The sequence below is a fragment of the Drosophila elegans genome, unplaced genomic scaffold (genome assembly GCF_018152505.1).
Source record: "Drosophila elegans isolate 14027-0461.03 unplaced genomic scaffold, ASM1815250v1 contig_183, whole genome shotgun sequence".
In the NCBI taxonomy this organism is placed as follows: Eukaryota; Metazoa; Arthropoda; class Insecta; order Diptera; family Drosophilidae; genus Drosophila; species Drosophila elegans.
In genome coordinates this window covers 3,529,239-3,582,384 of record NW_024545550.1, presented here as the reverse complement: position 1 = coordinate 3,582,384, position 53,146 = coordinate 3,529,239, and the positions used below count along the sequence as shown (strand labels likewise).

General features: G+C 40.7%; 2 protein-coding genes across 3 annotated transcripts; one reads left to right on the top strand and one right to left on the bottom strand.

Annotated features, from left to right (window-relative positions):
- Positions 1-9,444: 9,444 nt before the first annotated feature.
- LOC108145031 (polycomb group protein Psc) lies at positions 9,445-24,208 on the bottom strand. Its single transcript, XM_017270214.2, is given in 6 exon segments — positions 9,445-11,145; positions 11,147-13,709; positions 13,835-14,038; positions 18,094-18,184; positions 20,719-21,566; positions 23,338-24,208. Coding segments are annotated over 5 exon segments (4,812 nt in total). The 5' UTR covers positions 21,512-21,566; positions 23,338-24,208; the 3' UTR covers positions 9,445-9,984.
- Positions 24,209-40,179: 15,971 nt separating this feature from the next.
- Positions 40,180-52,786, top strand: LOC108145034 (protein suppressor 2 of zeste). Of its 2 annotated transcripts, none has more exons than XM_041707401.1 (6): positions 40,180-40,446; positions 42,931-43,154; positions 43,689-43,944; positions 44,031-44,271; positions 44,966-48,623; positions 50,617-52,786. In XM_041707401.1, the coding sequence occupies exons 2-5, from the start codon at positions 42,983-42,985 to the stop codon at positions 48,614-48,616; spliced, it is 4,320 nt and encodes a 1,439-aa protein (XP_041563335.1). In that variant the 5' UTR covers positions 40,180-40,446; positions 42,931-42,982; the 3' UTR covers positions 48,617-48,623; positions 50,617-52,786. The 2 variants fall into 2 exon arrangements, with proteins under 2 accessions (XP_041563335.1, XP_041563334.1); XM_041707400.1 differs by lacking the exon at positions 40,180-40,446 and adding an exon at positions 40,758-40,850.
- The last annotated feature ends 360 nt before the right edge of the window (positions 52,787-53,146 follow it).

Genomic DNA, 53,146 nt, shown 5'->3' with positions numbered 1-53,146 from the left:
ACTGCTTATTTTATGTCATTAATTTGTATTAAGCCTAAAAAACTGATTTAAGTTTGAATAAATAATTTAGTCCTCAGAACTTCTCTTCGATTTATTCGAAAAATAAATAATTTATTTCATCGGTCACAAATTAATATAAAATAATATGAAAGCGTAATATCTGTGTCCCTAAAAACTTTCTTTGCAGATTATATAGATTAATCCCATTTAATAATAGTACCTGACTATGGGCTTTAACCCCTTGTTATTCAACTCGTTTTTATTGCAATATCCAGCACCCCCAACCTACGCGCTCACTGTCAGATTCAGGCTTCGCAACGACAGAATCATAATTTTAAAGCCATAGATGGGTATGAGTATGGGATACTCGAAGACCCAGAACCACCCTCAGTGCGTACCCCTCGGCCAATATAAATTCTTGTAATTTAATTTCGCTATTGCAAAAGGCGGCACACACATACTCGTAATCCGGACATCCAGCGGCACCACGTGAAGCCTCGCATCCATTTGGCCGGAGAGAGATATTAAAAGGCAACTCTGATTCAGATGCTATCGGAGACCACATCCCATTGAAGCGCAGCTTCCTTTGCCTCGGCTGTTTTGTGCCGCCAACCCTCGGAATAACTGTGAAAATGCTCGAAATTCCAGGGCCCAAGCCAAAGCGACAACAATAACAACGGGGACGGGACTATCAGTTTCTACAGACGAACGGAATGACAAAATTTCGCCTCTGGGCTGTCACTGTATCTGAGCCGCTCTATGTGTATCCGTATCCCCGTATCTGTACCGGCGTATCTGTATCTTTTCGCTGGGCCAGGCGGTTAGCTGGCAACGAATGAAGCCGCTCTGGAGATGGGGGTCTACCAACATATAGGTTTTCATATGCCCACGAGTACATAGGGAAAAACTCCTATGTACAACAAAGGCGATACAATTAGTTGAAAAGCCCAAGTGCGATTCGATGTTGGTACATGTATCTGTGTGTTGTGTGAAAGGGAGGGTTGCTCTGCCGACGTCGTAGTCTTCTGGGTTTTTCAAACGGGATTCGGGGTTCGAGGTACGGGATGCGGTGTGCGGGGTGCGGGAACCTCATCCTGCTTTGTACGAACGACCACGCAAAACGAAAAACTGAAAAATGTACATAAAATGGAAATGAGAGGCTTTTGTTAAGCGTTCGGCGATGGGCGTTTCGGTATATAAATCGACACCGAAACCGAAAACCTTTCTCGAATTTAAAACCCCAGCACTCGACGCCTACGTCGATGCCAGCAGCGACGCCAGCGCATGCAGCGAATGAAGCTGTACACACGGACAAATTTCGATGTTATTCGAGTGTTAGACCTTATAGTTTCTTAAATAGTAAAATATGATCGGAATATCATCGAATTGTGTAAAATATTTCATTGATCTTAAATTGCGAACAGTTTATCCTCTAAATTTTAAGGTCATAAATTAAGCATATTTTTTGTAGTGTCGCTTTTCAAGAAATCATAAAAAAAAGAATTTATAAACACAAGATAGTATTTATTGTGTAATATTTAATACCAATAAGATAGGCAGTACAAGATATAAGTCATTAACCATTAAATGTTGATCTCAAAGTAAGGGCTCTTATTTCTGACTGTGTAGCCGCCAAGCGAAGATTTCGAGTGCGCTTCTTCTAATTAGTTTTCGGAGTCTAAAAATAAGTATTTGTGGAACTACGGGGAAGCGGGTGCGAATGAGGGTTAGAGTGATATAGTACATATTTCTCATCTGCTGCGTGATAATTCAATTAGGAATGTGTGAATCAGCAGCAACAACAAACAGCGATGCAGCAGCAGCGTTGCAGCGGAAGCGCAGGCGAACGAGGGAGGGCAAGAAGAGAAAGAGAAAGAGAAAGGGAGTGGGAGAGAGGAAAAGTGTCTTTTCTCAATAGAAAGGCCGGAGCAAAGAGGAGAGAGTAAAAGAGTGGGGAGAAGGAAAGAAAAACCATCCATGTCCATGTCCATTTCATGTTGCATGCAACCCTGTTCGCTTTTTTTTCAACGTGGATGTGGCAGGAACAGAAACTCACTCGCCTGTAGTTGTTGGTGTTGCCTTTGCTGCTGCCTTTTGCCACGGCAACAATTTATGTGCATGTATTTGTGCTGGTACATAAAAATAGCGGTCGAGGCAACAACGACGCTGGCAGAGCACAAGCAGCGGTAGAGCGGCAGAGGCAGAGGCGCAGGCACAGGCAAAAGCAGAGGCGGAGAGGCAGACGCAAACACACTAAGGAGGGGTATGGAAAGAGGGGCCGGGGACTGCAGAGTGGAACGCAGAGTCGGCTGGGAGAAGGGGCAAACGGAGGAGGTCGAGGGCACTATGTGCGCAGCTTGTGCGCCTCGAAAATACATATTTCAGCATGAAGCATGGGCATGGGACATTGAGTGGTGGCAGAGGCGCAGAGCCGAGGGGTTTACTTAAATAAAGGTTGGAGTATAACATTTTGAAGGACCACAAAAGTACAAATACTTTTGTAAGTAGAAAAAATTTAATTAAATACTTTTTTTTATTAATTTTAAAGTTATCAAAAGTAAAAAAAAAATGAAAATTGACCTTACCCTAATCCATATAAGTCCAGGGGTGTATTTCATGTAAAATTTGTAATGTTAGGTTTAAAATTTATTCATTTTATATGATTATTTATTTTTCTTAATATTTAGAATTTTAACCCCTTAGCTGTTATTTCTCCACCATCCCCCTTTTAACCTGAAAACCCCTGTTGGAACGCCGCCCCTGGCCGAGTATCTTGTATCTTGCAGTTTGCTGTGCATACACAGCCACATGCGACTTTGTATGTACAAAATGCCATGTACAGCATTCGGTACGTATGTAGCTGCATGTACGCTCGACTGTACATATGTATGTCCTCAACTGTGCGATAGTGTCGAGGACGTTAACGTCCGACCAACAACAACGGCAACAACAACTGGCAAGAGTTCGGCAACGGTCGCATTACCAATTTAAATTCCCATCCAATGTCCGCACGTAAAACGTAACGAAAGCGGCGGCTGAACTGAAAGAGTATTTAATGAGCGTTGCCAGCCCAACGCAATACATATATTCGTGGCCTTTGTTGTTGCCTTTGGTATATGTATGAATGTATGTGTGCGCGCTATTTACTAATGTATGTGTTCGCTTTCAAATTAGGTTCATTTGCTGGCTTTGGCAGTACCACTGCCACTTCTTTCTACACTTTCTGCCGCTTCAGTGGTTAAAAGCACCCTTCTTACAATTTAGCTCCTTGGATTCCCTGTTTTGTTGTTCTTGCCCGTCAAGTGGGCGGGCGAGCGTGAATGTGTGTGTGTGTGTATGAGCGCATCCGTGTGAGCGTGCTTATCGCCTATGTAAACCGCACGACTCACTGGCTGCGCGTCGCTTTCGTTACTGCCTTCGTCACTGCGGTTTCTGGCATTTTTTTGTACATACCTTAATACATAGCCAGGCATCGCCTGAGTGGTTCACATAGTCACCGGTGGCCCCCTTCACCTTCACCTTCACCCCCCTCACCGCCTCGCAAAAACAGCCCTTCAAAACGCTGCGGCATGCTGATAATTCAATAAGCAGGACCCATCAAAAAAAAAAAAGTTCAGGCCCAAGTTGATGAGCCGCTCCTGCGTAAAGCACAGTCCTACAAATACACAGGCCCTTTTGTTGCCCTTTTTTTATTTTTAAAAAGAAAAAAAATTTGAAAATAACATTTTTTTTTGTTCGTACAAAAAGTTTGAAAGAGGGTTACCATATGATGACCTATGTATTTTTTTTTTATTAATTAAAAAAAATGTTGAACAGTAAGTACTAAAACGTGTTCTATTGAATCCGGCTCTAATTAAAATAAACATACCGAAGACACAAAAAAAATAGTCAGGCATAAAAATAAAGTGACAAAAAAAAAATTTTATCTGGGTTTTTTTGCTAGTGAACACAAACCTAGCTAAGTCTTGAAATCTTATCTGTTTGGGATAGAGATTCTAAATATTCTAAGTTTCAAAAAAAGTTGTTTTGTTTAAAAATAGTTGTTTAAATTTTTATAAAAATAATGGTAAAAAATATTGTTTTATTTTTTATCTAAAGAAGTTAAATATGTAAGAAGTTTCAAAATACGTTTTTGAAATTTAAAAATCATAAAACCAACATAACAAACTTTTAAATTTACCTGTTTGTAAAAAAACCTAGAGCTGTAATTGAAATATATTTTACAGTAGGAGCTCTGAAAAACATGCGTAAGGAACCATCTTATAGATTCACTTTTATGCAAGTTAAAGAATATTCGAGCTGACAAAGTTTGGATTTTAGAAGTTGTAAGGTACATGCAACCACATGAACAAGCCTAAGTACATTGTGTGGTTGTTTGCCTTATTCCTTTGCGCTTGTGTGGACTCCCGACCAAACACTCGACATCATTATGGCCAAGGGAACGGGAAAAAACTCACTCATTCAGTCTGCTGAGCAGCTTGCAAATAGCAATGTCATGCAGCTGTCTCAGCATCAGCTTCTGCAACACCCCACATCCCACTGGCCCCCTCACCCCTCACCCACCAGCCCCTCAGCCCACTGAAAGCGCCACCCAAGCGACGGTGGCGACTTCATTTGCAATGCAAACAGAAAAACAGAAAACCTCTCGGAGAGAGACGAGCTCCGCTTCAGTTGTGTAATCAACTAATTACAACAGCCACCAAAGCTGGCGCCATTAGGCAGCACCACCACCACCACTACCATGACCCATAACCACCCATAACCCCACTCATTTGTCTTGCCGAAGTGACTTTTAAACATTTGCGAACATTTTGCCAACGAATATAAAAGCTGAATCGCCGCCAGTTTGAGACAATTGAGTAGCCCTGCCACTCAAATCAATCAATTCTCCGCAGTCTTCAGATCCACTCAATGGTATGCCCCATCCCTCCCAAGAATAATACTTATTGCTCTCTCAGTTCCTCGAAATGGAACACTGCGAGAAAGTGGACCTGAAAATATGTAATTTCGAAATGAAAAGTTTTTCCAAACCATTTCGATTTTATATAAATATAAATTATTTATAGATTACATACTTTTAATCACAATCGCATTCCTTAATTACTTAAAGATCCTTTGCTTATCTAATTTGTGTATTGTAATATTTGAGATCACTTGATTTATCCTTTTTAAATACTTGCAGTAACTGGTGTTAGATACTACCTTCTTAAGACGATCTTTTGTTTAAATATAACTCATTAGTTAGAAATAATCAAATATGAAATAACATAATATTATATATAATGTAAGCTTATTCATATGAGTCCTTACAAAGATATGATTTGAATTATAGAAAGAGAAAAAATACCCCGATTTATGTGAATAAAAGGATTTCAAGTAAAGGGGAATAACTTTTTTAACTGGACGCGTAACACCTTTAATTCAATTCTACAGCTTAGGTAACCTTTGTTCCCACAGTGCACTCTCGCAGTTATTATTCCTGTTTCCGGTTCAGGATTTTCGTTGATTTCGCCTTGTCTCGAGTCCGTCGAAGAACTCCGGCGGTCTCTTGACGCAACGTTCCTTATGCCCTCCACCGTTGGTAAATTGATACTTTTTTTTTTTTTTTTTTTTTTTTTTGGTTTTTTGGGATTCGCATTTTTTGTCAGGCAAGCAAAAAATAAGCCAACAGGGAGCGGGACAGGGACAGGGACAACTTGAGACGTGCGACGCGGACTACAAGACCATCCATATTCATAATGGCACACTAATTGGATCTTAATTCTGGCATTTTATTTGATTACACGACCGAATTATGTCTGATGAATTGAGTTAGCATGCGACGGCAAACAGATCGAGAAAAGTGTTACCGACATTGACACTTACTAAATAAATTTGCAAAATTATGCAATTGAAATTGAAAAGGGGAAGTTTGGGATTATCATCAAGTAATTGATATCTTTTTCACTTGGTGTGCAGTTGTTTACCAGGAAGCGGGCAACCGTCGGGTAAATAAGTATCAATCTAAACTAACAATTGTCTCATTTTTCTAATTTTCCCGTTTTCATATTCATTCGGCGCAGTTGCTTTGATCAGATGCATATTCCGTTGGCCAACTGTTTGTGATTAATGAATTCAGATTGAATTACACAGAACAACCTGTACTGAACAGTTTGCCCCCATTCTCCTTAAAGCATACATGGAAACGAGCCGAGTGGAAAAGTTGCCGAGAACTGCCTTTAATTGATTTGGAAACAAAAGTTTCGACTTGGAAAAAGTTCTGGGCAGCGAACTCCAAAAACTCGTTACGTTCATCGTCCAATGGCAATTTGCTTTGGGTGCTCTTAAACAGCAAATTATGTGCTTACCATTTGTTACACAATGCCGATAAATTAGCCCAACGACAACGACAAGTTCAAGTGGCCACCAGATGAAATTAAATTAGCAATCACACGGTTGTCCGAGGATTGTGAGCTCCACAAGTGACTGATGGATGATCGATGTGCCACTTAACAAGTTGGTTTAGTTCCTAAAGTCAATTTTCATAGTGGAGCAAACGCATAATATTCTGCAAGATTATTTATTAAAGTCTGTTACTTGTGATCTAAAAAAAATTAGTATATTAATAATATAATATTATAAGACTTTAAGAGTAAATTATAATTTAATTTAGTCGACAAAAACAGTTACCAGAGTTTTTTAATAATTTATACATGTTAGAGTTTTCCTTATAAACTTTTAATTAACTATTAAATATATATTTTCTTATATCCCCATTCCATTACAAAACCAAGTGCGGCTTATGAGAACAAAGCTAATATTAATCGTTTCCGTGTGCCAAAAATCTCAGCACTGTCGTTCTATACTTTCATTAGAAATATAATCAATATTCCACCACCACTTAAAGTCCCCTTATGCCATTAATCTATCCAAGTGTGAATTTAATTATGCCCCTGGGCGAGGAAAAACATTCAGGAACCACAAAGTTAGACCGGGTTTGTCAATGATTTGCGCCAGTTTTGCGATGTCAACGACAAATTGCCGGTGAGACACTTTAGATGCAGCCAACTGAACTGGATTAATTCATTCAAATACAGCGGTAAAAGATTTAAGTTAACATCAACAAGTTGAAGGGAGCGGAATTTTCAAGTGTTAGAGCTTCAATGTGTCCGCAAGATTTATTGGCTTTTCATAGACAGCTTTAATTGATCGGATTTTTGTACCCTTGCTTACGGTATTATAATTTCAGTCAGAAGTTGGCAAAAAAATGATAACTTCGCTGTTCTACTATGTTTTTTACATTATTTTAAAACTACAGCTCTACTTATTTAAAATCGGCCAACGATTTAATAATTTAGCGGAAAATTATCATAGCTTCACTATTATTCAACATATAGGCACAAAAATCGGAATATTCTTGTTTAAAATAATATTTAATTTTTAGATAGCCGCAAGGGAATATAACTTTAATTCTTGTTTTTATTGTAATTGATTGGGACACTATAGATTGGCGAAAGCCCTTTATATAAGAAAATGATTATAAGATTCTGTAGAAATAACAGTGAATTCATTAAACTAATTTTTTTTTTATTATCTGCGGCATATAACCAAAGCTTTTAAAAAATTTGTATTTTCTTTAAGTTTGTCTGAGCTGACCAGATAAAAATAAAGGTTCTGAATTTGCCGAGTCAAAATTAGAAATAGAGTCACCGGAAAATGGAGAATCCATTTTAGGAAGTCCACGACAATCCCATCGATCCCGCCTAGGAATAATAAGTATTAACTATGTTTATGAAAATCTTCTATGTTATCTTTTAAAAAATAGTTTGAATCACCAAAGGATTTTCAATGCGCAAGTAGTTCTAAGTTCCTAAATAGTATTTTTGGTTCTTAATAATTAAATTAAGGAATATCCCTGAAATATAAAAAACCAAATAAATCACTTTGAAAGTATCCGAACGACTGCAAACAGTTCCAAACTTAAGCAAAGATCAAGAAATGAAGGTAAGATTTAATAACCTATATAAAAATTGAATAATTCATAGCATAATGATGTGTAAAACTTGTTGTTGTCCTGCTTTTGAATTATCATACATTGGGGAACCATCTAAAAACATTGGAAGATATTTCGATCCCTTCGACCTTAGGTCTGTTTTATATGTTCAAGCACTCGTGTGTGAAGCGCAAGTTGCGCAGCATTTGAAATGTAATATTCATTGTTATTATACCGAATGGCATATGGGTAGTATCCCACGTGTGAGGACTCTCTACCTGAGGGAAAATGCTGCGTTTGTAATTGCCACTGAGTTGGCCACTTTCGCGTCTTTGGCGAGTACTCTCGTACTTAGTCAAATGATTTATAAATGCCCATTTAATGCGCTAAAAGCCATACGTATTAAGCTGGTCTTCACATGTTCCCTGCTCGTTTGGGGAGTTTGGTTGCGGAAAAGTGGAAATGGAGGTGGAAATTGGGGGTACATGCGTGTGGTTTCTCCTTTTTTGTGAGGCGAGAAAAGGTAAAGTTTGCGCCAAGGCTTTAATTATTGTAATTGGAGTTTTCGGCTTAAACCGCACAATCGTATAAATTATGGAGGCCAGATGATGATCCCCAAAAGATAACTTTCCTTTTGGAATCATATGTTAATTGTTTTTGGAGCAAAGTGGAGCCCGCCTGCGGAACGGAAGTTACCGCATACCGAATACCATATACCGCGTGTGCAACATAAATCTCCTGAGGCGAAGAGCAATTTTCACCTAATCTCAACCCCTCTTGGAACATCTTTCTTTCATCCCTTTACCCGAGATGCCTCTTATCTTATCACATTCATTATACGAATTAGATTCAAGACGTCGGATTGCGATTCTTTTGGGACACATTCGTGAAAATTGCCTATTTTTGAAATCGGAAACTTTGCAAAAACCGGCAGAAAAGAAGCAAAAAAAGAAGAGAAGAAGAAGAAGATTAAGGTTAAAGGGCGAAGCAACAACAAAGGCCACAGATTTTCCAATCGTTATTATTGAATTTTTTTCAAACGGCGTCGAGAAAATCCAGGCACATCCCGTCCGTATTCTCGGGTTCGTGGTGTCCGCATCCGTGCCGGCGAGAAACCCAATATAATCTTTATTCCCTTTGTCTCCGATGGTCGAATGTTCAAATGTTAAAAATGTTCGGACATTTTTCATTTTAAAGACATTTTGACATTTTTTTTTGCCGTCACCGTCACCGTCGCCGTCGCCGCTACCGCTGCCCGCCAGACAGACAGTCAGAGGGAATTGGCAGATTAGAAACGCTCGAAACGCAGCGGTCGGTCTACAGGGAAGGTCGACCTCTGACCTTGGACAGTTGATTAGCATTGGGATTGGACCAGTCCATTGTCCGCGCCTGTATCTCTGTATCTGTATCTGTATCGGTGTGCGAGCTAAAGTCATTGGGAATTAGGAAAGTGGCAGTAAAAGACGTCAACGTTTTTGGCATAAATTAGATTTCTATTTTTCCGCTTGATTTTACATAGAAAAGATTATACAAAATGGTATCTTATAGCTGGTATTTACACTTAGGATTAGCTTAGCTTACGGCCATGAATAAATATAGTTCGTATATCTGCATATATCGATTCTGAATCGCTGTCTTATTCTCCGTTTTTTCTTTTTACTTTTTTGTTTTTGTTTATGTTTTCATTAATACAATTCAACATCACTGTTAGATCTGGGAGTAATCTATGGAGTAATATATATTTACAGAGCATTGCTTCCACTACCAAGGGCAGTTTACACTCGGCTGGATGTGTAACATTTTTTTTTTTGGGTGATGAGAATCCACCCCCAGGTGCAGGGGTTGGATTTCGTGCCACCGTAATTAGGGCGAGGAACTGGTTCTGGCCATGGGGCTCTTCTATATAGAACACCAACGACCGAACGGGTAACGTTAATGAATAACTAAAACAAGGTCTTTAAAAATTAATTAGAGCTACGTGGGGGGTTGGCTGCAATTCCGGCGCGACTCCTTTACTTGCTCTTTGTGGCCGGTGGCAGGGAGGCAGCGGCTGTTGCTGTTGCTCCATTGTTGCCAGTGGCCGCCGTCTGTTGCCGTGCACTCGCTCCACTGCCGCCGTTTCCCTTGGTTTGGGGCGCCGTGGCTGCTGCCGCCAGCTTGCCGGACGGCAGGGGAGAAGTCTTGGGGCTGGCTGCCGGCGGAGTGGCTCCCGGACTGGGCAACGTCACCGTGGGCAGCATCGGCTTGGGTTCCCCCTCGGCCGGACCTCCGCCGCTGGCGGCGGCACTCTTCAGCTTCTGCAGATAATCGTTGAACACCTCGTTACCGGCGCGCTGCATCCGTGACAATTGCTCCATGAGATACGCCTGCTGGTAGCCGTACATGGCCGGCGACATGTGTCCCATCTGGGCAAAGTTGTACAGCAGATTCGACTGGTTGGCCGCGGCCGCCGCCTGGGCAGCCTGTGCCGCTTGCGCCCGCATCAGGTTCTCCTTGATGAAGGTGCTCAGGTCCAGTTGGCCGGAGGCCACTGCTGCCGCACTGGCACTGGAAGCGATGCTCAGTGGCGCATTCTGTCCGAGCATGCCGGGGTGGGGCATCATCTTGCCCACCGCTGGAAGGGACGGAGGCGGTGGCGTGGGATTCTTGGACCCCTTTTTAACCTGCTGTTGGTTCTTCTGGGGTGGACTGGGTTTCTGTGCCGGCGCCTGCTGCTGATGTCCTCCGTTGGCTAGCTTCTGTTGGCCAGGCTGTTGGGCATTGGCGCCTGCATTCGGTGACTTCTTGCTGGGCGGCACCTTTTTGCCGGTCACCGGGTTCGGAGGTGGATTGAAGCCAAAAGGAGGCGCCAGAGTGGGCAACTTGGGCGCCAGCTCAGGCATGGCATTCTGGCGAGGAAGGATGGGCCGGAACTTCTTGGCCGCTGGATCGCCATTCTGGCTGGCCACTCCCGAGTTCGCTCCTCCTGCTGCTCCACCCTTGGGCGACTTGTTTTCGCTGGCAGTTGGCGAATGACTGCCCATTTGAGCGGCATTTCGCTTTTCCGGGCTGGGCGTCTTCTTATCCGCCTGCGTGGGCGTAAGCACTGGCTTCAGAGGCGTTCCTTTGGCGGCATTGGAAGGCGGTGATGTTTTTGGTGGCGTGATCACCCTAGGAGCACTTTGGGCCGGGGGCGGGGGGCGGGGGCGTGGCCACATGTGGCAACTGTGGCGGCGTCATGCGAGACATTAAGTGCTGGGGCGAAGGAATAGCCTTAGACGGTGGCGGAGGAGGTAGCTTCAGGGGCAGCGTTACTGGTCCGGCAACTGGTGGCGATTGTCGCTTCTGAGCCTCCTTGGCAGCCTGAACCTGATCCTGCGGCTGATCGGGCAGCTTTACAATCTCAATGTAGTTGTTCACTGGACTCTTGTGCTTGGGATGTTGGCCATTGATCGGTGACGAGGGGTCTCCATTGTCCCGCGAGATGGTGATCGAAAGCGATGAGGGGATGTTGATGTTGCACGAGTTAAGCAGCGACTTGACCTTAACCTGCTGTTTCTCGGGCGCATCTTCATTGGGCAGATAGAGATTGCCATTGCCATTTCCATTGCCACCCGACTGAGCAGCTGAAGCTGATCCTCCTTGAGCAGGATTCGTATTCTGATCGGATTTGGTGGGTGGCGAGGGGAACAATCCGCATAGTGATCCTCCAGTGCCGCCACCCAGCATGTTTTGCAAGTAGCTTCCAGTACCTCCCGTTCCAGTTCCCGTTCCCGTTGCAGTTCCGGCATTTGTCGTGGGCTTTGGGGTGTATTTATAGGTGGGCATCGTGGGAATATTGTAGCTGGGCACATACTGCGGCGAACTTGGTGAGTAAATGGGCGAATTGGGTGTGTACATGGGCGTACGGCAGCCAGGAGGCGCCTCCTTGCCCTTGGACTTGCTTGAATTGAACAGTGCCAGATTGAGATAGTTATTGGAACTGTTGCCCTTATTGGGTGGCGCTGACATCGGTGAATTGCCGCCCTGCTTTGCAAGGCTTCTGTTACTTTGAGGTGGGGCTGCTCCATTAGCGGGGTTTGCAGGCAAAGCCGGTGGACCCATTTTCGACTCATTCTTGGGACCGTAAACATGCGACTTTTGGGAGTTTGAGTTACTGGCATTCTCTGCAGATCCTCCTCCAATCGACTTGATTTCGGTACCAGCATCTTTGAGCAATCGATTGACATCACTTGGAATATTGGCAAACGGATTTGGACGGGATGCCTTAGGTAGAATGGGCTGATAGCGTTTGGCGATAGGAGTCCGGTTGCCGGGAGCCGACATCTGCACTCCGGCATGTTGATGCATTGGCGAGGAAGGTGGGGCAGCAAACTGGGCGGTGGGCTGGAGTTTCCGGGGGGCCAACATCGGTGGCTTCGACGGCGGCGGCATCAGTGGTTTTTCCACCTTAGGTGACGCTGCTGCTGGAGCATTTCCATTGGTGGCAGGCAGGCGTATCTTAAAGTCCTCCCTTGGGAGTGGAGGCGATAGCTTCGGCTTCTTGGACACTGCCTTCACTGGTTCCTTGCTCTTTCGCTTCGATGAGGCAATGGATTTGGGCGGCATACAGCTGGGCGGTTTCATCAGTATGCTGTCATCCAAGTTACCCTTCGATTTGGGCGACGAAGATTGCTGCACTGCAGACAAAGGCGGGGTGATGGCTCTGCTATTGGTAATTCTCTCCGGGGATTCCACCTTCACCTTGATGGGCTTCAGAGCAAAGGATTTGAGGAACTCTGACTTGGGATCCTCCAAGAGAGCTCCACTGGATACCCTTGGACTCAGGGTGCTCACTCCACTTGGGCTCATGATGCGCTCCGTGCGGATGGTCAATGGAGGAACGGTCAGCGGGCTGGGACTCTTACGCTTGCGATCTCCACTCGCAGATGAACTGGAGCTGCTCGACGACTTTGGGCTGCCGTCCTTGTCCTTTTTCTTAGACCTCGATTCCTTCTCGGGTTTCAGGGGCTTCACAATCTCCCTGCGTTCGGGATCGGACATATTGATAATGGTCACGCTGTTCTGCTTGGACAGATCGATCTTCAGCTTGATATTGGGCTCCGAGGGTGATGAAACAGGCGTAGAGGGAGAGTTCTTCGAAGAAGATTTCGAATTGGTCTGAGGTGAGTGACTCTTCTCTCGCTTTTCCAGCATATTTCGATTGATCACCAGTTTCAGTGGCTCCGTGGTGGGTGATGGCACCATGTCTGTGATCACCTTTTTCTCGATTTCTTTGGTGGTTTCCTGCTGCTCCAGTTTAATGGGCGCTTGGACTGCTGGCACAGGCGCCAGTTCCACCCTTGGAGGAGCTTCCACCGCCGGCTGTTGCTCTTGATTTTCATTCTCATGCTTCTCATGCTTCTCGTGCTTCTCGTGCTTCTCCTGCTTCTCCTGCTTCTCCACTTTTAGTGGCAGCACTCGACGAGGAGTGGGTTTGACCAGCGGTTGGGTTGACTCATAAACACGATAGTAAAACCGCATGGGTGCATCCCGCTTCCACGTATAGATGTACGCAATATCCATCAAAGTATAATAGTCCAGCAAAACGATGGTCTTAACCTTGTACATAATATCGATGCTAAAACGCTGGGCATCAATTTCGAACTTGTCGTAGACAAACTTCTTTAGGTGGCTCACTCGGCACATTGCCGGACATTGAAGATACCGCGGACGCAGAGTGTCCATCAATTCCGACTCGGACTCGACCTTTAGTTCACTGGGGTGGAGAAGAAAAGATGGAACAAAGAGAAACTAAGATTAGTAATTGCAGGAGATGGGTTTATTGCTTTTAGTACATCAGTTTTTTCAAACTTAAACTAGGTAAACCTTTAGGATACATACCCTAATTCCGCGTATTCCAACGACAGCGACATATCATCAGAAGGACTAAAGATCAGATGTTCCGTATCGTCGCCCCGCTGTTCGGGCGTGGCCAATGCGGCCTCCTGTGGACGATCCTTGTAGAAGGCCCTTTTGCGCATCAGCTCCCGTTCGTAAAGGCCCGGCACGAGCTTATAGACAATCGCCTGGAGCGTGGTGTCCGATCTGCAAGAGAAGAGGAGCGTCGGATTAAGAAATGTCGTCAAAGGGTTGGGGAAACGGGCTGGCTGCATTATGCCCAGTCAAATGGAACGCAGACAAAGGCAGCCGGGAAATGGAAAAAGTCACCGTCGACGACGACACACACACACACACACACACAGAAGCCAAAGAGTCGGAGTCGGGACAGGACTCGCGACTTCCTTGGCGCGGAAATGAGACACACAAAGCGAATGAGGGAAAGAGAGAGGGACAGCAGCCTGTACAAATTAGGCGGCAGATGCAATTTTCTATTACTTCAATGGCACGCAACAAATACAAAAACTGAAATAAATAAAAAAAAAAATAAGGGAAGGGAAGGTAAGGGAAGGGACTATTCCTTGGCATGCGCTGGTGGTGACGATGGTGATAGTGCTGCTGTGGTGGTGGTTTCCCCCAGATATACTCACATACCAACAGGGACAGGAACCGAGCAACTGTGGCCCTAAGACGCCTTTAAAAACATCTACGGCCCCGGGCAGCCAGGCGCTCACTTCAATCATTTCAACCAAAATAACGAAAGACGAAGACCGAAAAAGGTCTTGAATAGAACACAGAGATGAGAAAAGAGGCAGGCGGTTGAAGACGAGGAATTGGGAAAGGGCAAAGCATCGGGTCTCGGGATCTGGGAATGGTATGGAATGATGGCTCTCTCATTTACATAACCCCGGGCTATAAATTTATCGATCATTGCCGAGTGGAAATGGGCTCTAATCTCTAATCGATCTATTTAGGGATATCCTTTCAGAACCATATTAATTAAACTATAAAATAAAAGAACAACGATAAACAGAAGTGGCCGATTAAAGTAATTGCCAGATGCCAAAACATTAACTAGATAACGTATCATCATTTGGAGTCTGAGCATTAATCAAACCTTTTTTATGGTTTGCTACGTTATGGACATTATAAAATTACTAGACAAGATTATTACGGCATTGTTTAATTACCTATAACACATTTTATTATAATGAAAATGTAGTATTTTAATCAATTCCATAATCTATTGTGCTTACAAAAAAATGTTTTTTGTATCTATCCAAGACACAAGTACAAATAAAAATCGGATAACGAATTCTAAGAACAAATCATCTTTAACCGATTATCTTCGCTATTTTTGTTAATATAATTTGATCATACTAAATGTTTATCCTCAGACATCTTCACTTTTATTTTTATTGATTTAATTCTTAAAACAAATCATTTTTAACCGGTTGTCTACGCTATTTTATTAATATAATTTGAGCATACTAAATGTTTATCCTCAGACATCTTAACTTTTATTCGCACTCTCTCTCGTTCACTTCACGGTTTACTACCACTTTCGTCTGCCAGTTGCAAGGATGAAAAAAAAAGAAAGAAATATAAAAAAAAAAATAATAAATCCAACAGAAGCCAGACTGTTTGGCTGTCGCTCTTTCTCGCTCACGCGCCTGTCACTCAGTCCAGTTGTTGTAGCTGTTATTATTATGGTAGTTTCTTTATTTTTTTGCCGTTCGTATTTGTTGTTGTCAGCTGCTGCCAGTCGTCGTCGTCGTTTTGGCCGACGGCAAATTCGAGCCAGCGCAAGACCCGCCCGTTAATTATCTCTGCCGCACTTGGATTTGTTTTCGGTTTTCTTGGAAATGCGTGTCGCTGCAGTTTCTTTTTTCATTTTCTTTTCTTTTATTTTCTTCTCTTTGGCTTTTTGCAGTTTATATCAAGATGATTTTGGGGGCTGTAAAGCAATAAGAACATGGCCGGCCCCTGACACACATACAAAAGAGCTGTTCGTTCAAACTTTCAGCCGTAGCTTTAGTTTATTTTATTATATTTTGTTTTACTTTACTTTTTTTTCGCAGCGCTTTTATTTTGTGTTTACCTTTGTAAAGACAAACTGAGCGGAGTTTTCTTTTGTGTTCGCACTGCTGTTCCTCTACCTTTGCCCACTCCTTTTTCCCGTTTCCTTTCCTGTTCCTGCTCCCTCGTGCTTGTGTTGGGTTAAACAATAAACTTTTGCAATAAATTTAATTGGAGACTCGAGACTACACTACTACAATACTACTAAAAATTCATGGAAAACATGGCCAGCGGCATACAAAGGGCACTTGTTTGTAGAACGCACCAAATCCCCGCTATATCTTTCACTCTATATCTACACAGGGAGAAACTAAGACAGTAATTTAAAACTTTACTCTTGAAGTTCCTCTTTAATTATTTTAGAAGTTATCAGGGTTCGGCAAAGGTATTCGATCTGATCAACCTTCAAATTTTGTTAACGGTTACTCTTCTTAAGCGTATTGATTACTTTTTTAAAATTCCTGGATTGTTATTCTGTTTTAAACTATTTAAATCAAGTTGAAAAGAAACTAACTTTGTTTACCTAATTAAAATGTTGCAAGAAAAAATTCAAGTCACGTTTTTTTTTTTCAAATTACAAACTAAATTAAGTTATTGAAGCTACACTTATTATTAAAAAAAAAAGGGACTTTTTTTTATTTCGGTGTAGCCGGCTCCATCCAATCTATAGGGCACCACTTCACACCATTTGGCCAGCAGCAGCAGCAGCAGCAGCAGCAGCCCGAAAAGGTTCATTCATTCACCTGCTCTTCATTTACTCAGTCCTCTGCCCACGATATCGCCGCTCTTTGAATTTGTATTCATTATCTCTTTGTGTGTGCCAGCGATTACAACGTGCCACTTGATGTGCGGAAGGGGGGCACGGGTGCCAGCGGGTGGTTTTCTATACAGACTCCCATTAAAGTTGTGCGCGGGGGCCCAAGGCTTAAATAGATATATATTCGCTGGTTCAGCTCTCGGAACATGAAACGTGTTTTTCATTACGTCCAGCGAAATGGAATGGAATGAATTGAAACGTGCCAGACGAGACAGTTAGACATTCCCGAAAATGCTTGGTCTCCGTCAAATAAAGTTAACCACAAGCGAAAACTTTGCTCCAAGGTGCAAGGAGTGCAGGCTTTCTTGCCCACCACCACACCACACCACACCACACCACACCACACCACCACCACCAGCACCACCACTACACTTAGGCCAAAGGTTTTTGATCAACTTTTTCCCTCCACTTTGGATTGAAGGAAAACCACCGATGCCGCTACCGCTACCGCACACCCACCGAAAACGCCAAAAGTTGTGTGGTCCAAAGTAGAAGAAACATTTAAGAAGAAACTACTCCGGTTCAGGAGTTCCTTTCCCCTGGGGAAAATCAATCTCGCAGCGAACTAAAACAAAATTGCTATAAGCTACAGTGAGTCGCCACAGTCCGTGACGTTTTGTGGGCGGGAAAAAGCGGGCAAAACGAAAGGAACTAATCTTGTACTGATTTTCTGATTATATTAGTCAGCAGACATCATCTAATAAAAGGTTTTGCAGACACCTTCTCAATAAAGAAAACGTCATTCAGAATTGGCCCTTTGACACTGAACAAAAGTTGGATTAAGTGGGATTAAGTGGAATTTAAGACGATTTTAATTCCCTTTTTATTTGTTAAGGAAATGGAGCTACAATAAAAGCCAACCAATAAGTTTTCCTTTGGAAAATTATTGCATCGACTGGGAGAGGTTTTAAGTATCTAGAAATACTTTTATAAACATAAATGGTAATGAAATACTTTTTAAACTGATTATGAAAGAGCCGGAAAAACAGGAAAATTGATTAATGAAAGCTGTGTAAACCCTCTTAGTCACTGACTGCTTAGTAAATCATAAAATATTGAACAGACTCATTTCGCTAAGAACTTGAATAATTTACTTAGCTCGCTTTTATCTGACATCTCTGCTATCGCCATTAAAGATCCATCTGGCCTGTCAGAAAGGTTTGGCAATGCTTTCCCTTAAAGCCACCACTTACTTTCAGCCAGACAGCGACGAATCGCAATCTCAAGCACCTGGATCCCCCCTGCAGTCCCCGACCTCGCATTATGTATCTATCATCTAATCGCTTGTTGTCAAAGACAGACGATTGCGAGGAGCATCCACAGTTACCAGCTACTATATAACTCTAGAGGGCTCTGGCATACTCACTTGATGTTCGGTTTGGCGTTGTTGATGACCATCTCGCAGCGCGGGCAGAATCGCTCCTTTCGCAGGTGATTAATGAGGCAACTGTGGCAGACTGAAAAGTAAGTACAAAAAACGAGTATAAATTAGAGGGCTTTTGGTATGCGAAATAGGCAAATAACGATGCACACGGCATTCGACATAAATAAACTCAACAGATTTCGATGATTCGATTTGATGTAAGACCATCTCTGCCACCCAACCACCCCGACCCACCCCACAGAACGGAACGGAAACGCAATAAAACCACCCACGTACCCAAAAAGCAAAAAATAAACGAAGGACGAAGCAAGGGGAAAACATTAAACCCAAAACAGAACAGAACCGAACAGAACAGGGAAACACAACCTTCAAGGCAATGTGAGTGCCGTGCTGCAAAAAAGTTGTTTTGACTTTAATGTCAATGCCAGTGTCTCTGTCTGCGCTGCTTTACCCCCGCCTTTTTCACTTTTCCTCAGTTTTCCCCTGGATATCCTGCCCGCTACAACTGTCACCCAACTGCAGACCAGGGAAATTGCGAGGATAGACTGGGGCTCGCACAGTCAGTCAGTCCAAGCTGGCCCGCCGCCTGTTACGCTTGTCCGTCAGTTTTGGTCCAATGCCGAAATAATAATAATAAAAAAAAAATACGGAGCGAAATAAAAGGAAAAATTCGCACTGAGGCTGGCGAGTAAGGAGGGGCAGGCGGAAAATGGGGGGTTAGTTGGGCGGTTTGGGCGTGTGGGGTGATGGCGTGTGCAAGCCAGCAAAAAAATTGTTGTTACTGCCCGCCAAATGGCCTCGAATGGGGAGAGCAGCAGCCAGCATTCTGCAAGAGTTGCAGCGGCATCAACACACTGAGAGAAATACTTGAGGGAAACGAAATGGCTTGATTCCCTATGGTACTTTTAACAAAGTATCGCATTTAATTTTCACTCTTTAAACTTTTTTTTATAAGCATTATATGTTTACAATTGAATGTGTAAAATATATTTGGAAGTACATAGATTTGTATAAAGGGACGATATTTTCCTTGATTTCTCAATTTACTGTATTTCATAAACCTGGTAAAGTCATATAAGCTTTTCAAATTTATAAAAAAAAAAACTACATTTCACAATATTGTAACCAATCTCTTTAAGTTTAGATTAGTTTAAAATAAATATTTTTTAATAAAATCAAAGAAACCTTAATAATTAAGGGCTGATCACAATTCCGAAATTTCTCACAGTGCTCGATACGAAGGCAGCTGTTGCTGCCACAGTCCGGTTTCGCGTTGGTTTGCTTTGCTGGGGCTCGCGTTGCTCGGCCTTTGCTTTTGGTTTTGCCTGGGTCCCAGGTCCGGTCACCAGTAAACAGTCTACAGTCCAGCGTCCCCAGTCCGGTTCGGTTTGGTTCGGTTCGTTTGACAGTTAGATGGGACTCCCGGGTGCTCTACATACGCAAGCATGTATATATATCTGTGCCTGGGCCCAGCCGTCCGTTTTGTCCCTGCCGGCCAACAGATTTAAATGAGCCTGACCAAATGTATCCAGTGTCCATTATCAACACATTGGTTTGCCAGATTTACGAATGGCAAAAAAAAAAAGAAGGAGCAAATGGGGCGCTTGAATGGAAATTAACCTTACGCCGCAAAAAGGGGAAACTTTTAATGTCTGAACGCTGGTGATGTATGGCTGCATTCGCTAGTTTTATGGCATTTAGTCCCCGCCTGAATGCTAATGTCGTGTTAATATCTGTGTCGTTGATAACACATCCGGGATTTCTGGTGGGAGTAGTGTGAGTCCCGAGATCATCTCTCGCCCGTCTCAACAGTTTCTCAATCAATCGAGCTAAGTACTTCGTGGCCGGGGCCATTAATGTGCCCACAAACTTATCGCCCGGCAACATCTGCGTGTCGTCTGTGGCCCAACCCTCCGCCACCTTCTCCTGCTCCTCGCGAAATCCTCCGCCCCCTGAAGCGAACATAACTCATCGCGTCTAGGCAATTTTGCAGAACAGCTAGACAGGCGGAGGTTGGGATTGGGAGTGGTATTGGTATTGGGGAGGGGATGGTGCTCTCAGTCGGCAGTTGGCATTCTAATTAAGGCAAAGCGATTAGACGCTGCAACTTGGCTTAATCCCTGCCCATTGAAGATACAGATAAAGACTCCAAGTATCTCAAACTCAAATCACTTTCCAGAAACAAGTTAAGGAGCTTTAAATAGAAATTCGGATTACATGAACCAACTTATTGTTATTGTTATTAAATTTATTATAAAAAAAACAAAGTTTTCTAAAATAAATTTTGTAAATCAGCTTCTAGATAAGTAAGAAATTTAGAAATGGATTATATAAAAGACCAGAATTCAAAAGCTTTATCAGTTATACCTTTTAAAGTTTTCCTTTTAAAACTGTTCATGTGAAAGGAATTTATCGCTAAGGATAACAATTTCTTTCTAGTAACAGGGTAGTTTGAATTAGAAGAATTGATAGGTTGGAGTAAAGGAGATAGGGTGGTATACATGTACTTTGTATTTTTCAGCTACTTAAAGGTTATTGACTTGCGCAAGCTTCCACCCGAACCAGAATACAATTTGATGAAGTTCAGCTGCTCAAGGATATACTTACAGGAGTGCAGGCACTCGACGATGGTGGTGGCGTTGATCAGATATCCCTGGCACAGGTGACAGATGATGTGCGGATTAACGGCCGTTAAAAGGACGGGGCGTGGCCTTGAAGTTGTGGCCAAATCGGAAGTCGTTGTCGCCGTTGCCGACGTTCCCTGGTCCTCCTCCGTTTTCTCCTCATCGGCGGAGGCGCCACCATTACTGCTGGCATCCTCAGAAGGGGCCCTTCTTGTCGTGGACCAAGAAGATGAGCAGGACGACGAAGACGATGAGGAGGAGGACGATGATGAGGAAGATGCCTCATTGGCATCGACGGCATTCGTGGCCGGAGGCGTTGATTCTTTCTTGATGCTGTTTTCTAATATTGTTTTTGCTGCTTTACCGGGGGCAAGTGTTGTTGCAGTTGTAGTTGCTGCTGCTGTAGCTGCTAATGTGTTTTCACTTTTTACTTTAATGCTGCAGGCAGCAAAAAGTTGCTGCTTCAGTTGATGTTGCTTTTGCATTTTATCAACATTAGTTGTTGCTGTTTTCTGAGACAAAGCCAGCTTTTTGCTTGAAGTGTTGCCATTGCTATTTGCATTGCTGACAACGCTTTTGGTCGCCTTAGTTGTTGTCGCTGTTGTCGCTATTGTCGCTGTTGTTGCTGTTGCCTTCGCCAACGTTGACAACTGCAACTTTTGTTGTGTGTGAGCCATTGTTGTTGTTGTTCCTGCCGCTGTTGGCGTTATTGTTGTTACTGATGTTGTTGTTGATGCTGCTGCTGGCGGTATTGCTTTCGACTCTGGCGTCATCATAGTAATAATACTCTAGCTGCTAAAATTCGCTTTTGTTTTTCGCACAAGCGTCAATCTGCAAAATAGATAAAGGAGAAGTTGAAATTAAATGCGAAATATAGCGAATGGAAAATGGAAAATAAAAAGCAAGTAAAGAGAGTGTGCTGAAGATTATAAATAAATCAGCGACTGAGCTGAAAAGCAATAAGCTGTAGCTACATAGCTTCTTGGTGGGGAAAAGCTTAAAGCTTCGCTCTCCGCAGAGTTTACAAAAGAATGAAAGCCAAGGGAAATACATTTTCTGGGAAAACTTGAAGAGTTAATGAACTCGGTGGGATCTTTTTTTCTTTGGAGCAATCTTTTCTTTTGCATGATTATTCGTAGCATACCGTCTAGTACAAAGTTTGATAAAGTTAAAAAAAAGATCGTGGCAAGATGAAGATCGGTTTGCAAAGCAGTCATTTAGTTACATATACTAATTTCAAAAAAATTAAGAAAATAAGAACAGGCATTGCAAATCAAATGTAAAACACACATCTTTAGATATTTTAGAAGACCTACAAATTTTCATAATATCATGCATCATTTGAGGGAATATTAGTTATTTCAACACACTACAATCACATTTTGGAAAAAAATGTTGTGAAAACAAAAAGGTAGGCAACAACGTAATAAATAATAACGTAATAATTAATTACGAAAATATGTTTATAATTTCAGTGTATAAAGTGATATGAGCTCAAACAAAGTATAAAACATGAGCAACCGACTTCAGTACTGGAATTAAAGATTTTTGAGGTTTGAGCAGTAAACAGAAAGGAGTCGTTGGGCATAAAGCAATCTGCTAGCTATTATTTGCAATCAGTCGATGGATGCGGGGCCTTTCGATAATGGATGTTGTAGTTGCCATGGGAATGCCTACGTCGAAAATATTGAAATGCACAGCACTCGGGGGAGCAAAAAGGGGAAAAAAGAGTTGCAGGGGAGTTTTGTTTTATTACGGAGTCGAGTGGAGTTTTAACCAGATGCCAAGTACATTCAAAGAGTGGGCGGATGGAAAATGTGTATTTCAAACAATTTCAAGTTGTTTTTGCATCAACGCGTCAGTAAAAAGTCAAGGTACGTACGGAAAACTTTTCCGAAAAAGTTTTTCAACTCCAGGGGCACACAGAATATGGTATGGAGAACATAGCAATGGAATATGAATGAATAAATATGCAAGAGGGCGAAAAAGAGCCGCGGCATCCAGCAAGCTCTTTAAATCCTTTTTACATCACTTTTAAGTGTTGTGCGAAGAGGAGAGGAACCCTTCAGTATGCCTCTTCCCTTGTTTTTTTGATCCCATTCCCATGGTTTAAGTCTCGGGGATTCTCGCGCGCAAAAAAAATGTGAGTGAGTACCAACATGAAAAGGATAATAAAAAAAAAGCAGCGGAATTTCTCATTGTGCGAGTGTGTGCGTGTGTGTCTGGAAAGGGATGCGAAGGGAAGTAAGGAGAAGGGCAACGCGACAATGAACAACACAACAACAAGCAAGCAAGCGAAAATTCGGAGAATGCAGAGCTGAGACTGCGGCTTTATCTCCTCTTTCAAACACACACACACTAATAACTTTCATTCAGAGCATGAAGTACATAAACATAAAACGAAAACGTTGCAAAACCAAATAGCTGTAAATTCTCATGCTCCCCTTTTTTCAATTGTCGTGTGTCCAATCGAAATTCTCACTTGTTGGGGCAAAAAAGGGGGGTGATAAAAGAGAGAGGAGAAACAAAGGCAGGAAAAGAGAGGGGAGAGAGCGCAACAGCTGCCGGCCATATCCAGTGTTGGCAAACGCCAGCCATTTACCTCTGAATTCAATCTTTAATCCACTAATAATCCAGCCAGTTAATTGGCATCGCGGTGGTCGCCTCGTATACATATATAATCCAATGGCGGGTGAATAATCCAAGTAAATAATCCAAACAGTATAGGTAGTTAAGTTTTTGAGTCAGCGTTTTTGCTTCTCATTCTTCACTTCACTTTATTTATTTCTTCACTTTGCTCCGAAAGCAACCACACAAACACGCGCTGGCACTTTCGGCTGCTCTGCTTTCGTGGGCACCTTTATTGTGTATTATGCTTTGCTCTATGTTTTCTGCGCGCACACACACAGTCACTCGCGTCGTACATAAGGCAGCAGACTTAGTAGTTGCTGCAACATTTGTCACACAAAGGAAATTTGCTTCGATCTTTCTTATTTATGATTATTTTTATTTTCTAACTTGAGCTTTGAGCTCTGGACTTATTTTAATCACAAGTCTTTTTTTGTTATTTCTGGTGGTCGCTTTAGTCAGCGATTAAGTTACAATAGCGAACAACCGACCGACGTCCGTCCGCTTTGAGTAGTTTTTTCGACTGACGACCACGCTGCTTTTCGTTATTTACTCTGCCTGCGTCGCCCGCTATTTACTCTCTCTTGGGCACACACATTCGTAAATATTCTTGCAGGCAGGTAGCCAACTGCTCTTGGCGAGTGCCTTTGTTTTCTTTTTCGTCGCTCGCACTACCGATTGGCCGTCTCGCTCGCTCCGGCTTTTTACTGGTCCAGCTCGACAGCTATCTCGTTCGCACGCGCACTCTGGCTCTTTTGTTGCTCTCGTTGCGGGGCGTCGCTCTCGCCGTTCTCTCTCACTCGCTTGTTATTTTTCCGCACAGCCTTAGCGAACCGTTCTCGTTGAATTTCAATTTTCAACTGAAGCACGCTCTTTTGCCGACTCTGGTTTTCGGTCGCCACTTCGGCCTCTGCCAGCGTTAGCGTCGCCGTCGACTTCGGCGTTTTTTGCTTTGCCAGCCGTTTCTTTGTTCATGTCTGTATGTACAAATAGGTATAGAGAGGGGGAAAAGGGCTGTACATAAATGGCAGAGGTTTTATGACTCTTTTGGTCTCTTATCCATATACAAACACTCTGAAATATATAAGACCATGTGCAAACAAGGTAGAATGAGTGCCCATGTAATCGCAAGTTGCAATTTCCGTCCGCAGAAATCGCATATTTGCACGTAGGCGTACGGCTATATCATCACCCCTCTCGCTCGCACAATATATAGTCTCCAAATTGGAAATGTTGTTTGTATTCCCTTTTCCTTTTTGCCCCCACAACTACAACAACAACAACAACGACAAAGAGCGCGAAAGAGCTCTCCAATCAGTGGCAGCCAACAACAATAAAAACAGCAACTTCGTTTCCGTCTTGGCGAATTAACCGTTAGGTTGCTCTTACGTAAAGTAACAATGCAGATCTAACGAATAAATTACGAGCAAGAAAACGAAACCGTGACGGCACTTTCCACGCAAAATAATACAGTAATTAATATTGTCTGTGGGAGTCGAATTATGTACTGTTGATCGTTCTTCAACTGAAAATTAAATTCTTCTACTTATGTATCTTCAAATTCTAAGGAAGTTTTTATAAGCAACCATTCAATCTCCTTTTTCTTTCGAAAGTAAGAGCTCAAATGATATTAATAAATTTAATTGCTAAACGCAAAGACCATTAATTAGACAATTAAATTTCTTGGTGAACTATAATCGTCTTAATACCTGTTCAAAGGATATATTTTTAAAAATCTTGTTAATCTTTCTGCAGAGAAAACTAATTCTTTTTTTCACCACGCTTAGTTGGAGCACGAATACAATTATTCGGTTTCCAGATTCAAAGGACAAAATTTTTAACAGGCTACGGAGTGGTTTACTCCTTGTACATTCCGATCTCAAAACTAAGAATCAAATAAGAAATAATATGCTTTCCTATTCATAATTTTTAAATATAAAGGTGTAAATATGTTATGTTTTAACTTGAAAGTTAAACAATTTTTGCTTGCTTTTTGACATTATAAAACATTTTGTTTACAATTTTTTTTCTAGTTTTAGGTCAGAAGGATCGTTTTCAGTTCTTGGTGCTAAGCTTTAAGCTTACCGTTCAATTGAGAAAACGGACCTTAAAGAAATCTTTATAATCTTTAGGATTCGCTTACTTTTTTGACTTAACAAACAGAGAAATACTTATATCTTCCATGGTTAAAACACGTTTTCGAATTTCACCATTTGAATCTAATTAAAAATGTACGGATTCATAAAATACATTGTTTATCAAATATGAAAACCACTGATGAATATAACAACGATATAAACAAAATTTTAGATTGCTGACAGTTTAAGAGAATCGGCGGACTTTGTTAAATTCTTGTTATATATAATTTGTTGTGAATTGACTCGTTTTATATGCTTACAGGCACGTTCTTTAGATAATAAATTCAATACAATATAAGGAACTTGGACATAATATATAATAATAAAAAAAAAGTAGAGTCGGAAATCATTTAGCAAACAATATAATTTGAAGACTAATACTTGTAAGTTTTGGTTTCCATTTCGGGAACTCATGAAACTCATTGGTTTATTGGGAATTTTTTGCATATCTATTAAGTGACTTGTTCAAAAAGTTATTTTTAATATGTGACCATATTGCAAGAGTTTATCTCATCAAGTGAAAATTTAGCAATTTGAATCATACACCGCTGTCAACCATAAAAATTGTTTCCAAGAAAACACGTTTGGATTTGTAAAGATATTTACCGTTACTAATCTTATTCCGTAAAAATGCAATTTATTTAAACAAATTTTTTCCTTAGATATTTGCGAGTCAAGGCTAAAGCTTTACATGTGCGGCTTTTTATTCGATAGTTAAAGGAACTCAATAAACATATAATAAATTTTTAATAATAAATAAAAGTATTTGCTAAAGAATATTTGCACAGACACTTTAAGTTTTTCAAGGGACCATTAATGATAATTAAAACTAGCTATGCCATACTAGTATCGATAATGTATCTTTAAAATACTCTCTTTCTTCCAATAGTGATCGTTAAATCCAATTAGGCGATCCTTCTTCACCTCCCTCTTAACATTCGCCCTTTCAGGGTGGAGGACTCCCCGCTGATTTTTATTACGTGTATTGAATATCCCGCGATTTTACCCAATTTCTCCGCTTCAGCTTCGTTAGAAGTATCAATTCCATTCGCCATCAACTGTCCGTCTTTCTGGGCAATTAGAACCACTGATACTGACGCTAATCCCCGAGCAGAGTCATCAAGCGTGTGCCCGACATCAGGCGAATGTGGATATCTATCCTGGTTCCGGATCCCTGAAGCAGATTGGCTTTCGGGCGGACGCCATCTTAAGTCGGCCGTCATCAGCGGCTGATTGAGCTCATCCTGTCCACTGGATACTGGACACTGGTCTTTGCCACTTGGTCGGGCCGAGCCGTAAATTATTGATTGGCTTTAATGCCCGGCGATAGATTGCCCCAACTGGTTTTAACAGCTTAATTGAGACTCCATGAAGCAATAAATGCGATAAAGCGACGGACTTGCACTGGGATTCGGTCTTGGAGTCGGAATCGTGGTAACCGGGGAAAGAGAAACTACAGTCCAACTTACGAAAGCCAAACTTTAAGCAAAGTGATAAGTGATAAGTTTTGAACAACTGTAACATTCTTATATGAATTACAGGTAAAATTCGAGTTCAAAAAGTCTCAGGGTTCTGAAAAATTTTGAATTCGAGATTTAATCAACTGATCTTCCATATTATCCTTAAAAAACATATAAATATTTCACTTTCAAAGTTCTGTAGGCCATATTGATTGAATACTGCGCTTAGGCTTAGAAACTAAAAAGTCATAAAATTTATATAAACTTTTGATTAAAATGGAAGGCATGTACAAAACGCCGTTTAAAATTAACAAATCTCAAAGATTATACAAAAAACACATATAAATTCGAGTACAAATTCATATTTCAAACTAAGGAGACAATAACAAATTGCATTATCCCATTTCTAAAAGCTTGCGATATTTATATGTTCTTTATTTGACAACTCGTGGTTTAAGGTTTTAGGAGAATACAGATCAGGAATTGCGCAGATTATACAGCAGACAAAATCGTTGTTATTTAGCTAAAGAAATAGATTTCTAACATGAACATGTTACTATTGTTTGGCGTCAAGATTTTGCAATTAAAAAGGTTTATGTATACTTATATAATTGTCTCATTTAAAGTTTTTTATATAAATGTTTGTGAAAAGTGGGTATCCTGAAGCGAGGTTCTTAACATCCTAAGTGACGGCTAGGAGTTTCTGTTATAGAAGTATGACTGTAGTCTTGAGCTGCTGAGTGAAAATACGATGGAATCAAGCCAAAGTCGTGTCCACAGCGGCAACAACAACTAAAACGGGGAGACTGCAAGAACAACAACAACAACAACAGTCATAAGATTGGGGCAACAACAGCAACTCCGGTAGCAGCATCCCAGTGAATGGGGGGCATTTAAGTTTAATTTGTGTGCCGCCGTCGTCGCCACTCGTTCGTTTCCCTCTCTCTCTTTCTCTTCTGCTCTCTCCTTCTACCCCTCCTTTCGTGGATCGAAATCCCCACAAGCATTGAGATTCGTTGTTGTTGTCGTGCATGCAGGGCGCATGCCGAAAACCAAAAGCAACATCTCGCCGTGGTGTGTATGTAAGCCTTTTACATACACGTACCTACGGATGTATGTATATCTCTGTCAGTTGAGTTTTCCCAATACGCACTGCTGTGACGTCACGAGCATCAACAGCAGCTTCGTTATAATCATCATGTTCATCATCGCATCGCAATTGCTACAAAAGCAAAAGCAACGCAACAGCAGATGTTTATGTGCCAGCGTGGAGTGTGTGTGTGCTAAACAGTATGTGTGTGAAAAGGTGCATCTGTGTGCGCTGGCATACAGCAAATAGTGCGATCAGGGTTGTCAGCTCTCTTGGTGTTGATATATAAATGCGGGTTCCGTTAAATTATATTTTGTATTTTAAAATGTCATAAAAATAAATATAATAGACCCTAATTCTTATGTTATAAAGAATTAATTAAAAAAAATTTAAGCAATAGCAATGGTCAAACAGTGTTAAATAAATTAATTTTTTGCAGTGTTAAATAAATTTATTTTGTTCTACCAAAAAAAAGAATTTTTGTATTAAGAAAATAAACAACAGAATAAAACTATGTACTTTTAAGCCCTATATATATTTTATTTTTTAGCACCACTTGAAAACTCTGGCATTTGTTATTGCCTTGTCTTGCTTTTATCTACGCGCACACAGGCCAACAGTCGAGTCAGAAATTCTGCTGCTTTTGTCGCTGCGAGCATAATAATGAGTTTTCTCGAGTCCGCTTCGCCACCGCTTTCCACACTCACCAAGTTTTTCCAGTCGGAAAACGGGGGATGGGATGAAATGGGCAGAAGGGAAGAAGGAATAGGGACAGCATAATGCGAAATAATGTTGGAATTATAAAGTGAGGTTGCCAGAGATGCCAGTTATACAAAAACGGCCAAACGGAACGGGCCATATGCAGTAAATACACATACACACCACATACATACACACAATAGCAAACTGGTTGCCAGCGAGGGCACGAAGATGTGTGGAATGGAGAAGGGCAAAATAACTGACGCCGGCAGAGCGAAGCCATATGCGAACGAGAGAGCGGCAAAGAGAGCGGAAGAGGGAGAAGCCAAGGCAAAAAGCGAAAAGCAAGCACGATACGACTCCGAAATATGTGTATGTAAGTATATATGAGGGTCGCTGGCGCCTGCGAAGTGTGGAGGAGGGAGAGAGCTTGAACGAGGAGAGGTAGAGCAGCCACGAAAGCGGGCAGCAAGGTGGAAACAAAACATAAAGCGGAGGGGCCGATACATAAGACCGAAATGTTCGAGACTGGGAGGCCAAAAAGGTTGGGTAACGCCAACAGCGACGCCGGCAGAGACGCCAGCAGCGACGTTCTCATGCTGAGCGCTGCGTGAAAACAAAAGGTAGCCGCTGGTGTTTTTGTTGTTTCTCCGGCCCCGACTCTCAATTAATCAAAAATATTTAGGCTTATATTTAATTATTTGATTAACTGCCACTGAGTTCCATTCATTCCAGCTGTCCTGTTATCTTTTTTTTCAGTGTTAGAGGAGCCGAAACATACAGTTGGTACTTTTTTATGTCGAGTTTCATGAAATCCTGGTGTACATTTCTTTACTTTTAAAAATATAATTTTACAGTTGTTGTCGCAGATTAAATGTCATTTCAGTATATTTTTAAAAAATAGTTTTCATAACTTCATCATTAGTCGTGTTTCTTCTCAAAATATTGACTTTATTTTTTTAAATATTAAATAAAATTTTTTATAAAATAGTGTGTTCTATGCTTTTCATGTCAAATATAGGCTAATCTAACAGATAACATATCTGTAGGATAAATATCTTCAATATCAGCCCACCTATCAATTATTCAATAAGCTAAATTTCAAGATAAATTAATACTTTTTGGAAGGAATACAAAAACCAGAAAGAAGAAACCAGAAAGTCGACTTAAAATTTAAAAATTTAAATAGGTACTGATTATTTTAAATCAACGTTTAACCATTTATACGATTTTTGTCTATGTATAGATTTCATAAATTTAAAGTTTCACAAGTTTGGACTTTCAGAATCCTTCTCTAATATGGTTATTGTATAAATCGTTTTTTTTTAAAGCTCCTTCCTTGCCGTTTACCTACATTTTTTGATCGGATTCCAGTTTGATAAATTCTATATCTTTTAAATACATGTTTTGGAAAATGTTGGTACCGTTTTTGAATTTTCTTAACTAATCGTACTTTAAAAGGCTCGACTGTGTTCACGTTGTCCGTCCATATGCTCCTACCCGTACACACTTGTCCCTCACCATTTATAAGTCGCAAAAGTTGAACAGAAAAAGTTACCTAAAAACTTGAACAAGCCGCCGAGCCAAAGTTCACTCCAAGTCGTGCAACTTTTTTATGTTCACGCCGATTTTATGCGATGTCTTTGCCAGAAAAGGAAACGGCTTCGAGGGATACGAAAGGGGGGGTGATGGGGTTACGGCGCAACATGTAAAGGAAATCCGGCAGCGGATCAATGAGAACGGTTCAGAAGTTTGAAGATGGCAGGCAGGCCGTAAAGCAAAGAAGAAGCAGCCCATTTCACAGTTGAAAGCGGATTTTGACGCACTTAAAGATGCAAAATCAATTTGCCGGATTTGTTGGCGGCATGTTAACCTTCTCCAAGTTCCGACAAAAATAAGAACACCATGATGAACTTCCCGGCAATAAGGCTTATTGAATTACTCGTAATACTTCCTTGCGATTGATTCACATGCTTATGTGGGAATCTAGCATCAAAGCGAGTGTGTATCGGAACAAACAAATCAAAATTGTAGCTTATTTCAGGCGGATTTCGAAATATTGAAGGCTATCTGCCGCTTCACAAGACTTCAGGTTTTTAAGGTAACATCATTTGTCAGTCGCTTGTGTGTGTGTTTTCGATTTAGCCAAATTCAAAAGGTATCCCAAAAGTATTTTGTTTACCTATCCATTAACTCTTTCTGTTTGTCAATTTTGTGTTACTAAGAGGTTTTCATATATGTACTAAGCGTTACTTTTCTGAGTCAAAAAGCTAGAAAAATAAAATAAAAAAATAAAATGGTTTAGAGAAGTATCCAACCTTACCATCAATTTTATTTGCTAACATTAATTTAAGGAAATAATGAAAAGGTATCCTTGTTTTATGATAAAATTGGGAAAACCTAAAGATTTTTGTTTATAATGGATATGTATGATATTAGTTGAAGGCAAGAAAAATAAATAAAAATAAACTAAAAAGATAATCTCTGACAATAGCAGATTTTCTTATTCAAACAGAATCAAAAGACATGGAAAATAAGAGGATTACTTCAATTACATAGTTTGAACATGTGCTTAAGGGTTAGACATACAAATCATACAAAAACTCAGAGAGGGTGGCTTGATGTATGCGAAAAACGCAACTAACAAAAGTTACTTTTTAAAATGAACTCTGAGAAGGTTTATCTTTTTTTTTGGAATAGGTCTCTAATCAATTTTGTTGGCTTTTAATCCAATGGGAAAACTCTACAACATAAGAATTTCCTACTGAAGTAAGATGGCTTCGCAATAAAAGTGAATTACTGAACTATTATTAAAAAGAGTTCTTTAATTTTTTTTTAAATTTATAGATTGTGTATGGCTGTAATTCTTCTCTTAACTCAAGGGATTCATTTAAGGAGTAAAAGAAAAGCATAACAAAATGTTGCAGTAAAAAAAAAAGACCACAAATTTTGGATGCATCAATAAATGAGACCAACCTACAAAGCAAGCGGTACTTTGTAGTTTGAGATAATTTTATGCTTTGATATACATAAAACAATTTGAATAAACAGTGGCATTATATTGAGTAAGTAAATGTACTCAATATAATGCGTTTGCTTATTAGTTGGCAAAATGAAAATGACTTATATTTCTCAGGTTTTGCAGTCCAACTGTCTAACTGATGCCCAACGATTTAAAAACAAGTCGTTTGAGTTTACACTTGGAAATCCTTAATGAAGTGAAAAATCAAAACAGGATGGAAAGACTTAAATGTACTGTAGTTTGAGTTGATTCACCCAATGTTATTCAAAACTTTTGAATAAAAAGGAATGTTTTTAAGTTCGCCATTATGTGAGAAATAAGTCCGAGGGCTGCACCCACTTTGTATAACTAATCATTAGCCAGGCAAAAAGCCACTCGGTCAGAATGCTGATCAAGGCAGAACCGAGTCACTGCGCATTTTATATTGAAAGTTTTGAGCCATAATTATGCAAATTTCGGCGACGGGGCATTGGCAAAAAGCTCGACAGAAGGCCTGTTTCAAGCAATTTAAATTCACTTTAATTGGAATTTTAAAGTTAACAACGTCAGAGATTAAGCTGCAGCAACAAACAACAATTTAAGCTCTTAAATTGCAAATTTCGCAATATCCCCGGGGAAAGGCCGAGTCGAGTCAAGTTGGGGAGAAAAGCGTGTCCTGTCCTCTCTGTCTCACTTTTTTACCCTGCCTCGTCCTTGCTGGCATATTTCAATTTCCATCCACCGCCAAACCCTCTTTAAAATTCTTCAAAACGTCGCTGGCATAAACTAATTAGTGACATAATTTCAAAAAGTCGCGACTGGTTTCGGGGTTTGGGTCCGGCCTTCAGTTGAGGGGGTGTGACAAATCCCGCAGGTTGTCAAAGGCGAACCAAATTATATTACACAATAATTATGAAAAATTGCTTTGTCATTACACGGATCCACAAGTTCCGCCCGATAATGGTTAAAAAAAGAGAGCCATTGCCTTGGGAATAATTGTTTTGGTCGTAGTACAAAAATTAGTACTTTAAGTAAGTCATTTATTCCTTAAAAGAGTACCAGGACTTTAGGGTCTTTCTATTCAATTTTCGAACTGCTTCGAAAAAAGGTTTAGAACTTTCGTTAAACGAGAATGGCTTGCAAATTAGGATTGACAGATGTCGGACGTCGGAGGAAATTAAATATTCGTTTTCGACTGTCGGTTGGTCAACTGTTTAAGCTCACAGTTAAAATATTTGGCCATCTGGCATTCGTCAAATAAGAAAATAGGCTGATTAAAAATAATTTATGGCTACTATAACCTTTAAAGGAACCAAGAAGGTAAAATTTTTACTATAACGAATTTGTTTATAATTTTCATAATTTATATTTTGTTTTGTTCATAATTTATATTTTGAGTAACCTGAATTGTTCTTTTTTAGAAGGAGGGGTATACATCACAATGATCAGTTTAAAATAATTTAACGAGTTGTAACTATAGAGACAAAGTTATTGATGTTCTAACGAGCTGTGATTTCTAAAACAAAATTTGTTTTGTAGCCATTTTATTTAACATCGATTGTTATTTGTATTTAAAATTTAAATTTGGACAAAAACCTGAAAAATGTATGTTTTATGCAATGAAACCTTAATGACCGACTCTATAAAAACGAAAATTTAAAAGAGAAGGCAAAACATGTATTTATCATATGTTGTCAAAAAATTTGTTTTTTTCAAGCCTTTGAAAAATTGTAGTCATTTTAAAGTAGACTGAAAGTCTATAAAATATAATTATTATGCCTTCATATTATTAAAATCCATACATTTCCAAACTTATTAAAATAAGTAAAGGTCAATACAGTTTTAAGACTTCAAAATGGGTTAAAGTACTTATGTTTTTGTACCTATTAATCTGTAGATCTTTAAGCCATTTAGAGCAATCAGGCCAAGTAATTAATCCTAAATATTCCAATAAAATGTGATGGCAAAGGCCATTTAAATATCATATTAAAATCAGAAATGCCTAACCCAAATTGAAAGTGTTACGTAAGCTTCATTTGCCCCAAAGCATCTACTCCGCTTGGGAAATATTTGGAATAGCTCAATTCGATATAATAAATAGATGGCCGATTGTCCGGAGATTATCGCATTTTGATTCTCGCCGATTAATTAATCATTCGCCAGGTACATGTCTCTGCTCTCTTTGTTGTTGTTGTGTTGTCTCAATAAAACATCGTGTGATAAATCGAAACAAATTATAATTGGACAAAAGCGGATAGCAGACACACACACACACACACACACACACGCGCACGGAACGAATCGAAACGAAAAAGGAGAAAAAGAAAAACAAGACAAGAGCAGAATGTTAAACTACACCCACGTACACACAAGTGTAGCCGTAAAATGAGCCTCAGCAGTTTCCCAATCAAAATGTAAATATACCCCGACGGTTGAGCGGTCGCAGGGGGGTGGGGTTGGGCCGAGGGGGTTGGCCAGCCTGCAATCCAAAAGTAAATATTGTATCTCTGCCAGTTTATATGTGGGCTTGTGTGTGTGGGAGCGCAGTTTTGGCCAAGCAAATGCAAAAAACAGAAGAAGCAACGGACAAGGCAAACGCAACGCCATGTTTGCGCACGACGCGACGCCGCTGCCGACGTCGGCAGAAAATATGCCAATACCAAAGCCATGCCCCCCGCCCCCAGCACCCACCGCCACCCCCTTCTCTTCCACTCACCGACACGTCACGCAAAGCGAATTGAGGAAAACAAGGTGCCCAGTTGGAAATAAAAGAGAAATAGGCAAGTTTTTTTTTTATTTTTTTTTATTTGTATTTGTTATATAAAATATATATTTTTTTTAAACTTAAAGGACAGTTTTTTTCACTGTCTTTTATTTGTTTATTTATTTGTTCAACAGAGAAAAAAAATTGATATAAAATCAAAATGTGCGGCACAGAAATATATATAAATTTACGGCATCTTTTTTTGTTAAGAACATTTTTAATTTTATATCACAACACAGCTTAGATGCATAGGACCAATAAAAACCTATTTAAAAACAATAAATAGGGGTCATGATGCTGTGATTTTTAAAGAGTATGTTGTACTTAAACTAAACACACAAAATTGTCAAAACTTTTCGCAAAACACCTTAAATGCTTTATGGTTTACATTGCATAAAAGTTAAACTTCATACAAGAGCAAATGCCAGCACTAAAGCGAGCTAAAGTAGCATTATAAACCGGATTAGGAGAGCGAAACCACCGAATTGGACACGGGGTATGAAGTATTTTCTGGTGTGCTGTAGATGGCATGCTATGCTGGCGTCGTAAATGGAACGATGAACGAGCCAGGGCAACAACAAAGCACAGTAAACACAAGCATAGCCGTGTATCTGTGTTGGTGTGTATCTGTGCGAGCGACGGTTGTTGTTGCCTTTCGGTATCTTGCACTCGGATTCGAAATCGGAATAAGCACTATACCCCGCATTATCGTGTACCGTACCGCAAGTGCTCATTACGAATTCACGGCGAGAAAAAAAAACAACAAAAAAAACAGAAGAGAAGAGAAGAGAAAAGAAAAACTGTGCGGATTTATTCGAGGGTTAATACAAAAAAAAAATATATATTTCAGTGCGCTTCAGAGATTTGCTCGCAATGCAAATCTTTCATCTTTCATACCCTTAATAAAATGCCCTTTATTTTTGGTTTCGGATTCTCTCTCTCTTACTCGCACACATGAGCGTCCAAATAAATTATGCTCCCTTTTTTTTTTCTTGTTTCATAAATGTCACTTTGAGCATACATTTGCGATTAATTGCGGCAGGGGTGGGTTGGCAAGTGGGCGGGCAGAAAGTAATTGCTATAAAGCTGCGTAATAAGTGCACCTGTCAAAATTATTTCGTTTGGGACAAGGGTTTTGCGATGAAGCTGCAATTTATGAGAAAGTAATAAATGGTACATTTCTGGCTAGAACAATTTTTGTCCAAGTTGGTTCATTTGTTAAGAGTTCGGAAAATAATGTTTTCTTAAAAAAGTTTCAAATCGGCTTTAACAAGTTTAAAATATTTTTTATTTGTTGCCAATTAATCTTGTTAATTTTATTAGCATTATTAACACGATTAATAAAAAAAGATTGTTTTAAAAATTTATGACGAAATATTAAAATAAAACTGCCTTTCCGAAAACCATTGTTTTCAAATCAGAGCATCTCAATATCATTGAAATCTGAATATATCAGGGTAATTGGATATTTGAAAGCCATTCGAAATTTATTCCCGATTTTTAATTACTTTCTAAGCGCCCGCAGGGTCAATGAATCATCCACAGCCCCATGTATTCTCTCATTACAGCCCACGCAAGAGCAAATGCAATTAGTATTATGCCACCCAATTCCCACCCAGCTTGCCTCCGTGTATTTGCGTTTGTACTTGCTAACCACACGTACAAACCACAGAACAGTACAGCATTAATTATTCATTTTGCCAGTGGATTCTAAAGGATTCGCCCGCAGCCACATCGTGTGTCTGCTTTCCTACGTGGGTAGGTGCAAGTGCAGTTCACATTTTTGGGGACAACATTCGTAATCACTTTCCACACACATTGCAAAGCAAGTTGGGGTCAAAGGGTAGTGAAATGAGCTTGTTAAATTACGATACAGATACAAGGAGCGAATGGGCAGTGTCAAACGGACTTGTAAGGTCGCAAATGCTTAATTAATTTCTAAATTCTTCTATTGCTAAAGCCATTAATTGTAATTATATTTTAATAACTTATTTAATTTTGATTGAGTTTTATTTTTAGGCTTACCCTGTATCCATTTGTCGAACTTCTGCACCATCGTATGGAGGCAACAACCTGTTTCTGTTACTTAAACAAATACATCGCAAAATCAACGTACATTTTTTTCTTTGTAAACAAAAACATTTTTTTAAATAGCACATTTTTGTTATTCATAAAATTGATTCTGATCAGAAATATATTAACTTTTTAAGGTTGGAAACGCTTCCTTTTACCTGTTACATATTTGTTAACGAATAACAGTCAAGCAAAAACGTCTGAGAAAATCATGACTCATGATCATGTGTTTTTAAAACGTAAGGCTTTCAAATTTAAATAAGTTTTCGTTATATTCTCGCTGCCTGCATTATCTACTTTGTAATAGAGGTTGCAACATAACATTAAACTATTACAAAAACACCATTTCAAACTTTACTTAAGTGAATTTTCTAGCTGAGTTCAAAAATGTTAAGGGTGAATCAGCGGATAAGGATTTTGCGGTGAATAAATGTATACTTTTTCTACAATACTTAGCTATTTTCCACTGTGATTCAGAGGAATGGGTCACTTTGAAACGTTTCAGTGGCTACGAGACTTTTCGCTACAATGTAACAGTTGATGCCTGCCAATTCTTTGAAAATGAAAAATCCAATCCAGTTGCTAGTTATTTTTATAGTTTCTTTCAGGACATTGCCAATACCAACCACACACAACGTTAGTATGCATGTTGAGCAATTGTTGAACTATATATCTCAATTATCGTAAATGAGGTTTTGTCGGAGATGTAATTGGTTTTTGATCAAATTTGTATTGTGTAGCTAAAATTAAGGCAGACTACTATATGCAGCAAAACGATTATTCCTACCGGCTTTTCGATTTGTTTTGTATGAAGAGTTGATCACATGGGTGTATCACAATTCGCCAAAACTATGATGGTGTAATGGACATCTACAACAAAATGTTCTAACATTGTAATTAAGTCAAATTAGTCATTATTTTTCGTCGCAATACATAAAAAAATAAATTTTGTAAGGTTCTGACCTTGATAATTGTTTGTAATTATACATTTTCGGTCTATTCTTAATTTATAATGATAAATAATTATTTATCACCATTCAACTCAAGAAAATATACAAGTAGATAAATCGATATCGCGTATATTATGAGTAAACTTTCGCGTGCACTAAAGTTTTGATCTAAATATCAGGAAACAGTTAAATACAACAAAAAAGAAAACGGACAATTAGATATTTGTTACCCTATACATAAATAAATGTTCCGCTTAAAAATGATTTTACCTTTTAGCTCGATTAATACAGTAACAGTATCCCCACCAAAATGTTATTAATGCATATATAAAGCATTATAACTTCCGGGCAACGTTTCTTATTAAAAAAAACCTTGTTGCTCAATTACATATCTTTAACAAAATCGCGATAATAACTTTAAAATTATTGGTTTGATTTGGAAAATAGGCATAGGCACAACTAAAATTCACATGTTTAATCCAAAGTTATATTTTTTTCGCTTTAGAAAGCCCGTCCAAATCTTTTTGTTGTATAACTTTTAGACCAGAAATTGGATTCTAATATTTGAAGAGTTTTTTAAAGGGTTTGCAAGGTTCCAAATCTTTTTGTTGTATAACTTTTAGACCAGGAATTGGATTCTAATATTTGAAGAGTTTTTTAAAGGGTTTGCAAGGTTTAATTTTAATTTATAATACCTAGCAATCTATGTCAATATTATTTTCTAATTGTACTGCCGTGTTACCATATGCATATACCCTAAATTGGAGTGGTGGTAATCATATTTTCTCTTATTAACTTGGCTAACATGAGCAGTTAACCTACTGAATAGGTTTAAATTGCTATACAATCATTGCATTTTAGTTTCGCATGCATGATTCGTGAAATAGAGCTCATGATAGTCCCTCATTATAAAATCAATTCACTGATAAAAATAACGTGAACATTAAAAGATTGCTGATTTGTTTTTGACAGCGTCGAATCTAAAAACCCTTACTTATAATAATAATTTAAACCGTTCTCTTATATCTTACAATCGTTTAATATGAATAGAAAACGAATTCTTTTCGGAGGCAACTGGTTAAATTCTACTTGGTCACAAAGGTAATGTTTAATGTTTAATATAAATTTAAACATATCCCTTCAATTTGTTCCTTGCAGGTGCATTCCCTAGTTGAGATTACGAATGTTTTTCCTAATTTAAATATTGTCGCCTGGAATCTGTGAACCGACGGTTCAACTTAAGGAATGCGATCCAGCTCAATTCTGCACTTTATAGACGTTTTAGCGGCTATAAGTCTTTCCTATACAATAAAACAGTTGATTTCTGCCCGTTCCTTAAAAATTCAAAATCAAATCCAATCGATAGTTACTTATACGATTTGTTTATAGACTTTTTCAATATAAACCACTCCTGCCCTTATAATGTGAGTATAAGAGCAGACGGTCCAATAACTCCACATATTCTTAATTACGTATGTATGTATTATATTTTAGCATGACTTTGTGTTGGATAAGTTACCAACAGAGTATGTAAATCACCGAATTGCTAAAATTCTAGCTTTTCCGGAAGGAAATACCATGCTCAACTCTTTCCGGATGCTAAATAATAAAAGGCGAATGGTAATATAAAAATATATATTTCACCTTTGTAAATAAAGTTCTATCGAAAGTTCCAAATAAAGTAAGTTCCAAATAAAGTAAACATAAGCTAAAATTATCTTATAAAATTGTTTTTAATTTTCAGTACCGGCCAATTATCGAAATCATTTCATACACTGTTTGTTATTCAATAAACAATTATTGATAAAATGTACTATGAAGTGTTGTTAGCAGACAAGAAAAAATAAACCAAACTTAAAATATGCACTGGAAACTTTTAGCCCAGTTAGCACTTTAAATTTCGAGAGGAAAATGGGGTTCCACGTCACGGACTTGCTTTTACCATCATTTATCTTCGTCACTCGATCAAACGTGATGCTCGGCCGTAAAATGTCCTCTTTTTGTTCTAACGTAAAACCGAGCATGAAACATTTTGGGGGAACGTGCGGCAAATTATTCAAGGACAATGCTAAGATCCTTTGAAATGCAAATTTGGTTTTTTACTGCTTTTACCCAATCCCCCAACGGAAAATCAAGTGGCGGCAAATGATCCGAACCAACGCACTTTGCATATGGCCAAAAACAGGTTCGCCGCGGATTTCAACAAAATGAAATGCCAGCGGCGGGCCAAAAAAACAGGCAAGATGAGGCAAAAAGCGGCGAAAACGGGCATTTTTGCGTTAATTATAAACGCCAAGGCCAATACACGGGCACACGGCACACGCACAGGCATACATATGTGCGTTAATCTCTCTCATTTGACAGTTGGATTCAATTAGGAACGCCGCCACCCACACAGGCACATATAAGCCGCGTTTCAGGGAGTGCAACAGAGATGGCCTCCTCATTCGACGCTCCCCTCTGGCCGTCTCGCTCGCGCAGAGACGCGGTAGGCCAGTTGCTGTTTCTTCTCTCGTGCGCACTCGTGTGGCTCTCTCGTGTCCGCCTCTCTCTCTCGGGCGGGCGTAAAAGAGCGAGCAGCGCTTTTCGGGCAGCGACAGCGCCAGCAGGTCTAATCAGAATCAGTCTGTGGAGACTTTTCGTGCCGTGCACTTTGTGAAACGGAGAATATTTGTAACTCAAATCGTAAGAGGGAGAGGCCGCGAGAGTGTGCGACAGAGAGGCAGTGTAAATCTGTGCGTGTACGAGAAATCGATAACAGCAGCTGAAGTGGCTAAAGAAGAAGAAGCAGCAGAGTAGTCGAAAGCGCGTGTGTGTCGGTGTCGGCAAATGGATTTGGCTTAATGGAAAACCCAAACAGAAAATGATCTGGAGGAAAAATCTTGAAAATACGACGCAATTGTTTTGAGTACGTATTTGGGAAAATATTAAAAAAAAAAACACAAGAAATTTTCCCTCTGTGTGTGTGTGAACGGGTGAAAATTTTGTAAACACAGTTGAATTGGTGTGCGTGCGTGTTGTTCTCGCCGTATTGGAATTTTCGTCGTGCGGCGAGAAAAACGCGACCAGGCGGCGAAAATGCGCCCGCGCAAAAGTAGAAAGTTTATTTGCCGTCTCTCTCGCCGCGGCGAATAGATACAAATTTGTGTCGTGCGCTCTCGCTTCAGCGGCGAATTGAGAGCAAGTGGCTGTTGGATTTCGTCGACGTTTCGAATTGGATTTCAGTTGAACTCTGGACGCGGCCGCGGGAAATTCGTTCCCCAGTTGTTACGATTGTTTTTCGCACATTTCGTCCATGTTTTCGTCTTTTTTGTGAGTCTCGCCAGCTTGTTGCGTGTGTGTGAGGGAGAGAGAGAGTGGGAGAGACGAAAAGTGCTAGTGTGTGTGTGCAACCACCCTGCGGGCGCCCGTGCCGGCCTAACTGTAATTGTTGTTATTGCCGACACTTTCAAGCTGTGACCATGTGTGTGTGAGTGCGCGCCTTTTACGAAATTGCGGCGTATAAACAGAAAGCGGGAAAGGAAAATCAAGAAGAGAGCTCGCCAGCGACGTCATCAATATCACAGCGTCATTTTCCAGCTGAGTGGGCGTGGGCACACCCACACCACCACCCACTTTTCGGCTTACTTTTAGTTCAAGCCGCTCGGCCTTTTGTTTTTGTTTTGTTTGCCCTTTTGTTTTGCTAGCACAGCCTCCTTCGTTCTTCTTTCGCCCCCCCCTTTCCTTCCTATCTCCCTCTTTTCGTGCTGTTTTCGCGTGAGCGGCAAGCGAAAATAATCAAAAAGCAACGAAGACAAAAAATGGGTGAAGCGAAGTGATGCGACTTTTGGTAGCGCCTTGCGGTGGGTGGTGGACTGCTATTTGGGTAGCTGTGGGATTAATAAGTGGTTTTATTTGAAGAATACTTAGTTGTATAATGAATAATGCATTGCCAACTATCAGTCGCTATTTCATAATCTTCAAGTAAGCTAAAAAGTCTTTACAAGACATCTTATTAGGTGGTAATACTTATTATTAAAAACAATCATACTTTTAACATACAGAAGCAGAGATCGGAAACATTCAAAACTTATAATTGTAAATAACAGATTATTTTTAAAGAAATCAGTTTTATCTATATTTTTAAAATTTTACAAAACTTGATATATCTTAGTGTAATCTCACTAAATTATAAACTTTAGTTTATTTAAAATAAAACTTGGATTCAAAAAAATTAGTTAAAATTACAACTTTTAAAATTGGATATCGAAATCTAATCAACCTCCTTATGGAATTTGATACTTTTTTCGAACAAATTTTTTTTATTTTTAATTTTAGTATTAAATGTTTACTTTTTTTTGCGTTTTTCTATAAAAAATAACTTTTAATTAAAATGCTTGACGAAATTTGTTGAATATTCAATAATTTTAAGGTGCTTTCTATAAAGAAGATGGCTCTGGTTTCATATATCTAAAATAAAGTATCTCGAGCTGTTCCTAGCAACCTTTGAGGCGAGGTCTTCGAACAACCTGCTGATCCACTATGCCCTGAACCTTGCCCTGAACTCTCGGCAGCCTGCCATCAACTCGTAATCATCGCCAGGGCATCGCCATAATGATGAAAATTCAGTTTCCCCTTGGTGTTCAGGGCACAAAAGCGTAATTTTCGTAGTTTTATGGGAAGTGTGGGGTGTGGGGTGTGGGGGGTGGGGGAAGTAGAGAAGGGACGACGAGCTAAAACTAGCTTCAAGTACACCGTCGAGTGCACATCGCTTTCTGTGTTTTTCTCTCGGCTCTTCTCGGCTTCTCTCGTTAGGTGCCCTCTGTGGCACGAAGGGCGCACGAAAGACCCCACCTCCCAAATAAAAACCCCCCACCCCCCACCCCCCAACCCACCCACAAAGTTGCTACTTTTGTGCTCTTCTTTTCCATTTTTTTTGTTTTTTTTTTTTTATTCATATTTTTGTGAGCTTGCAGCACATTGTTCCGATTCATGGATATGGATGGCTGCCTTACTAGTCTAAAGTTTTCTGTTTTGTGCGAGTGTGCTGACGTTGCCGTATCTTTTGGGACAAGATACAGATACACGGTTGATATATCAGCCTCTGTGGCTTTTTGTTGACGAGCGACGACCACAAATGTCGACAGCGATGATGATGGTGATGTGAATGTGAATATGATGTTGGTTAGGCGATGGGATTGTGCTGGCTGTTCTGGCGGTTCTCACAGTTGTGTGTGTCTTTTTCCAACTTTGTTGTTTGGCCATTGTTAACAGCTCTCCTCTAGCCTTTGTCATCATTATGGGGAGACCTAAACAGTTGATTAGCCATCATCAGTTGTCACTTGTCACTTGTTGAGCACATGCCGTATATGGAAATTCCGCAACTTAACCCCGACCGTTGTCCCTTTTTCAGGACACCCAAAAAAGAGGCTACTAAGAGTTAGGATTGGCAAATAGACTGGAAGATGCACCTGCAAATCACGCACAAAACTGCACAACCAGAGGCGTCACATACCGACATGGATTCCGCATCCCCAGCATCTCGAGATGTTCGGCAGTTCCACGATCTGATAACCTGCCGACTTTGTCGCGGTTACATGATCGACCCAACCACAGTGGATTATTGCTATCACACCTGTAAGTCATATCATAATACACATTAAAGTACACCGATTTCGAATTTGACTTTCAACCTGAAAATATTTTAAATTTAACTTAATATAGTATCAAAAAACTTATTACATTGTGTTCTTAACATGTTATTAAGTTAATTAAGTTTGAAGTTTGACTTTCAACCTAAAAATATTTAAACTTTATCTTATTAGCAACGAAACACTTAATACATTTTTATCTTTACATGTTATGTTTACATGTTATAAAGTAAATTAAGTATTAAGTGATTTCATAAAAATATAACATTTATATAATTAATACTTTGATGATCGTGATTTAAATGTTCAATATATACTATTTTACTTACTAAATCAAGTGGAAATGATTCATATTTTTCTTTACTAAGACTTCTAACTTCTGTTACTTGAACTAACTTACTGAATTCATCAAAATTTGTATTTAAAATGTTTGTTTACAGATATGTTTGCATAAATTTAACTTGTCTTACACCTAAAGTATAATCTGTATTATTTTGTCCTACCTATAATTTCTCTGTAGATTGTCGCAGTTGCATACTAAAGCATCTGCTGAGGACAGTTTACTGTCCGGATTGCAAGGCAAGTGGCGGCAAGGAGATTAGCGAACTCAATCTGAAATCGGATGATACCTTACGATCGCTGATCTTTAAGCTAGTGCCGGGCCTCTATCAAAGGGAGTGCAAAGAACTGGCGGATTTCGAGGAGCAACATGAGGATTTGATGGATGAACAAATGCCCAACGAACAGGAGTTCTTCACCTCCACGGAACTTGTGAGGTAAGTAAAGATAAGAGGAGTAGGACGTGTCAAATCAAACAGTTAATCAAATTGTGGGCTTCCATTTTCCTTTTTATATTCAATAGCTTATCCCTTGAATACCATCCCGCCATGCTGCATCAATGTGGCGCTGGCGAGGTGCCACCCATTATTTACCTGCAATGTGCCGCTGGGTTGCCCGTGGAGTTGCTAAAGCGCTTCCTCTGCACCAAGTACAACATCGAGGCAGAGAACAAGTTGGTTGAGGTGGAGGTGACCTACGAGGACGAGGTGTTGCCCTCCAATTTCACGCTGATGGATGTTGGCTACTGTTACAACTGGAGTCGGGTAAGTGGCTTTTTAATTACAATTTTACCCTGCACAGAGGAAAACAGAGTCTGAAGATTGGCAAATGCTACATATGTAAGTGTATTTCCTTATATGAGGGGTAGCTTATGATTTAAAAGCGTGAAGTTAACTTTTAACCGCGAGAAATGACTCGAATCTACAATGAAAAATCAATGATAGATAGCACAATTTATTTTTTATATTTATGAATGTATAGTCGTATTAGAAAAGTCTACGCAAAAAGTGTTTAAGTCTTTTTATTTAAAAAGAGATAGTAGTATCTACTTATTTGCTTAACGCTCCTAAAAAGATAGAATCAAACCCTTAAATAAATTAACTTTTTACAAACACTATAATTTGAAAGTTTTGTCACATGAGAAGGGATAACAGGGTTGCAAGTCTCACATGATTTGCGGTGTTTCGAATGCCAAAATAGACCTTAAAACAGATCCATCTTATCGCCTTTGGTCAGTTTTAAGTATGAAATCCGCCCTTTTTTCCTCTGTGTGGGTTGTCTATTGTCCCTTTCTGTGGTTTATCTCAATTACCCGATAGATTTTTGGGTGAGGGAAACCCAATCCAATTGTGTCGGCAGTTTAGCGTTCAATGTCCACTTTTCAATTTTCCACCCTTGTCAACCTGCCCGTTTTTTTTTTCTATTTCATCCATTTCTCCCCTCACCAAATCCATTCAGCAATCGCCCATGGCCTTCTGCTACCGCATTTTGCTGTACGAGAGCGAGCGAGCAAAAAACGATGAGAACAACCTATCCAGGATTAACCAGGACATTGAACCGGAGCACTCGATGCGTCGCTCCAAGTCGGCCAAATCGGTGACATTTGCCGAGGACCTGGAATCGGATATGGATTCCGGTTCGGCGCGTTCCAAGGCGCGAAATAAGACCTCGCCGAAGGTTTCACCCTCATCCTCCGCGAAGAACAAGCGTGTGGCGACGAGCAAACGGGAACCGGAACCAGAGAGTCCGGTCAGCACCTTCAAGAGTCTTCGCAGCAATGATATGCGCTACAGTGATTACGCCGTATCCAAGGTTAAGAGTGAACCGGAACAGGAGCAGGATGTGCCGCCAAGGGAACTGGATCAAGTGCCCCTGGTGGCCAACACGAACATAGTGGTCAGCATTCCACCCTCGCAGTTGGGCAAATCCTACGGCGATGCTGAGGATTTCGAGCTGAAGACGGCAAATCGAAAGGGTGTGGGTGTGGGCCATTTGCCCAAGCTTAAGATCGAACTAAATAGCATGAAGAGCAAGTTGAGTATGCCAATGTCGGCTGGTCCGCGACTGGAGGATACCGGCTCCTCGCAACAACTCGATCTGGAGACCTATGCCAAGAACATTGGCCTGAAACCGATTGAGCAGCCGATAGTTCAAGGTATTGCTACGCCCGATAGCAAATTCAGTCCCAATGCATCGCCCATGTCCTCGTGCTCCAGTTCGACCAATGGATCCAGCTGTAGTCTGGGCACTGCCGATGCCAGTACCTCCACGACCACCACCAGCAGTTCACATCGCAAGCGCAAGAAGAAGCACTCCAAGGAGCCAAAGGATGCGAATGGTAAGCGCAAGAAGTTGCATGCGGAGATCTCCTCGCAAACGGATGGCAAAATGAAGGTGAAGATCACGGCCAAACCCAATCACAAGTTTGACCTGAAGAGGTCACATTCGCTGGCCAGTGGAGAATTGGCTCTGCAGCAGCTGAAATTGGATAGTAATACCAGCACTTCGGAGGCACTTAATCGCACTTTGGGCGAAGAGGCAAGAAGTATTAGTAGCTTGGTGGTGGGTGGAGCACCCACTCCTCCGCCCACGCCCACAACGGAACCAGCGGAGCAGCAGCAGCAGCAGCAGCAACAACAACAACAACAACAACCGCTGATGATGGCAAAAAGCAAGGACATTAACTTGCCCACATCGCCACCTTTGCCGCCCAGTTTGTTCAAGGCCTTTACGCCCAGCACAACGCCTTCTCCCCCAGCAACAGTGGCGGTAAAACCCAAACAGCAGCAGCAGCATCAGCAGCAGCAGCAGCCGCATCATCATCAGCAAACGCCGCAGCAACATCAAGTTGTGGCACAGCAAACCCAAGCTAAAACGAACCCCGCTAAACCGCCGCTAAGCAGCAACAACCAACGCAAACCATCATCGGTGGCCGGTGGACACTTTGTGGTGCCACAAGCACCCACCAACCGGAATATGTACAATATGCAACGCTACCTGTCCACACCCAGTTCGATAGCCAGTTCGGCCAACAAGCAGCCCAAGCGATCGCTCTCCCTGGACGAATCGCATCCGGCAAAGCAGGCGAGATTGAACCAGGCCCAGGCGATGGCCAGCTATACGGCCAAGTTGCACATGCAGAACAATAACCAGTCGGCCAAATCACAGGCGGCCGCTTTCTTACCCAATCCCCAGATGAGATCATATGGTCCCGAAATGGGCAATAAGCCAGTGCTGCCGTTTTTGTGCCCCGCCAACTTGAGTTTATCCCTGCCGAGCACGGCCCAAGTGACAATTACGCCCAGGCCGAGAGCCACACCGGCGGCCTACTCCTTTCCCGAACCCAATAGCCATGTGCCTGCCCTGGAAATAGTCCGTTTGCCCTCGAATAGTGCGAGTAAACAGGCAGCAGGAGGAGGAGGAGCAGGAGGAGGTGGTGGTGGAAAAATGCCAACGCAAATGCCGCCTCTCAGTCCGCCGGCAAGTTCGGGTGGCCGCCTGATGGGACCACCAGCGGCTCTGCCCAAACAACAACAAGGACATGGAGCAGCGGCCAAGAGGAGCAGCCAGAGTCAGTCGCCGCCAATGCCCCTGCCGATGACCACGATTCCAGCGATTGTCAAGTCGCCGCCGCTGTCAGTTGCGCTTAGTTGCGGGCAAAGGACACAGACCAGCAAAACTCACTCCACAAGCAACTCCACATCCAACTCCACATCCAACTCCAACTCCAACTCCAATGCTTATCGCACATCACCGCCTGCATTAATAAATCTGCGCAACACAGCCGCTCCACACTCGTTTCCATCAAAGTCGAACGCTAAGGTAGAAGCCAATTCAAAGAAATCCCCGCCAGCAGCTGGCTGCCAAAGCCAAAGCCAAAGTAAAGCCAATGGCACCGCCGCATTGGACAAGTCGTCGAAAACGAGTTTGCGCGAGTTTCGGCCAGCAGTAACCACTCCGGCCACATCGTCAGCGGCAGCGGCGGCGGCGGCAGCAACGGGAGCAGCAGCAGCATTAGTCAAGGATGCCGACATACTTGATTTATCAGCTAACCCGGGCAGGAATAGCAATAGCAACAGCACTACCGCCAAATTGGCGCCCACATCACCGCCCGCGGGTAATAACAATGCAACAGCAACAACAACAACAACTAGCAGCAGCAGCAGCAGCAGCAGCAGCAACAGCCTGGAGGCAGCCTTAAACAAAATCAAACAGAATATATCCGCCAACAGCAATGGTGGACCAACGACCACAGCAGTCAGTTCGAATGGAAATAGCATTAGCAGCAGCGGAATTAGCAGCAGCAGCAGCAGCATCACCAGCGGAATCAGCGGCAGCAGCAGCAGCGGCAGCAACGGCGATGATCTACAGAATTTGCAAATGCTTTCGGAATCGGCAACGGCCAGGGAGAAGATCTCCATAAAGGCAGCAGCAGCAGCCGGCAGCAGCGGTAGTAGTAGTAGTAGTAGTGGCGGTACTAGCAGCAGCAAGCCCAAGAATGCCAATGCGTTGGTGAGACCTCAGAATGCCTCGGTTAGGAGTATACCCAATCCCTCGGCTCTGGCCTTTCGCAATCAGCCTGCGGCTGCAGCAGCACCAACAACAACAACAACAACAACAACGCCAGCAGCGGCTCTAAGCAAACCGTTAACTGTGCGGGCCGAGGAAAAGCCCAAGTTGTCCGCTACCAATAATCCCGGTTCGCTTAGCCCCACCAGCAGCAGCAGTAGCAGCAGCAGTAGCAGTAATAGCCACACTGGATGCAGTGCAGCCACATCGCCGCGGGCAATGACCAAGAAACCGACGACCATTGATCAAGTGGCAGCCAATTTGAATATACGTGCCGAGGCCAAGGCCGCTGCCCTCGCCGAAGAGGCGCCACCCGTTCTCAGTTGCAATGCGGCCAAATCCCCGGAATTGGCCAAAACGACGACGGCGGCCACAATCGGAGGATCACGGACGGAGCCCAAGGAGACGGCCATCACCGTTTCGGCGGCCAGCACGCTGCTGCCCATGCCCTCCAGTGTGTCCGGTGTGTCCGGCGTTCCGGAATCGCTGTCCAAGCCGCCCGTCCAGATTGCCAATGCTCCGGTGGCGAGTTCCGCTTAGTCACAAGGTGAGTCTAACATTGATTTTTAATTATATTTAGGATAAGAACCTGAGATGTCTCGGGGATAACAATCGTACTTTATCGATTTCCCTAGAATATATCTTTGTTTTATTTTAATGAAAAATGTATCTTTTAGATTCTGTATTTGTCACTGTATTAAGAAAATGTATCATAATGTTGGGTATTTTTTTTTATTTTTTAAGCAATATTACAATAGTATAGCATATTCAGGATTTGAGCTTTGTTTTCAAAGCTTTTTCAGGTCAAGTGCGGATTCAGCACACATTCGTTAATGTCAATTTTATCTTAAGTTATCTAAATATTTGATCTCTCTTTTTTTGCAAACTAAATAAGTATAGCAATTTTAAATTTTACAAATTTTTTTGTGAATCCAAATTAATTTTTGCATTTTATAGCCCAAAAAATTATCTTTTTATTCGTTTTTGGAACTTGTTCTATAACCCCTATCTATATAGCTTCCGTTATAGCTTAAATCATCTTTTTGGTTATTATATGTAGGTTTTGGAAATTCCCTTAAATTTATTATTATTTCTGCGTTAACTGTACTAAATAACCTGAATCATCTATTTGTTTATTAATCGCATTTGCAATAAGAACATTTTTTCCAGATGAATTTTTTTTAATTTTTTTTCTTAGCCACGTTTTCTAAGTTTATTCCAAAACAAGGAATCAAATGCATAGGTTTTATTTTTAGATTAACAGTCATAGGTAATCCTCATAGGAAATTATTTTGTTTGGTTCACTCTAATTTTTGTTGTTTCATGATTTATTTTGTTAAATTTTCTAATGTTTTAAATACTTGCAACTATACTATAATATCCTGTAATTTCATTTATTTAACTTATCGTTTAAATAAGCTTTGGCTATTATCTAGCTTTAATTTGTTCTGATGATGGTTTTTCTGTTTAACGATCTGTTGTGACCTTTTAAACTCTACGCTACATTAGTAACGCAAGCTCTTTGGTTAGAGCCAACTTTCCACAACTATCCACAACTCACTAACTTGGCTAGTTCTTTATTGCTTCTCTTCTTTTCACTTCCACTTCCTTTATGAGTTGGCTATATAATTTTTCTTTTTGGCGCATTTCCCACACTTGATGGAATTGAGTCTCAAATTATACAAATTACATTTCGTGTTTTGCGTTTTCTTGCCTCGTCTTTGTTGTTATTTCTTTTCTTTTCTGTTTTGGCTTTTCTCAAGTAGTCATTATACACAAATAATGTATCTTCTTCTACGTACTCTCTGTCTCTCTCTCTCTCTCTCTTTCCCCCGCACGCCGCCCATCTCTCTCTCTCTCTCTTTTTCTCTATTTTGTCGTTCGTCACTCGGCAGCGGTCGTGGTCGGTCATTCATACGACGCTTTGCTTTTATTTTAGACGTTACTACACTGAGTTTGGACTTTTTCGCTGTGTTTTTCCTATGCCCGTTAATCGTAGAGTAGAAAGGGTATATGATATTCGTTCTTAAGTTTGTAACATGACATGAGAAAGCGATTACTGCACTTTAGAACACATATATTCAGATGCAAATGAATAGTCAATTTGGCTTAAACTTGTTGAATCGTACGTTTGATCTTATGTAACCTAACCCGTAAATTTTGAATATAAGCCACGCCCCTTTGCGGCCCTTAAAATATCATATTATTTACATTTTTGAGGGTTACCCATATATTTCAGACCTCTTAGAAAGTTACCAAAAAAAGTTGTTTTTTTTTATGTTAATTCCTAAGATCAGTGAGTAATGAGTATTTTTTAGTCCTAGCACAACACTTTTTATTTTATGTTATTTTTTATTTTGGTTTTTGGTTTTGCGCGTTCCCTACGTTTCGTGTTGCGTTTTTTTTTTCTTTTCTGTTTTTGTTGGCCTTTTAATGAACATCGGCCGAGTAGAGTCATTACATCATTTTGTATTTTCACCCATAGAAAGGCGAATAACATTTTCATTCATTCTCCGTTTCTTATTTCGTATCTTTTGCAGCGTTTCTTTGGCTGTGCGGAACGCAAATGTATCTTGTGGCGCCGCTGGAGAATCTACAGAATACCGACAACATCTGAAGGTGATGAAAAACGAACGGATCAACAACAAAACCAAAACGAATGAAAAGCAAAACACCAGCAACACCTGCAGCACAAGCTTACCAACCTCGCTCCCGAAGAAAAAGTGCAATTTAATTAATCAGTAGAATGATCGTAAGCCTTAGAACTAACCCGAAATACACTCAACGCTAAGCAATAACATATATACACAGGCCAACAGAATATAAGTATCTGCTTTGGATAGGGAAACCGCATCATTTGCATATGTATATGCAAATATTTGCAATCGAATTAGTACGCGACTAAATAAATAATCCAAGCAAATTTCAAAAATGCCACCAACAAAATTAAATTCATTAATTAATAATCCAAGAGTGACAGGGACAGAGACAGACACAGAGAGAGAGAGAGAGAGAGAGAGAGAGAGAGGGGAATGAGGCGAGGAGGAGAATAATAATCAAAAGCGCTGGCGTTCGCTGGCATTTTCGAAAGCAGTCGAAGGCAGCAACAAAATTAATTATAAAATATCAACAGCAAATATGTGTTAAACCGAGATAAGGTCAAACACACAAACAAACACATGCCTTTAATAGATAGATCTTCGGTTGGCATTTTGCTTTTTTGGGGGAAAGTCCAAACGAAACCAAACAAAACAATTAACAAAAAAATTATATAGCAAATTATTTTAAAATGGGCGATAGTAAAACAAAAACTGATAGGGAAAAAAAAGGAAAATCGCATCAGGAATATTTGATTACAAACTGAGTGCCGAAAGTGTTTGGCCCACACCCTTCGGAAAAACTGCCACGAAGTGTGAAAATTCGGAAGTGGTGGTGGTGGTGGTGGCGGCGTTGGCTAGATTGTTCGGAAGGGAACACACTCGCACATAGCGAAAGATACAGCCAGCCCGATACCCGATACACACTCACGTTCTTCATCGGGGCGATAAAATTTTAACGATTTTGCGCCGCTTTGAGCGAGCGTGTCAGGCATAAAGATACAAAACAATACTTGGGCATATAAACAAAAGCAAACAGAAACGGAATAATGAAAATAACAAACTCGCACTGGCACAACACACATGCGTATATATTTATATACATATGTATACCCAAATAAAATATATCTTGTAGATACTTTTTCGTATTAGTTGTTTAAGCGAGTTACGTTTAATTGCAGCACGAACTTTGTACATAAATTTCAAAATCGAAGCCAGGCAAAAAAAAAACCAGCACCCCAGCACTTGGAAATGAATTTTAATTTTTAGAGCTTCGACCAAATGAAATACTATATATATATATATATATACACGAACACGCATTATACAGATATCGATATACTCCTTCTTATATTTACGATATTCGTACACTCGAAAAAAGGCTTTAGGTTTTCGTACTTTTATTCTCTTCTTGCTCTTAGCTGATATTTTTTGTTTTGTTATTTATACACATATTGTCTGTACATATTCTAAGCGAAGAAACAAAAAGATGAATTATAAAGTTTATGAGGGAGGAAGGTAAAAAACACTAAATTGTATGAGTTTCATAGAGGAATAGCTGGATTATAGAATGGTGGTAGAGCCAACCCTTGATTTATCCGTATCTTTTTGCAACCCCCTGCTCGTGGGCAGCATCCCTCGTGATCGCCACGAAAAATTAACATAATTTCCAGGCAATCAAACAAATTGAAAGGCCTCGGATCGACCTCCAGCTATTCCAAACACTTTGGCTCGACTCCTGATTGTTGTATATTTATTTATTCCTATTATTGAGATATATATATTATACAATTATATATATATATATATATATATATCTAGTTGTATATGTGAAGGCTTTGATCGGAACGTTCGACTTATTTAAGCGGATATTGTACTGTTCGGACACCTTAACTAAATAAACCTATGAATACTTAAATATATAAAGCATATATGTTTAGAAATCTGATTGTATGCACGTCTGTATGTAATATTGTTAGAAAACCCTCGAAATGTAATCCAAAACAAACACACACACACACACACACACAAACACACCCTTCACACACTAAGTTAAATTAGCTGATTTTCGAAAACAATAAAAACATGAAAATGGTACACAATATAAAACGAATGCGAGTGTGGTCTTATATTTTTATGGGCTGTGGATAAATCAGAGCGCCCGACGTCATCGACGTCGACAGTAGGTGTCGCCTCGTCCAAAGGAAGTCGGCTCAAGTTACAGACCCATCGTCAGCGTTCCATTGCTCCAGTGCTCCTTCCACCCCTTCCCAACCCTCGAGGTCCACAAATCACCGATGTCTTGTTGTTGCCACCCCCGCTTGGCCCGGAGTTTACTTGTTGGCATTGCGGATTTCAACGCTTTTCATGCCTCATAAAGGAGTGGGTGGCGGTGGGCGAGCACTTGCCGGAAACATATGGCAGCTCGCTAAAACCAAGGGCCTTTGTCACTGCTCCTGTACACTACACTGCA

Excerpts from the sequence above, each read along its gene's own strand:
- LOC108145034 (XM_041707401.1), top strand. The coding sequence starts at position 42,983 with ATGCACCTGCAAATCACGCACAAAACTGCACAACCAGAGGCGTCACAT. Across the intron at positions 43,155-43,688 it reads GGATTATTGCTATCACACCT|ATTGTCGCAGTTGCATACTA; the intron begins GTAAGTCATATC and ends ATTTCTCTGTAG. Across the intron at positions 44,272-44,965 it reads ACTGTTACAACTGGAGTCGG|CAATCGCCCATGGCCTTCTG; the intron begins GTAAGTGGCTTT and ends AAATCCATTCAG.